Genomic DNA, 68572 nt, shown 5'->3' with positions numbered 1-68572 from the left:
TGTGGAAGTATTTACATGGTAAGATGTTAACTAATGATCTCTTGCAGCAAAGAGGTTTTGCTATAGCATCTATGTACTCTCTTTGTTGTGAAGGTATGGAAATTGCTTCACATATTTTCTTTGAGTGCTCTTTTGCACGTAAAATTTGGTCTTCTGTTTTGGAATTATTCAGAGTTCAATATTTATTTTAAGATATTTTTAGCTTTTTCCATTATCCTTTACAACAAGGTTTTGGTACCCAAGTGCAACTGCTTTGGTGGGGTATGATTGGAGTTGGTTTTTATTCTATTTGGCATGCTCGCAACACTATTCGTTTTCATGAGGAGGTTGTTTCCATCAATTATGTTGTAAGGTCTATTAAATGTCAACTCCTTGAAATTGATTCTCTCAATTCCGGTTGTATGAAGAATTCTGTGGAAGAGCTTTGCATCTTCATTCTATTGGTGTTCGTGGTCGTCAAGGCTCCAAAAATTATTGAGGTGTTGTGGCGCCCACCTTCTCAGTCTTGGATCAAAATGAATACTGATGGTGCTGCAAGAGGTTCCCCTGGTGTGGCTGCATTTGGTGGTATCTTTTGATATTTTACGGGTAATTCTCTTGGTTGTTTTGCGGGTTCAATAGGCTTGGCCTCTTCTTTGGATGCTGAACTACATGCTGTTATTCATGTTGTATCTTTAGCTTAGGATAAAGGTTGGCATTCCTTATGGATTGAATGTTACTCCTCACTGGTTGTTCATCTTCTGTCTTCATCCTCACCTTCCTTGACATCTATCCCATGGAGGCTTTAGGTCAGTTGGCATAACTGTCGAGTTTTACTATCCTCCATGAGGGTTCAGATTTCTCATATTTTTAGAGAAGATAATCAAGTTGCTGATTGTTTGACCAATTATGGTGTTGATCACCCCGGTGTCCATTGGTGGGATTCATGCCCTCCTTGTGCTGCAGCTACTTATTCTCATAACCTTTCTAAGCTTCCTTGTTATAGGTTTTGCTAAAATTAGTTTTCAATTGTTGTTATGAATTCTTTAATGGTCTGAGTTTGGCCTCATGTTCCCCGTGACATATTGTATTTTTCTTGTTTATCAATAAATTCTCCTCAAAGTCTTTTCCCATGATAGCAATGTTGGAGTGGGATGGACTTTGTGGTCAAATATAAAAAATAAAAAAATAAAAAATTGTGAAACCATGGTGGGGCTCATCTGGTTTTGCTGGGTTACTTATGTGTTGTGAAACCTTTCTATCTCCCCCATTTCTCAATTTGTTGGTTGAAAGAGGATAAGCATTATCCATCTAAGTCCTTAAATTAAGAATTGCTAATCTAATCCCCATAACAAATCCAATACTTCAACCTATGTTCCTAAACTACAAGATAAACAATGAGCATCATCAATCTAAAATCAAAATCCAACACTTCGCGATGGCTGCTCCTTGGCTGCTGTTGCAACGTGAAGGGGATAAAGGAGGGAAAACACAAGAATGAAGAAGATGAGAGAGAGAGAGAGAGAGAGAGAGAGAGATTTATTAATTTTTAGGCATTAAATTTTTTTTTTTAATTTCTTAATTATAAATATTTAAGAAAAGTTTATAAATATTTTTATTTTAAAAAATAAAGTATATTTAGTAATTCATTTTATTTGTTAAGAAAATTAAATTAATGGCATATCTAGTATTATACCTTTTTTTTTATCATTTCACACAGTCATAGCTATTTTACATAAAAATTTACCAAACATTATCATACTCATTTTTTTTTCAAAAGCACTTTTACAAAAGGGTTTACCAAACATTCTACTGCTTTATTTCACAACTGCTTATTCTCACTGCACAGCATAAACAATTTTTTTTCAAAGCACAACAATACCAAACCAGACCGGTAGTAGCTCTCAAAGAGAAATTGTTGTGCTATGTGATACCCCATTTTCATAAAATAAACTGTGAAGTTGAATTCTTGACTTTCTGGAATGTATCGCTCAAATATTTTGATAGGATTCTGTTAATATGAGGTAACGAGTGACATGCATCTTAGTTGCCATTGGAGCATTTTCCATCAATTATTATCCACATTCCAGTTTAATATTTCAGCGACTTCTATGCATTAATATTTTAAATTTATATAGACAGCATAACTACTTATCACTCATATCCCTCTTTCCATCGGCAGAAATTAGCCATGGATTCTCAACTCCTCCTACTCTTTGTTTTCCTCATACCCGTTATTTTCTTGCTCTTGATCAAACACAGAAAGAAAAGTACTGCTTCTCAAGCAAGGAGACTGCCTCCTGGTCCCAGGAGGCTGCCTCTCATTGGCAACCTTCACAAGCTCTCCGATGGCGGCTTACCACATCACGTCCTCGAGCGCCTAGCCGCCAAATATGGAGATCTCATGTTTTTACAACTAGGCTCAGTATCCACTCTAGTGGTCTCCTCATCTCATATGGCGAGAGAGATCTTCAAAACTCATGACCTCATTTTTTCAGGTAGGCCGGCCTTGTATATTCCAAAGAAGCTTAGTTATGATTGTGTTAATCTGACATTTGCTCCCTATGGGGATTATTGGAGGGAGGTTAGAAAGATTGTGATCTTCGAACTGCTTAGTGCAAAGAGGGTCCAAATGTTTCAGTCTGTGAGGGATGAAGAGGTCGGACTTATGCTCGAATCTATTGCGTATTCTAAGGGTCCGGTCAATATCAGTGAACTCACACTTGTCTTGGCAAATAATGTTGTGAGTCGTTCGGCGTTTGGTAGAAAGTATGATGATGGAGGAGAGATTGGAAAGAGCAGGATTCATGAGTTGCTTGAAGAGACAAGGACCCTGTTGGGAGGATATTGCGTGTCGGACTTCCTACCTTGGCTAAGTTGGCTAAACAAGTTCAATGGCCTTGATCAAAAGTTAGAGAAGTGTTTTAAAGGCTTGGACAATCTCTACGACAGAGTGATTGAGGAACACCTTGATCCAAAAAGGCCTAAACCGGAGCATGAAGATCTTGTTGATGTACTCCTTCGAGTTCAGAACGATCCAAGTCAAACAATCGCCCTCGCTAATGACCAAATTAAGGGTGTTCTAACCGTATGTTGCATTTTCTTTCTTCTTGTATTTGAACATATGTTACTGAATTGTTATTATGATTTTTTTTTCTTTCTTTTTTCAATTACTTCAACGATATCGTGTTGGCTTAATATACATTGTTAGCTCATTTCCAAACAAATTAAGCTTTTGGAGTCCAATAGTTGTTTAACAATTTGAATTTAAGACTTCTTCGTATGGTTTTATCAAATTAATTCAGCCGGCTTGGGAGACGGATGCTAATTGTGAAATCTTTTCTTGCAGGACATGTTTATTGCAGGGACTGATACCACATCAGCCACACTGGTATGGACAATGGCTGAATTGATTAGGAATCCCCGCATATTGAGGAAAGCACAAGACGAGGTGAGAGAAGTTTTGAAGGGAAAACGGAAGGTGGAAGAAACTGATCTGTCCGAACTCGTGTATCTAAAGTTGGTCTTGAAGGAAAGTTTTAGACTACATCCACCTGCGCCATTACTGCTTCCAAGAGAAACCTTAGAGAGTTGTACAATCGAAGGGTACGAAATTCCTGCCAACACAATGGTGTTTGTGCTTGCAAAAATGGTAGGAAGTGACCCTAAATGTTGGGAAAACCCGAAAGAATTCCTACCTGAGAGATTCATGGACAGCTCAGTTGACTACAAAGGAAACCATTTTGAACTTTTACCATTTGGCGCCGGAAGGAGGGGTTGTCCTGGTATGAACTTTGCTGCGAAGCTGATTGAGCTTGCGCTCGCCAATCTGCTTTATTGTTTCGACTGGGAACTGCCTCACAGGGTGAGAAGAGAAGACGTGGACATGGAAGAGGCTGCTGGCCTTACAGTTGCCAAGAAAGTTCCTCTATTTCTAGCTGCTCGACCTGCATATCCTTGACAAGTTATGTTGCCCAATAAACATGCCTCATCTGTTGTTAATTTTGATGTCCTCAAGTCAAATAACCTATGATGTCACGAACTTGAACTTCAAGTTTAGGAATTAGTATTGTTTGATTAAGGCGTGTAAGAAATTAGCCTCCTGTCATGAATAAGACATGTATTGTATAATACAAGAACTCATTTCTTCTCCAGAAAGTTCCTTCTCTATTTTATATTTGCTTGTCAATTGTCATTGTTTCGTCTTCATCATGCTCTATGCAACAAAAGAAAAATGTATATACACTAGGCTAATCAACTAAGTCAACCTGTATCATTGTCCTCGAACATAATTAGTCATCAAACACGGCAGTCCTAAAGCCAGCCTTGTCATATTCCCCGAAGTATCTAATATCTATTACCGTTGTCACACATAGCCAGACGGTGTTTCAGCTTACCTTACTTTTTCATGTCCTCCACCATTGTCTTCCACTGAAGCTCAGCCAATTCCCCGACATTGGGATGATCCGCAAAGGCAATGATCTGGTATATGTTACCAAAGTGGCACTGATGATGTGGGTAAAACTTCTTCGCGATGCTTTCGAGGAGCAGAGTGGCACTGATGATGTGGGCGTCCATGGAGTTTTCGGAAAAGCAATTCCATGCAGCGTCAGTTATCTCAAAACCCAAGCAGCATCGATCATCATATCAATATCGGATTGCATCAATTTTTGCTTCAATATTTTAATATCAGACTTCAAGTGTTCCACATAAACATCCGTAACCCTGTCGTGTAACAACTTATAATTCGGGTCGCGCTCATACCTCTCAATAGCCATAGTGGCTATCAGGGCCGGCCTTGAGAAATTGGGCCCCTAGGCGAGCCTTCGAGTGAGGGCTTAAAGTTCTTTGACACCTAACTCATTGTACATTTATACATATATAAAAAGATTTCGCTAAATACATGAAGAAGTTCATTTTTACATAAAAAATCATTAGAATTCATATCCAAAGAAGAAAGATATGCAAACATTACTTAAATATAGACACTTGACAAGTGAATACTCCAAATAACCAAAACTAGTTAGGAAGCAAAAGTAACCAACCTTGTTAAGGGCACCCATAATCCATTTATCTTCTTGAAGGGATTTAACCACTTTATTAAGTGCATCCACAAGTTCGAATTTTATAACTGCAATATAGACACTTTACAAGTGAATATTCTGATTTCTCATAAACAATACACATTAAAATGAACAAATCATAAACCTAGAATCAAAAATCCTAATTATATTTATAAACACACAGCACTCAAAAATTAAATTATAGAAAGAAAAAAAAAGGCAGAAGAGAAGAGAAGCATTGATCGGGTACCTAACCTTTGCAAGTGGAGTGGGAGAACCAATTCGCAAGCGCAGACTTGCTACCAGTATGCTATGCTTTGAATTCCAAAAAAAAAGTTGAATTGTTGCTGAAGTTTCACCCCACCCAAAACACTTTGTACGCCAAGCTTCAAGACAATTATATGATTTTATATTTAAATATTTTATTAAATTCAAACTCTAAAAAAAAAAATATATATATATATATATATATATATTATATACACACATATGTAAAAAGAAATATTTTTTGGGGCCCCCCTGCCCACCCAAAACGCTGCACGGCAGCATGTTCCAAAAAAATATTTATAATTTCATATTTAGATATTTTACTCAAACTACAAAATTATATATATATATATATATATATAAAATTATGATCGGCATTTCAAAATTCTCATTTTACATTCCAAATTTTCTATATTTGGAAAGAAAAATATACTTATGAATAGTATATGATAAGATTTTTAAAATGTCAATAACACTTCCCTATATATATAAAATTTAGGAACACCCGAAGTGGGGCCCTAGCCGGCGCCTACTCGCGTTACCCGGCCCTGGTGGCTATTTCTGCTAGGATTTTCTCTTGAGAATTACCACTACCAGCAGCAATCTCTTCTTTATCCCTCTCCTCCTCTCTCGCCCTTCTAGACAGAACTACAAAATCTCAGCAAGGTCAGTAAAAGACCCAAACGACACGGCAATAGAAAGGATGGTGCACAATAGAGTCTTGGGGTGTATTGAATTTTGAATGTCTATATTTTTATTATGTGAAACCAAGTACAAGGAAAGCTCATATAAATGAGCGGAAGAAAGGAAAAGAAACAGGAGGAGCCGAAAACAAGGAAAAGCAAAAACAGAAAGAAAGAAAAAACAAAGCAAAAAACATGGAAGCAGAAAACATGGAAGGAAACATGGAAAAGTAAAGCAACCCTAGAAAAGTAAAGCAGCAGCCCTAGAAAAGTAAAGCAGCCCTAGAACTTATTCCATGCTTTCTTCCAATACTCCCCCTCAAGCTGGATCAAAGGGATTAATTGATCCAAGCTTGAACAAAAGACGTTGAAAATCAGCAGAGGGTAATCCTTTTGTGAAAATATCCGCAAGTTGATCATGACTGCGCGTGTAGTGAGTGTCGATCACCTTGGACTAAACTTGATTTCTGACGTAGTGACAATCAACTTCAATATGTTTAGTTCGCTCATGGAATACAGGATTCGATGCAATGTGCATCGCGGCCTGATTATCACAGTGTAGGGACATGGGTTGTTGATGAGGAAAACCTAAAGTCAACAGAAGGCTTTTGAGCCAAATAAGTTCACAAGCAGTGGACGTCATAGCACGATACTCTGCCTCTACACTAGAGCGTGCAACAACACTTTGTTTCTTGCTTTTCCAGGTAACTAGGTTGCCTCCCACAAACGTACAAAACCCAGTGGTAGACTTGCGATCGAGAGAATTGCCTGCCCAGTCAGCATCGGTATAGCCTGAGATCTGAGTGTGACTATTGTTGCGCATAAGAATTCCTCTACCAATGGAACCCTTAAGATAACGTAGCACACGATGAACAATCTTCAAATGATCCATGCTTGGAGAGTGCATAAACTGGCTAACAATGCTGACAGCATATGATATATCAGGACGTGTGATAGTCAGATAAATGAGTTTGCCAACCATTCTTTGATAGTAACTTAAATTGGGAACTGGATCACCGTGAGTTTTTAGCTTCAAGTTGCTATCCAAGGGGGTACGAGCAGGCTTGCAATCTGTCATTTTTGCTTCGTGAAGAAGATCCATGACATACTTGCGTTGGTTGAGGAAGAAACCCTTGTGAGAGTGTGCCATCTCGATGCCCAGAAAGTATTTGAGAGTGCCAAGATCCTTGATAGCAAACTTGTTGTTGAGATACTGTTTAAGAGCATTAATCTCTGACATATTATCACTTGTCACAATTAGATCATCAACATAAATAAGCACAACTAGTTTACCCACTAAGCTGGAACGAACAAATAGGGAAGAATCCGCAATACTTCGACAAAAACCAACCCTTTCCAGAACATGACTGAGCTTGGCATACCATGCACGTGGACTTTGCTTGAGACCATAAATGGATTTATGGAGTTTGCACACCATTTCTGGATTGTTTGATTGAGGATGACCTGGGGGTAGCTTCATGTAAACCTCTTCTTCAAGTTCACCATGCAGGAAAGCATTTTTAACATCCATTTGAAAGAGAGGCCGTGCATTGTTAATTGCAACCGACAACAATACTCTAACAGTGTTCATTTTTGCCACCGGAGCAAATGTCTCTTTATAATCGACGTCATAGGTTTGTGTAAAACCTCGAGCAACCAAGCGAGCCTTATTCTTTTCGATTGTGCCATCTGAATGAAACTTAGTTTTGTACACCCAACGACTCCCCACTGCCTTCTTTCCTTTTGGAAGTTTCACTATAGTCCATGTGTTATTTTCATGAAGGGCTTGAAGCTCCTCTGCCATAGCATTTCTCCACTCACTGTGAAGATTGGCTTCTTGAAAACTTTGAGGTTCTCGAGCTTCATTAATGGCACTTAGGAATGTAGCAAAAGAAGATGAGACTTTGCTATAATCAATAATATCAGTCACGGGATACCTGGCAGTGTAGGTCACATAATCATGCAACTTGGATGGAAGTTTCCTCTCTCATGCAGGATTGCGACGAACTATAGGAGATTGAACTACAGGTATTTGAACAACATCATGGTTGGAAGGATCACTGGAGGGTGCAATGTGAATCTCTGATGAGGAAGGGTTTTCATCTTCAAGATGTTCCACCCAGTGAAGGTTAACATCATCCGGCACATGATCACTAGGAGTGCATGTTGCATCTTCTCCGTTTGGATATGGAAAAGGAAATAAGTCCATCAAATGCTCCCCCTGTCTAGAGTAATCCAGTGATTGTGAGAAGTAAGGAACATGTTCTTCAAATTTAACATCCCTTGAAACAACCATTTTTCTAGTTGTTGAATTATAGCACTTGTAACCTTTTTGGGTAGATGAATAACCTAGAAAGACACATTTGGCAGCCCTTGGGTCTAGCTTGTCACGATTTTGAGTTTGAATGTGAACAAAGCATGTACACCCAAAGACTCTCAAATGGGAAAAGTTGATCTTTCTATTTTTCAAGACCTCATAAGGTGATTTAAAATTCAACACTTTACTAGGCAATCTATTGATGAGATATGCCGCAGTAAGGACTCCTTGAGACCAAAACTTCTTAGGCACATTCATGTGAAACATAAGAGCTCTAGTCTTCTCAAGTAGATCTCTATTCTTCCTCTCGGCCACCCCATTTTGTTGAGGTGTTCCAACACAACTTGTTTGGTGTAATATACCATGCGTGCTCAAGTAGTGTGACATGTTATGAGACATATATTCTGTGTCGTTATCTGATCGTAAAATATGAATTTTTGAAGCAAATCGGGTGGCCACAAGTCTATGAAAATCTTGAAAAACTTCCATCACTTCACTTTTAAATTTCAAAAGATACAACCAAGTAATCCTTGTGAAATCATCCACAAAAGTTACAAAATATTTGTATCCATCAAAAGACTCTATAGTTGGTCCCCAAACATCGGAATGCACAATTTCAAAAGGGTTACTAGCCCTAGACAAAGAGGAAGTAAATGGTTATCTAGTAAACTTAGAAAAATGACAAACATCACAAGGACTTGTAACTTTGCACATATTTGGGAATAAGGTGGATAGAACTTTTTCAGAAGGATGTGCTAGACGTTGGTGCCAAAGTTGTTGTTCTTGAGCTAAGCTTGAAGTGACTTGAAAAACCTTGGGAACTTGAATATGCTTGGAAAGATAGTAGAGACCATTTAAGAAAAATCCTTCACCAATCGTCTTCTTGGTGACTACATCCTGAAAGATCACATTTTTGGGAGAGAAAATGGCAAGACAATTTAATGAGTTTGTGATCTTGCTAACAGATAAAAGTTGAAAAGGGAATGAGGGAACATAAAGAGCCTCAGACTCGACATCACTTGAGATCAAATGTATTTTTCCTTTTCCCACAACCATAGCATTTTTTCCATTGGCAACTGACACTTGGGATGGAATAGAAAATTTTTCAAATTTATGCAAGTTTGTAGACTTGTTAGTCAAATGATCAGTGGCTCCAGAATCTATAATCCAATAATCATGCACATTACCAATGTTGAGAGCAGTTGAGAAGGAGTGTAAGATACCTAGGATGTCCCTTTGTACCACGCCTTCATTTCCAGCCAGGAAGCCAGCAAATTGTCCTAGTAGTGCAGTTTGATTGTTGTCACACTGATTTAGTGGTCCTTCACTATTTCCAAGACCTTGTTTCTTGTGAAGAAACATAGCAAACTCGTTGATCAGTGCAGCTGTATTAGTGGTGAACTTCAGTGCTCCATCAGAAGAAGTTGTGGCAACATGATTTGCCTTGTAAGAAGGGTTGTACGAGCCTTTCGAGACACCTTTGTTATCCCTATGAAACTTTGGTTTTAACTCTGGATGAAGAATCCAGCATCGGTCTCTTGAGTGCCCACCAGCATCACAATGGCTACATTTTAAGCCAGTTTTCTTTCCTTTGTAGCCTCTCTCCTCACCAAGTTTTTGGTTAGAGAAGTAAGCCCTAGCTTCTGGTATATTTGCCTTCATGTCCAAGGTCATGACTTTCCTTCGAACCTCTTCTCTTTGAATTGTGGCACACACACTTGAAAAAGAAGGCAGGTCGGGATTCATGAGGATATGGCTTCGAAGATCTTCGAATTCAGGGCTCAGGCTTGCTAGGAGTTGGAATATTTTGTCTTCCTCGGCTCTTTTAGTTAGCACAGCAGCGTCGATGGTGTGTGGTCGATACACATTCAGCTCGTTCCACATAGTGGTCAGCTTTCCAAGATGTTGCACAAATGGCTTCCCTTCCTGTTGCAAACCAGCAATGTCCTTCTTTAACTGAAACACTCTAGCCGCATTGTTCTGATTTCCATACATTTCCTTGAGATTTTTCCAAAGAGTCATGGAGGATTCAGCATAGCTAAAAATTTCTGCAATCTTACGATCCATGGAATTGAGTAGCCACGACATGACCAACTGGTCTTTGCATAGCCAAGCATCATACTCCGGTGAGGTAGTCTTAGGCATTGGAATAGCACCATTAACATAACCAAGCTTTGATCGTCCTCCCAGAGCAAGAGAAACTGCTCTCTCCCATGGAAGATAGTTAAACTCATTTAGCAAGACAGAACTAAGACGTTGATTTGGGTTGATATCAATATCTGAGTGTGGTGATGGTGGAGTAGCATGAAAGCCGTCTCCTTCCAAATTTACTAAGCTTTCTTCAACCATGATTGAAGGACAAGAAGCTCACAAATCTCTCAAGAGAACACCACAGAGACAGGCCGGTTAGGGTCACTGCTCTGATACCATATTGAATTTTGAATGTCTATATTTGTATTATGTGAAACCAAGTACAAGGAAAGCTCATATAAATGAGCGGAAGAAAGGAAAAGAAACAGGAGGAGCCGAAAACAAGGAAAAGCAAAAACAGAAAGAAAGAAAAAACAAAGCAGAAAACATGGAAGCAGAAAACATGGAAAAGTAAAGCAGCCCTAGAAAAGTAAAGCAGCCCTAGAACTTCTTCCATGCTTTCTTCCAATAGGGTGGTTGTAGTAGAGCCAGTACGCCGCCATTCAAATGCTTCCTAATAGAATTTTCACCTCGTAGGTTACAAATGAGCGTGAGGGTGGTTAGGGGATTGTGGGACCAGGCGAGCGGCAGCAGGCTGCAGCTGCTTCAGATACATACGGGTAGCCTCCACTTCAGCCGGGCTGACTTTCTCCGGCTTAATGACGATGAAAAAGAGATCAGCACAGGGTTTACCGGTGCTAAACAAGCCAGTAATCAAGCCAATCGTTGGGATCGGATTTGGGGATGTTGTCTTGGGTCTCCCATTGTTGAAATTGAACTTGGTGGCCGCCAATCTATGTGTTTTTTATTCGGGCCGGGGAGGCGAAGGAGCAACAATAGTTGTATAATTAGAAGCCATAAGTCTGTGAGTTGTGAAATTTTGTTTCCATGGCTCCTGTGTGCTCTCCAAATTGACAGGAGTGTAGCCATTTTTCAATGTTTTCTTCTTGATAACAATGAACATGCTTATATAGCATGCATGCTGATCTTAATTAATTACTTGGACTCCAAGGTTCCTCTATTTGATGTGGTGGAATTTTCATCTTAGATGGTTTCTCTCGGTCAAGATAATATTTCTTTTCATTTAAAAAGAGATAAAAGTTTTGTATTAGTACTTCACAAAAATCCATAATACTAATTCCTGAAATTAGGGTTCAAGGAATTAAAGTTTCTCCTCTGTCCTTCCTCTTTCTGGTTCTATTTCAGATAGTCGAGTTCAAGTTTTGTTCTGATTGAAGAATTTGCAACGCTGTGAAGATTTAAACTTTCGCCCGCTGACCCGTTGTCGAACACTGTTGTAACTTTTAAGTTTGTAAAACTTCGTTGCTTTTTACATTTTTGGTAGATTTTTCGTTGCATTGTGTTTGCCAGGCGACTTACCCAGGAAATTAAATAGTTGTTATAAACTGAAATCACTCTTTCTGATAGGTTTTGAAATACTTTGCTCGGGGTTTCTTCAATTTCACGTTGAAGTTATGGTTGAGGACCGGACATGTGGTGATATACGGGCACGGTGGAGACAATGGGAGGTCTAAATTCCACCTAAAAGTTTTGGTATTTCACTAAGGCCAAGTTTATATTTATAGTTGTATGATGCAACTCTAAGCTATTGGACCTCTGTTAGGATCAATTGGACTGCATCTTGTTATTGCTATTCATTAGGTCTGTTACATATGTAATACTATTAGACCCATCTACACCTTGAACGTTGTTAACTACATTGCAATGTTTGGGAATTGAAGGGAAAATCAAGAAGAAATGATGAACAAAAAGATGAACACAGAGATATTTAGAGAGAGAGAGAAACAGAGAGTTTAGAGAGAAATATGATTTGTATTAACTAAAAGAATGAAGATTACACACTTTGTTTTTGTACTAGTAAGCCTAACAACTCTAACCAAATGCTAACAAACTTGCTAACTATATTTCTAACTGTATTGCTTACTTGTACCCTTAATATGTTAACTACATTGCAATGTTTGTGAATTGAAGGGAAAATCAAGAAGAAAGGATGAACACAAAGATGAACACAAAGATATTTAGAGAGAGAAAAACAGAGAGTTTAGATAGAAATAGGATTTGTATTAACTAAAAGAATGAAGATTACACACTTTGTTTTTGTACTAGTAAGCCTGACAACTCTAACCAAATATTAACAAACTTGCTAACTATATTTCTAACTGTATTGCTGACTTGTACCCTTAATAAAGGCTACTATCTTTGGATGTGTTTAAACCTTTTTTCTGATGTAAAGATGACTATGAATGAAATTATATGAATTTACTTTAGTTTATTCTACTTTTCTTGCATTTTCTTTTCCCGCACTTTCCTTTTCCAGTTATGTTGATCTCTGATCCTATAATTGTAGATTTCTGATTTTTTTGTTTTTAACAAAAGATATTATCTACACTACCGGGAGGGGTGTGGACTTAGCCTCACAATGGGCTAGCAGTAATGTGGTTCAAATATGCCTTTGGCGAGAATCGAACTTAAGACCTCTCACTTACAAGTGAAGAGGAATACCACTAGACCGTAGTACTAAGTGGCTTGTAGGTTTCTGATTTAAGTTAGTTGCTCTGATGCATAACATATTTAATTTCTATTTTATGAAAGGTAAATGAGGGTACAGCTTGTTCTATATAAGAAACAGCAGAATTTCAATGTTTATCACTATATAAGCATGCGATCTTAAGAGCATTTGCACAGCTTTTAGCATCTCTACAAATAATATTGCCACCATTAAATCATGTTAACCATAGATAATATGAATTAAAAACTAAATAAAATCAAGCCTCCTCACACCATTCTCAAAAAAAAAAAAAAAAAAAAAAAAACTAATTAAAATGGATGACGGATGATCATCATAACTATATATGTAGATCAGTCCACTACAGCCAGCTTTTGATACTTCTCTTCGGAGATGGCGGCTTCCATGACATGCTCTGGGCCAATTTCCCCATCATTCTCTAAGAACAACTTGAGCAAGTTTTCGGAGAAGCCACTCAATATTGTCATCCCCGGTTGTGTCCACGGCATCTCTATCTTCTCCCATTCTAAGTAAAGATCTGGCATAAACCAAATCACTATGTGTGGCACCGCATCGCCGTACCCTTTTGCCTCAAACTTCCTCTTTATTTCATTATAATCATATTCCCATAAGGAATAAGCCTCATGGCTAAAGTGTTGCTTGCTGAACACAAACACCTTCTTGACCATCTGCTCCGGCTGCAAATTCTCATTCACTGCCAGTTCCAAAATCGAGTCAAGCACTTCCTCAATATAAAGATCGTATTTATCTGAGCCCTCGAAGTCCATCTTCGTCATAAATTTGGACTTGGACTTAAGATCATGGCCTTGTATCGGTTGTAGAGTTGAGTGCCAACTGACAGCATTTCCGTTCCATGGCTCTTGGGTCAATTCAGACACCAAAAGTCCCAAAGCCAGTGAGACCTCCCTCGCCTTTCCCCGTACGCATATTCTGCCGTCGTCACATACAGCCAAGCAATTGTTCATCTTGCCTTTCTTTTTCATGCCTTCCACCATTGTTTTCCATTGAAGCTCAGCCACTTCCCCAACATTGGGATGATCCGCAAAGGCCATGATATGATGTGGAAGCAAAGCACCGGGGTCAATCTTGGACTTGTCCGCTTTCACCTCCTCCAAATACGTCTCAATCTCGCAGGGCTTTCCTTGCTTATTTGGTCCACAATAGCCGGCCTTCTCCAAGGGCACCAAAACCTCCTTCCTGAGTCGACCTTCAATTTTTTTAGCGTATTGGGTGTCATCAATGCCTTGATATTCCGGATATGATTCTCGGGGAAAAAACTTCCTCGCAATGCTTTCACATATCAAAGTGGCATTGATGGTTTTGGTGTCCATGGTGCAACAGCCAGCAGCGTCAGTTATCTCATAGGCCAAGGAGTACCGATCATCATCATCAATATCCGATCGCTTAAATTTTCGCTTCAATATTTCCATACCAAATTTCAACTGTTCCACATAAACATCTGTAACCCTATCGCGTAACAACTTGTAATTCGGGTCACGCTCATACCTCTCAATAAAAATCTTCGTCATTTCTGCCAGGGTTTTCTCTTGAGCACTACCACTACTGGCATCTGTCTCTTCTTCATTTTCCCTCCTCCTCTCCCGGCCTTCTAGAAGGAAGTACAAAATATCGACAGGATCAATAAAACACCCAAACGACACAGCAATAGAAGGGATGCTGCGCAATAGGGTCTTGGGGTGGTTGTGGTGGAGCCAATACGCGGCCGTGTCAAATGCTTCCAAATAGGATTTTTCACCTCGTAGATTACAGATGAGTTTGAGAGTGGTTACCGGATTGTGCGACCAGGCCAGCGGCAGCAGTTGTTTCAAATAAATACAGGTAGCCTCTACCTCAGCCGGACTAGCTTTCTCCGGCTTGATCACATTGAAAAAGAGATCAACACAGGGGTTACCGGTACTAAACAAGCCGGTAATCAAGCCAATCAACGGGATTGGATTTATGAATGTTGTATTGGGTTTCCCATTGTCGAAATTGAAATTGGCTCTGGAGAAAGTATGTGTGGGTAGTTTGAGCTCCGGAGGTGGAGGATCGACAAGAGTTGTATACTTAGGAGCTATTAGTCCTTTTACGAGTTTTGAAACTTTGTTGCCATACCTTTGGTGTGCTCTCACAGCCGAGAGTAGTTTAGCCATTTTCAAAGCTTTTGTGATAACAATATGAATATGGTGTTTTCTAATATAGCAGCAAATGTTAATTAATTACTTGATACCCACGGTACCACTATTTAATAATATAGGAGCTGCTTAACTTTTTTAACCTTAATTCTAGGGATTAGTATCACGGATATTTGTTTCCTAATACAAAAATTTCTCTGATCTCACGCTCTATTCTAAAATATATCGGTGTACTAAAAAAACAGAGCTAAAGTCACTCAGTACTATGGTCTGGTGGTATTCCTCTTCACTTATAAGTGAGAGGTCTTAGGTTCGAATCTCGTGGATGACGAATTCGGTACCAAATTAGGTTGTCTATTGTGTGGGTTAACCAAACTTCCCTCCTCTTAGTATAAAATATATCAATGTACTAAAAAAAAAAAAAACTAAGCTTCAAGGTATTAGAGTTTTTTTCTTCTTTCTCTCTCTTCCATTTTAGCCATTCTATTTGTTTCCTGTTGTCCATTGCCTTTCTTCCTCAAATATAATTATTAGGATATTGATGGCCTTCTTCAAACATAATTAATTAAGGATAATATTTGCATTCCTATTTTGGGGATGAGCTCAGTATCCCACTTACAAATAATGTATCTTCTCAGTAAAAATTTCATAATTGACACCTTTCAATCTCTTAATTTTCCATTTTATAAATAGGCTATCAAGAGAAATTGCCAACCGCAGATTTGAAACTAGATCTTAATCTAGTGAAAAGAACAGGAGTGGACTACTTTGGCTCCAAGAAAGATAACCGATTGGATTGAATGCTTATTAATTTCCTAAACAAATCCCCTTTAGCTGAGGCATATATATATATATATATATATATATATATATATGCGTACTCTCCATGTCTAAAGGAAAAAAAAAAATATATATATATATATATGCGTACTCTCCATGTCTAAAGGAAAAAAAAATATATATATATATATATATATGCGCGTACTCTCCATGTCTAAAGGAAAATGAACTTAGGGTCACCTTTCAAATAGCTAATTCTTTTTTTTTTTTAGTGCATTGATATTTTTACACTAAACAGAAGAAGAGTTCGGCTAAACTATACAATGAGCAACTTAATTTGGTATTGAATTCGTCATCTACGAGATCCTTAGACCTTTCATTTATAAGTAAAGAGGAATATCACCAGACTGTAGTACTGAGTAACAGTAACTAATTTATATTATCTCAGTAATAAACAAACAAATTTATTTCTTAGAGTTGAGAGATCTCTCACCGTGTGCATAACTGCACAAAAAGATCGTGGCCGTCCGTCCGTCGGAAAAAACTACATATTCGTACAGGAGTAAAACATTAACAACTTACTAAGAAATCAAACTGTCCCAAGTATTTTGGATATTCGTTAAAGGATAATGTTATCTACATACTAATTTTTACTTCTCACATATTCATGTCAACTTCCGGCTTTCGGATCAAATGAATTGATGAAGAACAATGGACAAAAATTAACAAAGGTGTATGGGAGGTAAAAATCCGATTGGTGTCGAGCAAAAAATTGTTAGAGCAATAATAGAAAATATGGAAATAACATAAAAATTCCAATAATAATAATCATAAGGAAATTCACAACATCAATTATATATGAGATTAATATAAACAACTAGAGAGAAAGTTAGAAATACTAACAAACTTAGAGATTGAGGCTTGCATGAATGCAATGTCCTAAAGACAGAATTTCACCCCTACTCTTGTGCTTGTAGTTTGGTAGACGTCCGTCTCCCAGGATTTAACAATCTATAATCCGAAGTCAAAGCACTTCAATCTTCGGACTTTGACGAACTTTATATATTCCGTACTCTCAAGACACGACTCAGAAAACAAACGAAGAATGAGAGAAATAGAGTGGGGAAGCCCTATTCCCCAAGAGTAATTAATTCTGTTATTTTCTACTTATCTCATGGCTTAGTGTTACTGAGTTTATATACAACCCAAGTGCCTTTTTCTAAATAGCATGACTAACTCTATACAGATACTTTGCGGTTCGCACCACTTCTATAACCATGACAACCAATTAGCTATGACATAACCGTAAGTAAATTAGGGAAAGGTTACAACTATTATGTTTTAAATACTACACGGCGAGTGTTGCATTCTCTACATGAAACACTTTACAAACTAATTTCTTCATTCAAACTAATATTAAATATTATAATACTATATTATAATATCAAATATCCAACAACAACTTGTTCCAAATAAGAAGATATTAACTAACTCTAAAATTTTAGCTGCGACAAGCAATCCCTGAAAATCCATCTAATGACAGCAAACAACTCAACAGTCATATAACGTCAAAGAAATTGTGTATGTGAAATTTAGAAATTTTTATTTTACATTAATGCAAAGAAAATATCACTTAGCACTATCCTACCTATTTGCTATTCATATATATCCCGTCAGCTTCCATACCAGGACAAAATTCCTACAAAGAAAACAAACCCTGTATCGTATGTTATCAAATGCATAACATGTGACTGACTATTAATGAGCCGATATTATTGTATATTTTTACTCTATTTTTAGTATTAGTTATTGGTTATTTTGTGAGAATTTTGATATTTGGATCCATAATTCTAATGTAGGACATGAGAATCTCTTTTGAGCAAAATGTAATCAAACGGATGAATATTGGAGTAATTCTAATTGGAGTAGCTTCGTAAGTCTTTGAACTTATTCATGTCAAAGTTTTAGATTTTTATGCCGAGCTGTTGAATTATGGCAAATAAATCAATATGCCAAAGTGGTGCTTTAGAATTAATTGGGTTTTTTGATAACCAAGGTGGCAATTTCTGGAGTTGGATCTTTCAACCTTATGATGGAGATATAAAATAGAGAGATAAAAAAAATATCATAACGGAACCATGAATACGAATGAGAAACACAAACTTGCCAAAAAGAAAAAAAAAACAGAAGGAAAAAAAAAAAAAAACCAATTTCACATGAACAAATCAATATGAGTTCTAACTTAGTTTTCCTGCAATAAAACGACCAAAGTTAAGAAAAACCAAAAACATAGAATGAGCGATAAGGGAGAGAAACAAATCCCGCTAATAATTTTTAAAATATACCCAAACCATTCGAAGTAGCAAGGACGAAGCTTCTTCCCTCCTCCTCTGGATTTGTGGAATACTCAATGTACATTTGCGAGTTGTTGCGAGTTATTTTATCTTCTCCATTGCGGCAATTTATTTGGAGTCCTCCACGATCATGATTCCCTTTTGCACGTTTAATTTCTTTTCTTATTTTCCTTCTATTTAATCTCTTTTAATTATTATTTTTTCTTACAAAACTACCCTTAGTAAAAAAATTCTATATTTCTTTTCGGTTAATACATTTTTTTTGTTTCAGGGGCATTGTTGTCCAATTATTTTTTATGAAGAGACACCAAAATTGACTTCTGCCTTTCTAATAGTAGAGATATGCCGGATTAATGGGAGTTTTGTCACTATATATTAGGTAGTCCATGCTCTCACAAAACACACGTTCCATTATGAACAAATTCTAATATTGTTGAAACACTTCCATTTGTTGAGAATAGAAGACAACATTGTGAGGTCATCTCCAACCGAAAAGGGGCCAAAGGGCCATTTTTAGTCCTATAGCCTTGCAAGAAATTATTTTTTAATGGACAGTGCCAGGCCATATTTATATCATCTCTAACCGAGGGGGCCAAATGGTCATAGGTCAAAACATAGCTCTTTGACAAAAAACCTATCTCCAACCTAAGGGGCCAAAAGGCCATAGGCCAAAACATAGCTCTTTGACAAAAAACATATCTCCAACCGAAGGAAGCTATTTTTTAGCCCCCTCAATAATTTATTATTTTAATTGAATTAATATGGTTAATTGAATTAAACTACCGTATTAAAATAAGGTTTTCAGACATATATTGAGTGCCACTTGTCGCTAAATAAATAAGCCTCCAGATTTCTTATCTTTATGCAATCTTAATAATTTTTCGGATAGGATTTCGAGTGTCACATGTCGTTAAAGTGAGTAACTCTTTAGTTTTCTTATCCTTATGTAATCTTAATAAATTTTCGGATAAAATTTCGAGTGTCACGTGTCAAGATGTAATTGGTTGGCCATTTGAAAATTTTTGAATAAATTAAAGGAAAGATTATTGGAAGAGGTAAGAGAATAGAATTTGAAGAATTGAAATAAAATGAGGTAAGATAGTATGGAATGGTGAAAAGAATGTGAGAAATTGTGTAGGAACGGCTTAGGTACCCTAAAATTTCAAATTTCAACGGTAACCTGACGTTAGGTAACCATTGCAAGTGGGTTGGGTTGCTGCATCAGGCTGGCTGGCTGGCTCATTTTGGCCAGCCCACTGGCTTGGTGTTTGATTTTGGCATGGTGGGGCCCACAAGCCCTTTAGCCTAACCCTTAGTTAGAGATGATTTTCGTGTCAAAATGAACTATATTTTAGCCTATGGCCCTTTGGCTAGGTCAATTGGAGATGGCCTGAACTCAAGCCATTCTATCTCCCATCAATTTAGGTTAGTATCATTCATCTTCTTATTGTAATTATCATGATGCATGTCAAGTTGTGATCCTAGAACCATGTTGTAATAATCCATCTTGCCATTAAATAATAATTAAAAGAGCTACAAACATAACTTTCATTCAATATTTAAAAGCCGTTCAATTGTAATCTATCTTACAATTAAATCTTTTATAAATATCATTAAATAATAATTAAAAAGAGCTACTAACATAACTTTCACTAAATAATCAAAAGCAGTTCAATCGTAAACAGTCAAACAAAAAAAAAGCTTCAAAAACTCTAATTTTAAAGTTTCACTCGAATATATAGCATTATTATATAATAAAACTAGAAGAAAAAAAAATTTGTTTTTTAGGATGTTGTTTTGGCACTCCAAATACTCATTGTGCACTCTAAATTTTTATATTTAAAAAAAAAAAAAACACACTTACCAAGAATGCACAATAAAATTTTAAAGTGCATAAAAAAAAAATTTTAAGTGCTAATAAAGATAATTTTTTTAATATATAACATTACTATAATAAGGCAAAATTTGGGGCCTCTGCCAGTTTGGGACACTATGAGATTGCATATTTCGCTCCCCCAAAGCCGCCTCCTATTATCCTATATATGCTCAAGTTCCCCACTAGCAAGTGGATGATGAAGGAAGAAATAACTGGAAAAGAGAGGTGCAATTTATCAATTATTTCAAATGTTATTTTCCTTTAAAACTAACTCAATCAAATCTTGGGAAGTGCAGGCATATCAACAGATGCTATCATGAAAACTCCCTTGTTGAATTTTTTTATCTTTTTAGAAATGACTTAGTAACATGATTAAGATTTACAGTACAACACAAACAAGACATGCGTTTTAAGTCACAACTTTGAGTTAGATCTCATTTTTTCATACTCTTATTTTAAATGTATCTTTAAAAAAAAATTCTCATTCATCATATTCTTGACGCAAGAAAAGGTGAAAAACCAAAATTACCCTTGTTTTCTTAAATCTCCTCCGATGTGCCTCAAATTCTTAATGGTACATAGATGGCTGGTAAATTGAATTTCTAATTTCACTTATTAATGTATTATGACTAAACATGAACGCCTCTTTGAATTTTCATCGTAAGCTTTAGTTTACATCAGAACGGCGCTCCACAACCAAGTACATAAAAACACATATGAGATTTACATGGTAAATAAGATGAATTTGAATCTTCACGATTAAATCTTCACCACCAACTTAACAACAAATACTAGTTCAAGATTAACAAATAGCTAAATTTCAGTGCCACATAACATTACGCAACATCTTGATCTTGACCTGTTCAACATCGTAAAAGCGAAAATTGAACATAAAACCCACTACATTAAAACTACTTGAACTACAAATCCGTATCTGGTCGAATTCAGGATAAGCATCGCTGTCAGCCAAAACAAAGAGAACACTATAAAGAACCTTTTATCTAATGGGAGCTACCTAGAAACAACCTTCACCAGTAAACTACGAACGCAAGTGTCGACCTCTCTCACTAGACTCAAAGACTTTTGCACTCTTGAGTCGCCAAGTTGCAAACTTGCAACAACCACAACAACAACAAGGCTTTGCCAAGTTACCACTTTAACCCGTGGACTACTCAGATATGTTCCAAAACATCATCGTCAAATCGAAAATATCTGTCTGAGAGGTACCAAATCTTCTTCTTTTTTTTCTTTTTTTTCTGCGCTATTTTTGTTAATTTTTTGTATGTATCAGGTTTTTGATGGATTGGATTTGGGGATTGGGGCTAAATATTTATTGATAAATTGTTTGTAAGATGTAAAAAAGTTTGTCTTTCTCTGAATTGGAATGTGGGTTTTGGAAAAGTTTGGGTCTTGTTAGATAATTACTATGAATTGGAACAAGAAATTGCGCATCTTTGGCCTGAAAATGTGCTCATATCTTCTGGGTTGTGTTCAATTTCACTAATTCTGATACGAATTCGGCTTAATTTTCCCGGCATTATCGAATTTTCGGCCCCGATTTGTCTGTGAATGAAGCTTGGAAATTGGAGTAGATGGCCCTTATTGTCTCTGAAATGTTTTGTTCAATTTTCTTGAGACTATTTGTTTTGGTAAACTGGATATAACTCCAATTTTGTGTTAAAAAAAATAAAAAATAAAAAGTCCAATGTGATTTGTTCACTAATTATCCGTAGCAGCTTTTTTTTATCATCTTTTTATTAAATTGTGACAAATGTCATCCCTTATTCTTATCTCAATTTTATGATTAATCTTAAATATTGTTTCTCTTTTTTCCAACTCCTAACTCGTATCTCAATTTTTTCTTCTACCTCGATCACTCATCAACTGTGTCAACTAATCTATGATGTATGTACATATATACGAGTATGAATTTATTAATGTATGGAAGACGAAACTTCTTTACTATTTTCATGGATTATATGTAGATTAATTTTTATTTATTTATTTTGATACCTCTATCACATGGTAAATGTTTTTTTTATCAACCTATGATTAGGTCATATAAATTTTCTTTTAACTATTTTCCATGGAAGTGGTTAGATTTTCATATTTAAAATTCAAATTAAAATTTTGAGTAAAGATTTATTAATAAAAAAATTTAATTAAAGTTGAAAAATAAGGAAACTGGACTAAATCCAACAACAGCTAAAAATTTTGGTCCTGGATCAAAGTAATATTTTTTTAGTAATTCTGTTTCTTGGGTTATATGATATATCCACATTTGGATTATGAAGCAAATGGAATAATTGACTAATAGTTACTTTTCCCCTGAAAGTGATTGTTAGATGAAAAGAACAAGCCTTTCGGAGTGTGAACTCAATCGGAGATTGATCTGTAACAATTTACTTAATTTAGTTTTGTTGAATGTGCAGTGTTCTTGAAAAATATAGAACTTATGGGTGGGAAGAGTTCAAAACGTTCAACTTCAAGACAGCCTTCTTTTGGGTCCGGATCACGTTCTTGGAGTCATCAGAGTTATCAAGAGGCACCATATGCACAACCACCATTGATACCATCATATGCACCGCCAAGCCAAGACTACCGGCACCAGCAGCATTATGCTCCTCCACCTCAAAGCCATGGCAGTGCTTGGTCAACAGGCTCGAATGTGGGGTCGGGTACCAAGTTTAGGAGAATAAATGATGATTACAATAGCCTGGACCAGGTAAAACACAAGATAACGTACTCAATGTTTGGCTCAATATCTCAATGTGCATATTCAATAGTTATATCACTGTCATCTGTCTTTGAAGCAAATACGATGTGAAATCACTGTTATTGCTAATGTTACTTGTGTAATCATCATGACATTCCTACTCGTATCTTTCGAAAGGTCACAGATGCATTGGCGCGTGCTGGTCTTGAGTCATCCAATCTTATTGTTGGCATTGATTTCACAAAAAGCAACGAGTGGACAGGTGCAAGGTCATTTCATCGGAAAAGCTTGCATCACATTGGAGGAGAGCAAAATCCTTACGAACAGGCAATAGCAATTATAGGGAAAACATTGTCTTCCTTTGATGAAGATAACTTGATTCCCTGTTTCGGATTTGGAGATGGTATCTTATCTAACAGTTGTCTTACTCTTGAAATTTAGCCTTTTGAGTTTTGACGATATAGATATTGTGATTTTCATATATTTGCAGCATCAACCCATGACCAAGAAGTTTTCAGTTTCTACCCGGACGAGGGATCTTATTGCAATGGATTTGAAGAAGTATTGAGACGATATAGAGAATTAGTCCCTCAGCTACGACTGGCCGGTTGGAATTCGTTTTACTCCCTTTTCCCCTTCTTTTTCTAGGTTGGTTGGTTGCTTATGGAGATTCATACCCTTTTTACCTTGTGACAGGGCCGACATCCTTTGCCCCTATTGTTGAAATGGGCATCACTATTGTTGAGCAAAGTGGCGGTCAGTACCATGTATTGGTGATCATAGCCGATGGGCAGGTATATTGCTTTCGGTCTCTATCTTATAGTTATAACTTATACCTGTTCGAGAGTTTTCTGCTCAAGCAGCAAATTATTTTAGTAGCAATATGATCTCGTATCTTCAATTACTTGGTGTTAAAGGAGACTGTCAATTGTCACAGGTGACCAGAAGTGTTGATACTGCACGTGGGCAGATAAGCCCACAGGAAAGGAAAACCGTTGAAGCAATTGTGAAAGCAAGGTACATTCTTGGAATGCTTGTTTTCCTTGGTCTTATTCCTTCCTTCCTTCCTTCTTCTTTTTCCATTTTATTTTACAATGTCCTTGTTATATTGCAGTGAGTACCCCTTATCAATTATACTAGTTGGTGTTGGAGACGGGCCGTGGGATATGATGAAGGAATTTGATGACAACATCCCCGCCCGGACCTTTGATAACTTTCAGGCAAATATTTCGAACTTTAATTGCAATGGATGGTCTATATCATCTTGTTGGAGTATATATGCTTTATTATGTTTTCTTTCTTCAAACTTTAATTAAAAGGTGCAGCTTTATTTTGCCTTCTGTAGTTTGTGAATTTTACGGAAATTATGGCAAAGAATATGGATCGTTCAAGAAAAGAAGCGGAGTTTGCTCTTGCAGCACTGATGGAAATACCCTCTCAGTATAAAGCAACGCTAGAGCTTAATATTTTAGGGTAATAATCTATAACTCCTCCTGGCTAATGGGCTTTGAGGGATTTACTATTGCAGCTTGGGGTTACATAAGTTCATTTGCAAATCATCATTTCGTTTCATTGCTTATATAGTGCTACAAGAGGGAAGGCTATAGATAGGATACCTCTGCCCCCACCTCATTACGGTTCATCTCCTTTTAGCTCCCCAAAAACTTCACGATCAAGTAGTTTTCGTCCAAGTGCACCTTCCAGGCAACGTGATGAGTTCGTTAGCGCAGCACGTCCTACCGGTTCAGCTTCTGACAATCAAGTAACTGCCCCCTTCCTACTATTTTTTATGAGGAGGCTTAATACGTATGGCATGGACATCAAATTCCTGTCAAAATGACAAGTTTAGACATATTTTTTTATTCTTGCAGGTGTGTCCCATTTGCCTAACCGATCCGAAGAATATGGCATTTGGTTGTGGACATCAGGTATTGCTTATACACATCTTTTACACCTTTCAGAATTGGATGAAGGTTTGAACAACAAATAAGTGCGTTGGATTTTAATATTGTTTGCAGACATGCTGTGACTGTGGACAAGATCTCGACTTATGTCCCTTTTGTAGAACCAGCATCCACACCAGAATAAAGCTCTATTAGGGTTAGTCTCTGTGAAATTTGGACCGCTGCAACTTCAACCGGGACCATTTTAATTCGTTTCAATCGTCTTTCATCAAAAGGAACTGAGTCCCTTGTAGATATCTTCCCTTTTCCTGGATGAAGGACGTCTACATTTGGCGGTCATGGTCGTACTTGGAAACTCGTGGTTAGAATTGCTGCTACTGCGAGTTCTGTGTTTGTTTGAATTTTTGTTCTTGTCGTTGTTTTCGCGTCTACTTATTTCTATTTGGTCCGGTTAAATTCAACATATAAGTGGTTGTACGCCTCATGTATGTACACAAGACATACTTTATATAATCAGTCAGTAAAGCTCACCTTCTGGCTCATCTACAAGGCACCTATCTCAGCTATAGCATGTCGTTTCAGCTCAATAGATGCATAAGCGTCATGTCGTTTCTATGTCCAACACAAACAGAAAGATGAATTGTCGTTCATCAACTGTACAATATGTTCAATTTTTCTGGCTGGAGTTAATGCAAATTCGAAAATATCTTCATAAGCAATAAGCATGGAGAATTCATAGGATAAATTGATTGAGTTTCTTGGAAGATAAATCCCACCTTCACAAGAAAATACCTGGGGTTATTAATTCAGGTATTATGATAAGGGTGAACGATATAGTTGATCATTTCTTAGCCTAAGTAACATTAATAATGAAAGTAGATGTGTTATAACACAGGTGATATTGTAGCATCACATGATACTGAACACTTGAGGATGATTGTCATATTAACACATAGTATTACTAATACACGTGTTATGATATGTATGGACGATACGATTACTTTCCCAACCTAATTTATATCAATAATAAACAAATAAATAAGTTATAACTTAAGTAAAATTGTAACATCATATGACAGTGTGACAGTCACAGTCAAAACATCACTCCATTCTCACCGCTTATTGCATGAAGACCGAATACGTTGCACATCACAAAACCAAACGCCCCGATAATGTAATAAGCGCCCACACTTTCACAGGAAGAGTCTTTCAAAAAATTCTACTACTTTTTGTATGTGAGCAGCCTAAATTTTAGCCAACTAGCCTAAGTATCAAAAAGCTTCCACTCTTTTCACATCACTCAAACACTCTTACTCTTTCATGGCGCACCACAATCGCTTCCCTTCTGGGATGAAATCTTTCCACACTGCTGGTTCTTCACATTGCATTGTATCGGATTTAGCAACGCGGTTGCAGGAGGCCGAAAAGGGGAATGGCCACTGCTACTAAACAACACCATGTGACTACGCATATGGCATTGACACACCACAACACCGTCATCATGTTTGACCAACAGAAGCAGGCCCTTGGGCTACAGGCTTCGAAGGCGCCACAATGGAAACAGATGCACGGATAGCCGCGATGATATAGCAGACTCGTCGTGCTATGCTCACTCCGTGGAGTATGACATTTCTAGCAACAAAGTCAGGCCACTGAGGCTGTACACTGATACCTGGTGCTCATCGGGGTCTTTCTTGAGCAACGGGACACTTCTACAGACGGGTGGATATGGGAGTGGCACTCGAAGAATTCGGTACTATAGGACTTTTGGTGATCGAAAATGTGATTGGTGGCAGTCGGAGCATGATAGGGTTACTGTGGTTGGTGGAACAAGGACATTTAGGATAATTCATGTTTTTAAAAGAAATTGCCATTTTAATGTAATTCTCATGATTATAATCAAAGGATTTTCTATCTTTGTTCTTTATTTATTTTCTTATGTGCTTGTTTGATAATGCTTTTAAAATAACTAAAAGCGCTTTTAAAACCATTATGAATGTGTTTGACAACAAAAAATTAAAGGTGCACTTCCAAGAAGCATTTGCATTTTAATTAATTTTTTTTTCAAAACCCTTATGAACAGAAGTGTTTTTCTAAAAAGTATTTTTAAGGCTTTTTAGCCAAAATGATTTCTGAGATTGGCGTAATTTTTCACTTTGGCCCATGACACTAAAAATTGATAAAAGTGATCCCTCAGTTTGTCCACCGTTAATCATTTTGTTCCTTATGTGAAAACTCTGTTAATATTCTCGTTAAGTGTGATAGTTGATTTGACAAAAATATTCGTAAAAAGGTGGTCACTACGTCGTTCACGTGACAATTTAATGAGAATATTGACATATTTTTCATGGAATGACCAAAATGATTTACCGGTGGACAAACTCAATGACCGCTTCTATTAATTTTCATTGTTAGAGATCAAAGTGAAGAGTTATGTTAATCTCAAGAACCATTTTGCCTAAAAAGCTCATTTTTAAACGAGGCCTACATTAAACTTGTGCACTTATGCTTGATAGAAGATGATATTGACGTTGGTAGATTTGCATGTGTGGTTTCTAGACCCTGAACGTCAATGGCATATACAAGTGGGGAAGGTTTAGGTTGAGTAGCCATACAAAATTACCTCTTGTTTCAAGCATGTATCTTGATTCGATCGGCTTCCCATGAGAACGTTTTTGCCATATAGTTTGGTATGTTATGTTCGACTGTCAATCTAAATATTAGTCCAATAATTTCTTACTCAAACTTGCGGTTGAAATATTATAGTTCGATAGATTGCAAGCCTTCACAAGATATTTTTTTTCTTGATTATCATATAAATGGGCATGAGGAATTAGAACTTGGAACATCTTCCAACATTTACGAGAAATATCACTAGATTAAGAATTATTTAGTAGTAATGTTAAGGTGACTACTTTTGTGGGATTCCCTTGTGATAGAGATCCTAGCCTGATAAAGCTTAGGAACCTTAAATTATCAGAGTTTAAATTACCATTACCAAGTATTTCAGCTGCATTCATTGCAAACTACTTTCTTCACTTTAAATTTGTCACTTTCATCATTTGATATCTAAATCCACAGAAAGAAAGAAAACAAAAGGCTGACTCCATCTAGCTCTAAACCTTTTCTACTTCGAAATGGCATCGATCTCACAACTTGCTTACCAAAGACTGAGAAACGAAGGTCTGTTCGATGAAAAAACAGATCAGCAAAACACAGCAATTAAATTCAAGAACATAGGGGGTTGGTCCAAGATCAGGAAGCTAACCGGGCGAAGGCGGCCAAGGGTTCGGATTCAGGGCTTGAGAAGGTTCCTGAGGGAAAGAGCTAGGATTTTCACTAGGATTAAAGTTTCATGGAGCAAAGCTTTGAAGAGACTGAAGCATGGGCAGGCTCACATGAATGACTTGCTTGGTGGGAACTATTTGTTCATGCAGGCAAACCCTCTCTATACTCTTCTTGCCTGATAAGACGATATTACAAATTTGTCTAAATTATGAAAAACCGAAGGATTTGAACTCGGCCATAACAGGACGGATGCAATGTTCCAAGCAACTGAAGTAAATACATAAATTGTAGTATTGTTTATGCTCATTTCATATGTTCATGAATGGTGTAAAGATGCTTGTTGTATTCTGGCAAATTATATTACAATTTCGTATTCTCTAGTTTTTTCTGTATTGTTGTCTGCCGACATTTAAGTCATGAAAGTTCTAATTTTATTTCAAGATCTACTTTTCTTTTGATATAATTTGTATGCATGTTTTAGATGTCCTTAATTTTCATTAATTTAAACACTTAAATTTATTTTCATTAATTTAAACCTTGACACAGTGACGATGTAAGACAAAATAGAGGTTTATGATTTAAATCGTAATGTTAGGTAGACTAAATTTGCAAACATCAAGTATCTGGTGACAAAATAGGGCCATGTGTAAAACAAACTAGGCAGTATATAGCGTATCCACTCAAAATAAACAGAGTTCAAATAAAAAATAAAGGGTAATGTTAAGTAGATTAAATTTGCAAACTATGTGTAACCAATCATAAATAAACATGTTAATCAATATTTAAGTAATAATTCAATTATTAACTTTCATGTCATTTAATTTACAAAATTTAGTTTATCTAAGCATCATTCAAAAATAAAAGAAATGAATTCATCCCCACGACAAAGACCGAAATGACCTTACCCTTACCGGGAAAGGATAGAGAAATAGCCGTTAAACCAACGAACTTAATTTTTTTTTGAAAGAGAGTGAGATGAAAGCAGCAAAGGTCGCCAAAAACCATCCCAACAACAAAGCAGACGGAGCTGCCTCTCTGCTCAAATCCTGCACTTCGCTCTGCCACCTCAAACAAATCCACGCCCACATCTTCCGATCAAACCTCCACCGGAACGCCTCCTTAGCCTCCACTCTCATCTCTTTCTACGCCGCTCTCTCCGCCTCGCCTCGCTACACCCACCTCGTCTTCACCTCTTTCCCCAACCCAAATCTATCTCTCTTCAACCACGCCGTCAGGGCTTTCTCTAAGATCTCAGTGCTCTGTTTCGAGGCGGTGAGTTTGTATTCGCAGATGGTTTCTGTTGGAATTAGACCTGATAACTATACGTACCCTTTTGTGCTGAATTCTTGCGCTGCGTTGAGTGATATTTGTGGTGGGACTGAAGTCCATGGACGCATTGTGAAAATGGGTTTTGGGTTTTGTCTTCCGGTTTCGAACGCTTTGATTGATATGTATGGGAAATGTGGGGAGGTGGGGAGGGCGCGGAAGCTGTTTGATGAAATGCGTGAGAGAGATGTTGTTTCTTACAATGCGGTTTTGGGGGCTCATGCAAGAGGCGGGGTTGATATGGGGAGTGCTTTGGTTTTGTTTGAGGGGATGCTGGGGAAAAATGTGATATCTTGGAACGCCATGGTCGTGGGTTATGTAAATAGTGGGGATCTGGTTTCGGCAAGGGCTGTGTTTGATAGGATGCCTGACAGGAATGCTATTTCTTGGAGTACAATGTTGGTGGGGTATACGAAAAGCGGTTTTATGGATCAGGCTAAGGCCCTCTTTGATGAAATGCCAGAGCGGGGATTGATTTGCTGGACGGCTATGATTTCAGGGTATTCCCAAAATGGGAGGCCAAGCAAAGCACTTTCACTTTTCCGGAGAATGGAAAAGGCACGAGTAAAGCCAGATGCTTTCACCATGACAGCTGTGATCTCTGCATTGGCACAGTTGGGTCGTGCGGATCTGGCAAACTGGATTGGAGCATATGTGGATAGAGAAGGCATAGAACAGAATGAACAAGTGCTTACTGCACTAGTTGACATGCATGCCAAATGTGGGAATATGGAAGAGGCATGCGCCATATTTGAAAAGATCCCCCTAAAGGATGTTTTCTCTTACAGTGCAATAATCACAGGTCTTGCTTCAAATGGTCATGGGGTCAAAGCGCTCAAGATCTTCCAGAGAATGCTGGCAGAAAATATTGAACCCGATCGCATCACATTTATTGGGGTATTCACTGCCTGTTGCCATGCAGGACTCGTTGAAAATGGAATGGAGTACTGGGAAAGCATGGTTAAAGATTACAACATTGAGCCTGATGCTGATCACTATACTTGCATAGTTGATATGCTGGGACGTGCTGGGAAACTCAATGAGGCCAGCGATTTGGTCAAGGGAATGCCTATGGGGCCACAGCCAGGAGCACTAGGAGCCCTTCTTGCAGCATGTAGAACATATGGAAATGTCGAGATTGCAGAAAGTGTTGCTGAGCAACTCTTCATTTTAGAACCTGGGAATACTGGAAATTATACGCTACTTTCAAGTATCTATGCGTCAAAAGAACTATGGGATGAAGCCAGAAAGGTGCGGGAAGCAATGAACGGGAGAAATGCACTTAAGCTTCCTGGGTGCAGTTGGGTTGAAATTAGCAAAGGTCATGCAGCTCAAATGAAAAACCAAACTGAGACAGCAATTCAATGGTAGAATTCTTACATGCCCTTCTCATTCAACTGCATTATAATGCACACTTACTGTTGCTAATGTAAGACCGGATGTATGCGGCTTGAGATGATCGTCAATCCCCAGGTCCAAGTTGAATGCAAGAATTTGAAAGCAACCAACCAATAAATGAACCGCGTGCTGCCAGATTTTGTTCTCCTCGGCCCTGCTTAAGCTTCCATTTCTCAATCCATTAAATCCTCAGTTGATTTGAAGCAAATACTCTAACTGGTGAGCGCCCTATGTGGTCCCTTGTCACCTTATCTCACGGCCGACCCTGCTTAAATATAGTAACCAAGGGCAGATACCAAGGTAAATTACTTCTACCACTTTCAGAATCATAAGAGCCTGCTACCAAGCCTCAAAAGTGATGCCTTCTGGTATGGATATGTGAATTCTAAGCATCTTTATGTTACATTGGAAAATTGTGAATGTAATATCATCACCGCAGGAAATAGAAAAGTAGTCGACAGGAATGTAATTACTTGCACAACAAATTTTGGAAAAAGGAACATGCTGCAATAAAATCATCCTATGTTTGTCTACTATATCGTTTGAAGGGCATATACCATCTGCACTAATTTACTTGCCTTCATGTATTTGCAAAAAAAATTATATTGATGAACATTGTTGACTATCAAGCGAAGTGCAGTAGTTGGTGTTACAACTGCAAGGACAGAAAAATACAATGTTGAACCGAAAGTTGAGCAAGTTATGTTATATTATCTTTTACTTTGTCCTGATTATGATGCAGCCTTGATGAAAGCCATGCTTGGGAACAAGAAAGTTAGAGGAACGAATGAAAGCGATCCAAACAAGTTCATAAAGTCCCCCATGAAAGGAATAGCTGCTGTCACGAATGTATTCCCTATGAAGAAGAGCGCTAGCGGGCAGAACCTTCGCTTCAAATGTATAGATCTCAAAAGCAAGGTAAGCACAAGCTTCTCAACTACAATACGCAGATAAAGACACTTGGATTATAAGGGATGTCTACGTATTACTGCAGTATGTATACCGGAGACCCTGTCCAGATCCAGATCCACACGTGCAAAGACAATGCAAGCATGGAAGACAGAAATGTCACGTAGTCGACTAGATATGGGTTATATGGTTGTGATGGCTCGGGTCATAACTTTTACAGATCTCGAGTTTGTATTTGATATACCACGTTGGCATTGAAAAGTTTGTGATATATTCGATGTACCATGTCGTGGCATTGTATAAATATTACAGCAACCTGAACTCTGTTTTTTTGAAATAAGAATATTGCAGCAATATATTTATATGTACTTCATGTATTTGCAAAGAAACTATATTCCTTAACATTGTTGACTATCAATCGAACGGCAGAAATTGTGGTGACGACGGCAAGGAGCGAAAAAATAACGATGTTGAACCAATGCCATAAAATCTTCTCCAGTGAAGCTGCCTTTCCCTTCACCTGTGAGAAAAGAAAGCCAAATATATAGCAAGTTAAGTTTTACGATCTTTAACTTGGTCCGAAATATGGTGAGGTAGAGCAAAATTACCTTGATGAAAATCATGCTCGGGAACACGAAAGTTAGAGGAACGAGTGTAAAGGATCCAAACAAGTTTACAAAGTCCCCCATGAAAGGAAAAGCTGCTGTTACAAATGTATTTACTGCAAAGAGGAGGGCTCGAACATACAATCTGCGCTTCAAATTTCCTTTTGAGTTCATGCTCTTATCGAGTTTGAGGAACTTGGTATCGAGGAACTCGTGGATTGGTGCCACGAACATCTGTTTTTGACGGAGAAATTGGAAGTTCAGTAGATCATAAAGTGAAGACTTAAAGAACGAGAAACAAGTGCACAATTGCTATGACTTACATGTTGGGAGACTATGGATTGTAGAAAAACAGCGGCATTTATGAGAACCTTAACCGATTTAGGACCGCTTAGCTCTTGAGGAAGGTATTCGGATACAGTTGAGCCATAAGCCCAGTATCCTACTATGCTCACTCCATAGTAAAACACCAGTCCCACAGTAAACTGCAGATATAAAGCTTTCCTCATATTTGTTACTGCAGGAGCTCTTAGTGTTGACTGCATATACGAAAAAAACCAAATATCCGAACCAGAATCATTGAGTCTTTCCATGTTGTTGGTGATTCAGAAAGTCTATTTGTTGAGATACAAGCAACAAACCTGTATTTCGAGTAGCAATCCGGAGGAGTTGCACACGATAATAGCTGCAATTGCACCAAAGGCATTGAGTACTCTGTCTGCTTCGTTTCCATGGATCGCATAATCTCTCTTGGTGTTAGCTTTCCCTTCACGAGAATGATCACATTGCGAGTAAGCGTTCATTGCAAAGCGAAATTGTAGACATTCGAACAAAAGGAGCTGAAAGAAGAGGATTTTCTACCATCTTTAACCACTACCACCAAGAGTATGACAATGTAAGCGAAGGTGATAACGGTAGATGGTCCGAGCCAACTTCTCATTGCAGACAATGTTGGAATGAAGAATGCAAATACAAAGTAGGTCACTCCGGTGATGGCGATAAAATACTGAAGCCGAAATGGTGAGTCGCTGAATTCGGAGTTAATTTCCTGTTTGCAAAGCCTATAATTATGAGTCTCATTTCCATAAACAAAACACGTACTTGAATAGATAGTGTTTTAGAGTTTAGGAATACTAAGTACCTTGAGCGCTCTTCCCCCAAGTAGAATGAAACCCATGTTTCCAAGTAGAAGGGTCAAAAATTGGAAAACCCAAGTGGTGTAAAACATCTCCCTGCCTGTTTAAAAACAAGAAAAAAAACACAAACTGATCAGTAACCTTGTTTGCTTTGACTGCAAGTTTATATATACTCGGGGCTCGTTTGGACGCTGAGACCAGACAAGACTGCAACTCAGTCCGAGCATGTCCTATAGCGAGTCACAACTCGCTAGATAGGACTCGTAAGACATATATGTCAGACTTTTGTCCTTTTTCAGTCCAGGCCGAGCCACAAAAAAATTGTCCACTTTAAAAGTCAAACTTTGGTTAGTATACTTGTTGCAAATTGTACCCACCAAATAAAAAACCCATGAGATCTCTGTATCTGATGAACCTTTGGCCATCGATGAAGTGAAAAGCAGCCAAAAGCCGGATCGCATAGGCACTGTAGAGCCCAAAAACCAGAAGGCATATGATCCCCCACGTCCATCCCAAAGGCACCAACATAAGATTTGAAAAGCTCAATATATATCCACAGTTAAAGGCTGTCACAAGCATCACCCCAACTTGTTGCCATGAATCTGTTTAGTTTTCAAGAATCCAGTTTAATGAATGCCTTGGAAATATATAGAAAAGAAAAAACACCAAATTAAAATTATAAATTCCTTTAGAAAAACTCGAAAGAGGAACAAATTCTCCCGTGTAACCGGTGATTTATCATCGTATGTTTATCTAACATAGTGGCAAACAACCGGTTTCACCCAAGATTTTACCGAGAGGGTTCACGTCCATATACACGAAGAACAACAAAAAGCATAGGATTTTCAGAAGACCTGATACAAATTTTAGCAGGTAGAACATATATTTTCTGCATGGAAACTTACGAAGTAAACATAAAGGCGACCTTATTATGCTAAAATTCTCTCGTATTGTCGAAGTTTTTTTTTATTAAGTTTAAATTTTATAAGTAAAATCGTACCGTGGCCAATTGTATGAGCAGATGGGAGGGCATATCGACGATCTTGGTCACCCTTTATATGGCCTCCTTCAGTGCTCAAAGCTTCTTTGTTGTTTCTTGTGTTACCTTCTTCTCCTTCCATTGCAGCTACAAATTAAGAAGCTTAGATCTCAAAAGCAAAAGCAAGCACAACAGCTCCTCTAATTATACAAATATCCCACGTTCCTATTTCCCACTAAATTATCTGAGACAGTGCAGGACGACTTCAACAGACAGATGTCACGTTACCATGCATATCGTCTTACCATCGTCCTAAGTTCCTAACACCATTATTGCATAGACTGGCCCCTATTGTTGACTAACTTACGTTTTTCATTTGTTTATCCCTCGACATGGTTGTCTCATGTGCGTTTATTTGTTTGTTAACACTTGAAATGTATAATGTTGAGTTTCTACTCATGCGTTCCAAGTTCGAAATTTTTCCCTCATTTAATTTATTGAATAGTTTCGAATTCTCTTACATCTCCTTAATAATAATAACAAATTTGAAAACAAAAAAATGCCAAAATGTTCAACTTGACATAGTGTGAACTATGATTCAAAATTCTCTCATATCCCTTGTTAATTTCTGTCATTTTATATTCTTTAATTTAGTTTATCCGACCATAAATTAAGAATGTGTATAAAGTAAAAAAAAGGTGTGAGATACCCTCATTTTCAATGAAGGACCCAAAAGAAATCGGTGTCTCTATACTACTTTTAAAAAGAAAATAATAAACATGTATTTTTTATTCTCACACACACTTATTTAATTTTATTTGATGATTTTATTTAGATTTATTCGACTGACCAGATTTAAAAACCCATCATTTTAGAGTAAAAAAAGCATGGCGGCTATAATAATCAAAGTATTGGAGATGACCTAACGGTCCTAAGCGTTCGAGATTCCATAAAGAATCTCTTAATGTCGTAATCATAATGAATTAATGAGTGAAGCCCACTAGTATGATTCATATCATATTAAAATCTTAGTCAGTATGATTCATATCATATTAAAATCTTAATGTCGTTATTATATCTAATCCTAAAATTTATAAGAAAAATGCTAAGGAATCTTTGTGCGATTTTTCATGAATTTTCTATCATATCACAATTTAATATTAATTTTCATATCAATATTATAAAATACCTATGAAAACTGATGTAATGGTCACTGTCACTTGTACAAGAAATTTGAAGGTACTTGATTGCACATGGTCTTGAATGTGGAAAATTTGTTAGTAGATAGACATAAAAAAAAAAAATATTCAAAGACATCTTGAAAACTTTGCAATAAAATTAGCATTTTGTTTTAGCTCAAATAAGAATTTTTGGTGTAAGAGATTTGTAATTCAGTTGAATAATTGCAATTCGTACATCTCAAGTCCAATCTCTCGTCTTTTAAAAATAAATAAATGAAAATATAGCATTTTGATGATTTTATGAAGATGACTATGAAGGCAGAAATCATTTCGTTTTTTTTTTAACAAACGATATTATCTATTCTAAATGGAAGGGAGTTGGGCTTAGCCTCATACTGAGCTAGTAATAATGTGATTCAAATTCGCCTTTGGCGAGAATCGAACCTTAAACTTCTCACTTACGAGTGAAGAATAATACTACTAGATCATAGTACTAAGTGACAAAAATTATTTCATCTTAGAAGTGGTTTAAATGAGGATTAATATCATGTAAGTACTTTTACACATGTAATTGTAAGATGTTTCTTTCTAGGGTGTTGAAAACAAGGAAATACTTGAGGCCTTTTTAGGAAACTTCTAAGATACCAAAATCACTAACAAGGAATATATTACTTCTACAGAAACACACTCAAATGATTGGGCGGCCTCTATTCATGTTGTTTCTATTTTTTTATTTATTTATTATTTTTTTTTTTTAGAGAGATTCTATGTACGCTCAAGTTTTGTCTATGAACACTGTTATTTTTTCTAAAAACTCAATTTACTTTCACACATATTTTTTGACACCCAGAACTACTAGATTTTCGAGAATACCATTTTTATTTAGTATTTATGAATTTATTTTTTTTTCTGGACATTCATTTTTTGTTTTTTGGGGACACCCATTTTCCTTATAGGCTTTCTCTTCAATTTGACAATTTCCTCTGATAACTTAGTTCATTAAAAAATTGAGCCAAAATTTTCCAAGTTATACAGAAACATATGATTGGCTAAATGACAAGATATTGCAACACAAAAAAAAAAAATATATATATATATATATATAAATAAAACGAATTATTAATATTCTAAAATTCTTATTATCCATTTCAAATTTTCTATATTTAAAAAAATAATAATAAACCAAGCTCGCTCCTTCGTTCTTGGAAACCTTCGAGAACTTTTTTTTTTTTATATCGAAACCTTCTAGAAATTTAACATAGATTAATGTTGTTTCTAGGCCCATTGGGTTTTTAATTCAACCTACAAGTGCATCACAAGTTGGATATTGGGTTTTACAACATATGCTTCAGCATCTCAAAGCCCATAAAACAAAATCTCCTTCTCTCTCTCCCCTCTTTTTTCCCAATAACCCCTCTTTCCTTTCCTACTCCTCTAGCACCTCTCCCTCCACCCTTATCCTCTCACAGCTCTCCTCCTAAAACCCTTTCACTCTCTCTCCCTATCTCCTCTCCTCTCCTCTCCTCTCCCACAAAAAAAATGGCTATGGCTTCTTCTGCAACTTCCAATCTATTCAAGACCTTATCAAGGGCGGATTCATGCCTAGTTTCCCTCCCTTACCTCTCCGCCGCCAAAACCACCAACCCATTTCTCTCAATTCCCTCCAAACCCATCAAGCTCCACCTCTCCTACACTTCTTCCTCGTTCTTCTCGCCGCCGCTGTCCCTCGGGAACAAACCCCACTTCTCCTCCGTCGTCGCCTTAGTGGCCCAGACCTCGGACTGGGGACAAGAGGACAACACGCTCACCATTGACGGCGCGGAGGGCAGCGAGAGCGAGGAAGGAGGGGTCTTTGAGGAGAGAGAGGAGGAGTCGAATGTCGAGCCACCGGAGGAGGCCAAGGTGTTTGTTGGGAATTTACCTTTTGACGTTGATAGTCAGAAATTGGCTGAGCTTTTTGAGAGGGCTGGAATTGTCGAGGTTGCTGAGGTGAGGCTTTGAATTTCTTTTGATTTGTTTCGTCAAAAGTTTGTGTCTTTCGGTTCTGATGGTGTTCGGATGTTTGAGGTTTCTATGTTTCTGTTTTGTTGTTCGTAGGTTATTTACAACAGGGACACTGATCAGAGTCGCGGGTTTGGATTTGTGACTATGAGCACTGTTGAGGAAGCTGATAAGGCTGTGGAACTCTACAGTCGTTATGTAAGTCGCTTATAAATTTCGCTTCTTGAAACTTAAAGTTGGTTCTTTAGTGATTTTGATTTGTATATTTTTATGCCTGAATGTGAATGTGAAATGAAATAAGACTCGATACGAGAAGGATAGAACCTTTCGATATGATATGATAAAGTAAACTAGAATGAAATGATGGCTGAAAGTGGCCAACGTTTGCGGCGAGTAGTTGATGATGTATTGTTTTGAGGTTCTGGTGGTTTAACCCAAATATTCAGGTGCCTAAAATCCTTTGTTCCTCTCACTTATACTTTGGTTTCTATTCTCCATTCGATCGAATGATGTAATGGAGGAACATCTATCAACTTAGGGCAACCAAGAAAGCTTCGCATCAGAACCTTTACCCTTAGCTTGTTGCTAGGTAGTCATGAGCAATTGGTTATATATTTGTTTAGCTTGTATGGATTGTGGTAACCTTGAAGGTAATTCTCAGAGGTACTAGATAACTTCTGGTAATAGGAGAATGTATTGTAATTTTCCATTCATGGAAAGTGGAAAATTGGAAAATCCATTGTAAATATTAACTGTCATTATTACATCTGACCTGCAAGGTCATTCGTCCTAAGACGGAGAGAAGCAAATTTGTAGAAAGTAGTCTTGACATAGAAAAGAGCTCACCGAGGTAAAGTATCTACAGCTACCTCGTTGCCCAAATAAGTTGAGATAAAAGCATAAATCAAGCCCTATGATGTTGCCAATGTCTGGCATTGCATGTAGCCAAATCAATTCCGTCATTCCCTTGGCAAAGGTTAGGTATGAAATGCATCGTGGAACATTTGTGGTGAAACTCTTGAAATTCTTCCCATATGTGCTTTCTTGCATGTGTCATGAGTAGTGCTCAGTAGGTTCCCCAATGGGTAGTGAAGTAAAGCATGGTGCTCATAGGTTCCAATCAACCTCTGGCTCTTGTTCGACTTCTGGGTGCATATGAATAACAATATTTTTCAAGTGTATTGCCCTCAATGTTTCCATACTATTATATCACATATTAATAAAAGGATTTTATAGCATGTTTTAACTTTAAGGTTTCTTTGCTTCTAATTTTTTGTGGTCTTATACTTTGAACAGGATTTAAATGGAAGGCTCTTGACTGTCAATAGGGCTGCCCCAAGAGGAACACGCCAAGAACGCCCACCCCGTTCATTTGGATCTGCTTTTAGAATCTATGTTGGTAACCTCCCATGGAATGTGGATACTCCTCAACTGGAGCAAATTTTCAGTGAACATGGTAGCGTTGTGGAGGCTCGTGTAGTCTTTGACAGAGAAACTGGACGATCCCGTGGTTTTGGCTTTGTAACAATGGCCAGTGAAAGCGAAATGAATGATGCCATTGGTGCACTCGATGGACAGGTATTAAGCGTTTACATTTTCCACCTTCATGTACGGTTTTTTTTACGCAAATGAGATGCGTCGTTCATGTTTTAATATGAGTTAAATACCGTCTTACTTGAGTTGGCTTGTGCCTGCAGAGTATCGACGGGAGGGCGATCAGAGTAAATGTTGCAGAAGAAAGACAAAGGCGCAGTCCTTATTGACGTAGCCGGGATGAAACCTAAGCTCCGTTTTGGTTCCTTTTTCATTAGATAAGGTTCATGCTAGCCGGCTTTCAGCAAGGTTTTTGTGATTTCTACTTGTAGAATTATTGTTCAAGTCCAAAACGATATATAGAGTCCAAGTTTGATTCCATAAATTTTGGGGAACTACTGTTTGTGTTTACTATCAGTGTTTAAAATATCGATATAGTTGGAAAGATCAATGAATGTATCGATATCAATATCTGGTTGCCTTCGACGAAATTTATGAAAATTTGCAATGAGATTAGATAACTCATTCAAATTTAGTCAAAATTAATAAATAAATAAAATTCAAAAGTTTGACATGTGCAATAAATGTCAGCAAAATTTATGTAGTAAATTTATAAATATCGTTGATGTTCTTTGATTTTCTATTTAACTGATATAAGGTGAAGCTTTCATTTCACCTCCTTTCTATATCGATCTTCAACGAAAATATTGGCACGTAAAAAAATATCGACAATTATGTGAATACTTTATACACTCACACTAGCTACTATTCTGTTAAGAAGCGCTAATGGAGCATTTGAATGTCACTATATTTCCATTTGCATTGTATTTCTGTGTGGAATCATTTCATTTCAAGAACTAAAGGTCTAAACAAAACCGCCGCGACGGAAAACATAGTAGAAACTACTTATTTAAGTCATGTATCTCCCAACAGGCAAAAGTTTGAATGCCCTTGAGACTAGATGAATTTACAGAGAAAAATCCAGAGCGTTATCTATCTATCTGTGCACAAATATTGAGCTGGTAGCACCCGAGAATGGAATAGAGCATCGCTATGACGGTTGGTGAAATACATAGCGCCTCACGAGCCTCGCAGCTGATCATCTCGGTTTGTGAGAGGAACATAACGAACCGAAGTTTCATCCCGGACACTGATAGAACCATCCAAGTCCTTGTCCACAACCTTAAGATCCTGGAATATGTTTCCCACTGGAATCACCATTCTGCCTCCAGGCCTCAGCTGGTCAATAAGTGGTTGTGGGATTTCTGGTGCAGCTGCACCGACGTGAATAGCATCATAAGGAGCAAACTCTGGCCAACCTAGCCTTCCGTCTGCCACAACAAATGTCGAATCAATAAAACGAGTAATTGCACTCTGCACTAGTAAAATCGTGTGTTGAGCTGATGCGTATGCAGGTGGATATACTTGACCATATGCATCGAGTGAATGGCAGCCAAAGTTTGGCAACAAGTGTTATAGTCTCAAGTGGCAATTTATCCATTGAAATGAAACAAATTGGAAGAAAGCCGGTGTTTTGTTTCCGGTGCATAAACTAATGCTAAGCAAGTTTTCATTACAAATTAACAAGACAGTGAATTTTGTTTTCTTTTGTGTCGGTTTCCGGTTTCCATTTCAAGGTTTCAGAAGACATACCACCGATATGCACTGAGAGGGAGCCTTCTCTCAATAATGTTCCTGCTGCACTTTTTTCAATATTCGGAATTGAGGAAGAAACCAACTCAGGAATGTGCTCGACGCCAACTGCGCGACCTTGTGGCCCAACCATCAACGCAAAACACGCCGTCAAGTATCCCGTCCCTGCAAAACAAAATACAGTAAAGGAAGTTCCAGGACTTCTACGACCGCCATCAACACGAAGCATAACAATTGCAAACTATTCTGGTTTACATAGTATTCGAAAGTCAAAATGTGAATTTTCACTTCCGAGAATGTGTTAACTGCAAACACGAAATAATATAGAAATGTGATAGACAATCTTACCCGAGCCAACATCCAAAGCGCGCATTCCAGGCTGCAAATGCTCTTCCAACAATTGAAGGCACATTGCATGCATATGAGGTGCAGAAATGGTGGCATTATAACCTATTGCCATGGGGGAATCAACATAAGGTGGGGTCCCGTCCGGCACAAATAAAGCCCTATCAATAGTCTCCATCACTTCAGCAACCCTTTTGGATCTAATCACTCCACAACTCTTCAAATGATCCACCATCCCCTTGTTCTTATTAATGCTACTCCCGGACCAGTATTGCTGCAAATTAAACAAAACAATTACAAAAAGAAAAGCTCGGTTGCGATGTTGTTCCCACAATCAAAACTGACAGAGAATTAACGCCGAAATAGAACTAATCAACAAAGTGATTCAAATAAACACAAACAAGCAGAACCCACATTGGAATTCAAATAAACATAAACAAGCACAATCCACATTGGAATCCAAATCCTATTAACATTAATCAGATTACAAACACAAACAAAGCAACAAAGCGCTTCGAATTGGGGACTAAAATGATCACAAATCCATATTATTTGGGAACACAGCTACAAGAATCAGATCATACCACAATTAATCATTATTCAAACTCTATTATTTACCGATAACAAATGACATCCAAATCCAATGGGTTGACAATAAAGTTATAAGAAACTAATTAACAAACACAAAGATTGAATTTTTACACGAACATAAGCAGAAAGAACGAAAACCCAGAAACCCAACGCTCTGTTTAGTCACAAGGAGAGAGAGATACCTCCATTCCGCGGAAGACAGAGTTACGGTTACCCGTGAGGAAATTAGGGTTTTGGAGGAGAGGGAACGAGGAAAAGAGAACAGTGGTTGGGAGGAGTGCGAGTGCGAGTGCGTGACGACGACTATGGCGCTGAGCGAGAGTGGTGAAGGTTAAGACTTGTTGCACACCGGGCGCTGGATAGCGGAAACCATTCGCTAAGCGGCCTAAAGCACTTGTTGCTCTCGCTGCTACAGGGGATATAAAAACACAGCGCATTTCATTTGCCACGCGCTCTCTCTCTCTCTCTCTCTCTAGCTCTCTCTCTCTCTCTCTCTAGCTCTTGCTTCTCTCTTCCTACGGCACCGTCAACTTTACACTTGTCATGGCCCTGCCACTTCTCCGCACCGACTTACGCCCCACACATTTTGGGCTCATTTTGTTTGTTTGAATTGGCCTTCGACTTGCTAAGGCCCAAGATTTAGAAATGGTTTGTTGGGCCCACTGTTTGATATACTAGTCCAAGGAGAGCTTGATCCGAACCCAAGTTTGGGTTGGGACCCAGTGAAGCCCTAACTAGTTTGGTTCAGCTAGCTAGTTAGGTTCAGCCAGTCCAGTCGAACCGTCGAACCCATTTTCTCTATAAGCCTAGCTAGTTTGGTTCTTGGGCCAACCCATGATAACCCAAGCCCATGTCTTTATGGTAGTCGAAGGTGGGAGGTGTCCAATTTTTATGCCTAGCGATCAAACAAGCAAATATGCACACATGTGATTTGTCTGGTAAAGTTCACCTCTCTTACTTACTATCTCCCCACATGTCGGTTTACACTGTTATAGAAATAATATATAGCTGCTCATTAATATAGTATTAACACGAAACGTCATAGTAACAATGCATACGTATCATAAAAGTTATCTGCCTAATAGAGTCATAGTATTCACGGAATGAGGATTCTCTTTGGATCTTCTTTGTGAGGATCCCAGATACCCCCTAATCACATTCGTTTATAGTGTATTATGCAGCCAGTTTTTGTCAATTACTATTTATATTTAATTTTTTAAATAAAAAAATTACAATAATTTCTGATCGCATGATGAACGGACGTGATTGGAAGATCTTCAGGATCCTCACAAAGATTATCTGAAGAAGATCGTCGTTCGTATTCACGACCCCTCAACTGTGTCTGTGTCCCTTGCTTTTTTCCCTTTCATTCAGAAATGTCTCATCAAATAATTCCTTTCTTCAGGACAATACATACTCATTGGTTTCGGATTGAAGCTTGCAGTTAACTGCCCATGATTTCATGTAAAAATTCCACATGATCCACACCAGGTAAGAAAAAAAAAAGTTAAGCACAAAAGGTACCAAAGGGAGCAGATTATCCTGGATTTTATCTTAATTAAGTATAAAGAAAAGAAAGTGAACAATAATAAAGCGGGTAGATCTATTTACATATTATTTTTTACTTTTCATATATTTTGTTAATTTTTTTTCATTCATCTTCTTTAATTCATTCGATCTGATGGACGGAGATTGAGAGGAAAAGTGTGAAAGGTAAAATTGAATGTATGAATAGCACCACCCGAATAAAGAATGCTATTGTTTACTTGGATGCTTGGCAAAAGTTTGATTATCCAAATTTTAAATCTTGTTTATGGTTCTCGCTTAGGAATCAATGGCCCAAAAGATCTGGAGATTAAGTTAACTCAAATGACGAGGTATGCACACGTTGACATGGCCTCTATTTACAAGAAATGTTTTGAGTTTGGAGTCTTCGGGACGTTCTTACTATGTTACTCATACTTATTAATAAAGACCGACAATTGTCCATATTTATGTGTATTTGGTGTAAATTTATATTTTTTCTTCTTAGAGTGCTTGACATGATTCACCTCGTATCTCTATTTTAAAATATCGTCTTCATGTACATATTTAGCGTATTAGAGTCTACACGACGCTTCTAACACATGAGACTCTCGTACATATCAACGAGTGACAATCGTCCATGCATATTAGCTCTACTTCTAAATTTACTTTTCGACAGAAAACCTCAAATCAAAGATAATGCAGCGGAATAACCACCAACAAAAAACTTATGTCCTTATCAAGTACATGCCTGGCTTTTACTTTAATTAGACTCTCATTGCAAGCAAGGTACATGTTCCTAAGGCTTTACCTTTTATTGCATCTTCTTGTTGTTATATAAAGGCTTAGTTTCTGAAACTGTAAAACCACTCAAACCCAAAGTTTTCCGCTCTCCCTTAAGCATTTTAATTCGAAGCTCCGAAAAATGGCAAGCCAACAATATCAGCTGGCAGCTCCGAAGCAGATTCCGAGGGATAAAAGAACAATGTCCGCACCACAATCTGATGATAGTGCATTGGTGAGGCAAATCCGGGACACTCATACTCCGGGAAGATCCGACAGTCACAGCGTCGATGTCAACCAAATTCTCCAAGTCATCGAGGAAATATTTCATCGCACTCCTCGTGGCCATGCTGGCGGTTTACTTGTATTCCCTTCCCCCATTCTCTTTATTTTGTGCTAATTTTTCCCTAGTTGCTTGAAAACACTCATATACTGCAATAGTTCTGTTTGTTTCGGTGACGAAATTGCTTTGCTTGTGGTGCAGGGTACTCCAGAACACTTGGATACTGTGGAGGACAGGACCCCGTTGTCAAGTGCGGATGCCGTGTTCCATGGATTGTCTTATCTCATACAAAAGATCTACTGCGAGGTTATCTTTAAGCATAGAATCTTTTTTGCTCAAGCTAAGAACTTTTTACGCAACGAAAATCATATTATTTCGAGTACAGTTAGATTTGATGTCGATATATTAAATTATTTGTTTCTATTCCATTCTTCTATGCAATACACAAATCTGTAAGCGCTGTGTATCCATGTAATGGCAGATAACTTGCCAATGCTCAGGCGGCGCTGATGCGCATGCGAGTGCAATCGAGTTACTCAGGACCCTTTCGAGTTACCCATGGGATGCAAAAGTGGTGATAACCCTGGCTGCATATTCTGTGTACTATGGAGAGTTCTGGCTAGTGGTTCAGCTTTGCACTACCGATCCATTAGCCAAGTCCCTGGCCACCCTGAGGCAACTCTCAGACATTGTAGAGCATGCTGACTCGGTAAAACCTCAACTTGAGGCAATCAACAACCTCAACAAGGCGATTCTCAATGTCACCAAGCGCATTGTTGAGTACGGTGATATGGTCTATATGCAGTCTCAGTACGTTTCAGAAGACAAACCTCCGCTGTCAATTGCCTTGGCGCATATTCCTGCTGCTGCGTATTGGGTCATTCGAGGCATTCTGGCTAGTGCCTCCCATATTGCCATCCTTACTGGCAGTAGGCACGAGTAAGCCATTCGGTAACATATTTCATCGCATCCATCTCAAGCTATGCCTAAGCTAATTGCAGCTCCTTTTCCACTCATTTGTAGGTACGTTGCATCAACCACAGAGGTATGGGAACTGTCAAGCTTGGCTCATAAGCTGAACAACATACACGATCACCTCACGAACGAACTTGAAAATTGTCGCCAACACATTGGTAGGTTCTTGGATTTTCACCTCTATAACTATTGACATGTATCTCTTGCAACTTAATGTAACAAAATACTGAACAAAATTTACTGTTGGATCCAGTGGCGAAGAGATATGAAGAAGAATATGAGACTCTGAAACGGCTCTTCCAAAGCCTCCACCTTGATAACCTGAAGAATTTACGTGTACTGATTTCACAGAGGGATGATATTCAACCTCTCCAAATCGGCACAACCAAGTCGAGGGTAAATGTCTACTTATAACTTGTATTCCCACTCTTACATTTCAACCAACTAACCAAACAGTCAAATTTATTCATAAATCATTCCATTGGCAAAAACAGCATGGTCTTGAAGTGTTGAGGAGAAGGCATGTGTTGCTCCTAATTACGGATCTTAGTCTGAGCAACGAAGAGATTTTAATCCTCGATCACATCTACAAAGATAAGCAGAAAAGGCCGGAAGTTGAGTACGAGTTTGTTTGGATCCCCATGGTGGACAGGAATGTTTGGGATGAAGCGAAGCGCTCGAGATTCGAGGACTTGAAGTCAAAGATGCAGTGGTACACAGTTTACGACCCTCTAATCATCGAACCTCCGGTTGTAAAGTTTATCAGAAATGATTGGCAATTTGACAAGAAGATGATCGTAGTGGCATTGGATCCACAAGGGAGGGTGTCCTCTCTGAATGCCATCCACATGCTGTGGATTTGGGGCAATGTGGCCTTCCCTTTCACTGATGAGAAAGAGCAACAACTGTGGAATGCAGAGAGCTGGAGGCTCGAGCTCGTTGCCGACGGCATTGATCCAAACATACTAGAAGGGGTAAGTACTTCCCTATCACAAGATTTTCTTTGTTAATACTACAGCAAGAATTCATATATTCCATTATTCATATTGATCATCTGACAACATAACATGTTAGATTATCTGACAAGTTAACGTCTTTATGTTAGACAGTTTGATAATATAATATCCTCACATACTCAAAACTATCTACTCATTAAGCCAACATTTTGAAGGGATTTAAAACTAACATGAACTTGCTTTGCTTTGTCAGATAGAAAAAGGGAGATTCGTATGCTTGTATGGAAGCGACGACTTGGATTGGATTCGAAAGTTCACAGACAGGGCGAAAAATGTGGCAAAACTCGCTGGCATCTCCTTGGACTTGGTTTACGTAGGAAGAAGCACCGCAACCAAGGAGAGGATAAGGAAAGTGAACAAGACCATCGAAACAGAGAACCTCAGTCGATACTGGCCTGAATACACGTCAACCTGGTTCTTCTGGAACCGAATGGACAGCATGCGGTGCTCAAAGGCGAAACACCACAAGACTCTAGACAATGATAACATACTGAGGGAGGTTATGACATTGCTTAGCTACGACGGAAGTGACCAAGGTTGGGTAATGGTGTGGAGAGGCTCGAATGAGAGGGCTAGGGCCAATGGACACCTCACTCTACTCACTTTGGATGACTTTGATGCATGGAAAGCCCCAGCTGCGGACAAAGGCTTCGTCCCAACACTTCAAGATGAACTCGAACGCCGTCACACGCCACAGCACTGCACTCGTTTGGTCATCCCAGGGTTCGGTCCTGACATACCGGACAGAATAGCGTGCGCTGAGTGCGGCCGCGAGATGGAGAAGTTCTTCATGTTCCGCTGCTGTCTCGACTGAGGCATGTTTAGTTAAACGTATGCATGATAATGCTGTTGTTAATCATGTTTTATTACATTAATTATGGCTCTTTCATGAGAGAGCTGGATGTTTTAGTGTGCATTAAAAATAAATTTGCTAGTGTGAAGTTGTGAAAATTGCTAGGACTCCATAAGCACCAAGTCCGGGGCTGCTGGGTCTTTTGCTAATTGGGTTTTGCTATAAACCCTAATTAAATGTTGAAAATGTTGCTTGAATGATTTTTCAGTGCTTAAATTACTGTGTCTCTGATATATGATTCTCTATAATTTTTTTAAGTTGCCAACCTTTAGGTTCAGCTCGGAGCATCTTTAATGGGAGACCCTAAAATAGAGTCTTTACCACCATTGTTGAAGACATTTTAGGAACTCAACAAGAATGTACGGGTCCCTAAAAAATATTTGCTTCAACGAAGGAGTCCCTATAGTAGAATCCTAAACAAATGGAAAAAAAAATTGGGAGTTTGAAAAGTAGCTGTTGGATCTCCAACAATAAGGAAAAGAAGATCTTATGAAACAATCCAAGCTGTTGATTTGACATAGCAAGAAAAAAACCGTAGATAGCAAGTGCATTGTGGCGGCAGATTCTCTATCCTCTCACTTCTCGTACTCTTTCGTTTGTGTGGTTACGATTAAGCCACATCAATATTTTATATTATTATTTCTTTTTATCTTATTATCTTTATAAAAAAATAATATAAAATGTTAACATAACTTAACAGTAACTACAAAAAACAAAAGAACACAAATAGGCACAGAAAGTGAGAGGCAGAGAATCTGCCTCTGTGCATAGTAGGGCTACACTGATGTTGTGCTTTGGCGCTTTTGCATTCACGTGGGTTGAAGGCCATCCAATTTTTCCAAATTTTCAAACTGGGTACCACCATTTAGAGTCCCTATCCACATCCTTACGTTTGAGGATTTTTATAGGAATTCCAACTCGTCTTTATACTATCACATACCTCAGTGACTTCTTTTCGGACTCATTGGAAGCCTTTTGCCCTTAAATGTGAGGTTTATACGGTGATGAGTATTCTTTTAAGGTCTCCATTGAAGGTACTCTCAGTCAATGATGAGCCATGTTTGTTCGGACGGAATCTGGATCAGGAATCTATTTCCCATTTCATCAAAATCCGAACGCCTGGTCGAATTTTTATATAATTAAAAAAGAAACAGAATTATAGAACTGACTGAAATTAAATTATGTTAGACGGTCTGAATAAGAATACAAATGAGTATATGTAAATTTTCTTTCTTTAGAAAAAGACAATCAGCCGACAAGGCACAAAAGTTTGACCGCACTAATTAGTCGAGGGTCAACTTCTGTAAGGTTTATTTGTTTAGCCATTTTTGCTTTCAAGGGTATGTTGTTTATCTATATTACTTGGCTGCTGCAAATTCAGCAGCAGCTCGATGAATTCGTGTCTAATTTATATTTACAATTTTAATTATTTTGTGTTCAAGTTGATGCAAGAGTTGTTGTTGAATTTGTAGCAGCTAACGAGTGTTCTTTGTTCATTCATTATGCTCTACTTGTAAAGGCATATTAAATTATGTTTTAAAACCAAAATTATCTTTGATATTGGCATAACTTTTCATTTTGGTCTTTGAGATTGAAAATTGATACAAGTGCTCCCTGACGTTATCCACCGTAAATCATTTTAATCATTCCGTAAAAAATTTGTCAACACCATCATTAAAAAAATCACGTGACCAGTTTTTAAAGGGTATTTTCGTCAAAATCGATCCATCCACTTGCCTTTTTGCCTTTTTTTTCTCTCATCTCTCTCGTGTTTTTAGCCTTAGACATCTCTCTCATCAATTTGTCCTAAGGTGTAGGGTTTTTGTTAATTCCTTATATAGGTTGCCTTAGTTTGCATTTTGACTTGGTAAATGGTATTGTAGTGGTTGGTTTGTATTTATAGGGTGACTAATTGTAAGTTATTATCATTTGTTTTCAATAGTTACAAGGCTGCATTGGTGGTACTCTTTTTTCTTTACTCTATGTGCTAACAAGAACAAATTGATGAGATATGAATAGGATCTTATTTGGATTCTATTTGTGGGGATCCAAATGACCAATCAATCGTGTCCGTTTATTGTACATCGTATGGTTAAAAATTATTTTAAAATTTTTATTTGAAATTAAATATAATAGGAGCTTATTTGGATTCTATTTGATTGCACAATGTATGATGAACGGACACAATTGGTTGATCCTCCGGATTCCTACAAAAAGGATCCGGAGAGGATCCTTTTCCGATGAGAGAGATGAGGACTAAGGTCAAAAGACAAGAGAGATGAGAGATGATAGGAGCATAATCATGCGACTTAATTAGCTTGTTCTTGTGCATTTATGTTGTGTTTCCTTAGTTATTTGAGTGTTTAAAGTCACTTTTGTGTATTTTCAGATTATAAAGCCAAAGTGTGCAAGAAGATGCAAATTGGAGTCTTTTGGATCAAAAGAGGGGTGAATGAGTTGAAGACTTGAAGAACGAAGGATTCCTACTTCAACGAGGATTCCTACTTGAATTAGGAAAGTTAACCCTAGGTTTCCCATTTTGGTAACCTTTCCTAATCTTAAACGTCTGTATTTTCTAGCCACTTTGTAGGCCTTGTATGCACTTTAGGACACGAAACAAAGGCCCTAGCCCACTTTCCAACCTTTGCCGTGGCCTTTCCCCTTCTCCCCTTCCCTTGCCGTGCAAGGGGGGGCATTTTTGTCCCATTTTATGCACCTAAACCCTAACCCTTCTCTTGGCCGCACCTTTCCCTTTAATTTCTGAACTTAAACCTATTTCCCTTTCAAATAAAACCCTAGCCGCACCTATTAACCAATTTCCTTTTAATTTTCTGATTTAATTTCCTAATTCTAGAAGCCTTTGATTTGATTTTAACAAGCTAGGGTTTTATTTTCTGAAACCTTATATAAACTAAAGCTTAGCCGCACCCTAGGTTGGAACTTTTCATTCATTCATCATCCCATATCAGCCGCAACTCCCATCCATTCTTCAATAACCCTAATTCCACATCTCAGCCGTACCCTTTATTTTCACCCTAGAGCCTCTTCATTCATTCATTCTCTTCATCATTCACCCTAAGCCTCTAAGCCGCAGCCACCATCACCCTATTTCCTTCTCTGCCGTAGCTTCCCACTAGTCCAGCCACCATTCCCAACCTTCCTCCACCACTCACACCCCTTGCCGCACCACCATATCCCCACAAACCCATCTACAACCCAGAAAATCATCCCAAATCATCCAAAAACATCTCTGCCGCAGCAAGGAGAAGAAGAAAGAGGAGCTTAAACGTGCAGAAATTCAAGTGGATTCCTTGGGCGTTTTTGGTGTAATCAATCTTTTGTTCTCTATGTTTAATTTCAATTTTGTTTCTCTTTCTGTGAACATAAGAGGCTAAACCCCTAGTTAGCTAGGGGGTGATTCAAAACCATGTTTATACTTGCAATATAAATTGATTACCTTTGGTTGGAATTTCATGAGTTGTGGATTCAATTTGTTTAACTGCTTGATTGATAACTTATTTGTGTATGTTTATTGAGAGTGCACGCTTAGTTTTCATGCATGAATATGACGCTAGAATATAAGTGAATTTCACCTAATAGTTACAAACTTATATTCACAAGTAGTGGAAGTCGCTTATAAACGATCGCGTTAAATGAATTCTTGGCACTAGTTTCATGCTCATTATAGTAACGAATGCCCCGTCAACACTTATAGTTTTCATGTTGCTTAATGATCTTTGATTGTATCTTTATTGTGCTTTTCACGTAAAGGACTTTTGGAGAATGTTTTGAATTGTGTATGCGCTGTCCCATCCAATTCATTAACTTAAGGAGAACTTGAAGGTTAATTTAAGCGAACCTAATTAACCCGGGGTGTTGAGTTTCATGATTCATCGAAAGACCAACTAAAAATTATCTTGTATGCAAGTGTGACATGTGTGGAGAAGAACCTTCTAGCTAGCATTCCATCCATATTTTCATCAAATTCGTATTTACATTCTGTCTTTATTGCAATCTGTGCATTTTGTTTAATTTCGTCAAAAACTAAATCCCCCTTTACTTTAGTGTTCAATTTAGTTAGAAAGTGTCTTAGTTTGTGTTTCTAAGTGTTTTGATTCAATTTATCACCCAAATTCGTCCAAATTAGTGTAAGTGCTCAAAACTGCCCAGATTGTGTTTTTAAGGCAGTTTTGAGTGTTTTGATGCTGTTTTGAGTCTTTTGATTTGTTTTAGCGTTTCAAGTGTGTAGTTTTGCATTCTTTGAGTCTAGTTTAGTGTTTTAACCTTTGTTTTACGTTTTTGAGTCAGTTTCCAAGTGATTTAGCAATCCCTCCTAATTCCCGGTTTAGAACGATCCCTACTTATACATATACTACAATTGTCAAAAGAGGGTTAATTTGTGTGTTAAGTTAATTTCCACATCAAGAGAAAAATGTGAAGAAAAAAAACCAAGTGAAGGGGCTGGTTTTGATGAAAATGTTCTTAAAAAAATGGTCATGTGGTCATTTATTTGACAATGTAAAGATGATATTGATAGATTTTTCACGAAAATATCAAAAATGATTTACAGTGGACAAACTTAGAAACCACTGGTATCAATTTTCAATCTCAATGGCCAAAGTGAGAAGTTATGTCAATCTCAAAGCCTTTTTTTTAGCGGAAAAGCCTATTAAATTATCAAGGACATAAATATTAGTTACTATAACGTTCAGCAATAGTACGGCTATATAAATATGAGAAATTTTATTCAAACTCATATTTTGCATCTCTACAGCCAACTTACTTTTAGACTTGCATTGTATATTATTTATCTATCATTATCTCTTTACATTCGATATTATTTCTGAAACTGCCCTTATTTATCAAAACCAACTCAATCAAACTTCTTTTTACACCGAACTAAATCACTTAAATAAAAATAAAAAATAAAAAATAAAACCCTAATCATTTTGTTGTCTCCATCGGGCAAAGCCCCTTATCTCTTTTTTTATTTTTTTAACAAACAATATTATCGACGCTAAGGGGAGGGGGGCTTAGTCTCACAATGGGCTAGCAATAATGTGGTTCAATTTCGTCTTTGGTAAGAATCAAATCTAAGACCTCTCACTTAAAAGTGAAAAGGAATACCACTAGACCGTAGTATTAAATGGCCTCTCTTTAAACCTCTTTGTATCTCCCATGTTGTCGTTGTTGCACCCCTATCCACATCTCTAAAACTCTAGCTAGAGCACTAATTAGCTTTATAATTGGTATGTGTTCAATCGATTGGTTCAACTTTTACATAGTATCTAAAGAAAATTGATTGCACGATGTATGATGAACGGACACAATTGGTTGATCCTCCGGATTCCTACAAAGAGGATCCGGAGAGGATCCTCTTCCGATGAGAAAGATGAGGACTAAGGTCAAAAGACAAGAAAGATGAGAGAAAAATGTGAAGAAAAAAAAAACAAGTGAAGGGGCTGGTTTTGATGAAAATGTTCTTAAAAAAATGGTTATGTGGTCGTTTATTTGACAATGTGAAGATGATATTGATAGATTTTTCATGAAAATATCAAAAATGATTTACGGTGGACAAACTTAGAAACCACTTGTATCAATTTTCAATCTCAATGGCCAAAGTGAGAAGTTATGTCAATCTAAAAACCTTTTTTTAGCGGAAAAGCCTATTAAATTATCAAGGACATAAATATTAGTTACTATAACGTTCAGCAATAGTACGGCTATATAAATATGAAAAATTTAATTCAAACTCATATTTTGCATCTCTACGGCCAACTTGCTTTTGGACTTGCATTGTATTTTATTTATCTAACATTATCTCTTTACATTCGACATTATTTCTGAAACTGCCCTTATTTATCAAAACCAACTCAATCAAACTTCTTTTTACACCGAACTAAATCACTTAAATAAAAATAAAAAATAAAACCTTAATCATTCTGTTGTCTCCATCGGGCAAAGCCCCTTATCTCTTTTTTTTTTTAACAAACAATATTATCGACACTAAGGGGAGGGGGGGCTTAGTCTCACAATGGGCTAGCAATAATGTGGTTCAAATTTGTCTTTGGTGAGAATCAAATCTAAGACCTCTAACTTAAAAGTGAAAAGGAATATCACTAGACCGTAATATTAAATGGCCTCTCTTTAAACCTCTTTGTATCTCCCATGTTGTCGTTGTTGCACCCCCATCCACATCTCTAAAACTCTAGCTAGAGCACTAATTAGCTTTATAATTGGTATGTGTTCAATCGATTGGTTCAACTTTTACATATTGATTCGTTTTTCTACTCAAATAAATGAACTTCTAATTACATTGTCTAGTGAGTTTAGCATGTTAGAATTGCTTGTATTCTCCAAATAAATTGAGAAATGTGAAATACCGGACTTGGAAGGAAAAAAATGCAAAATATATGAAAACCATCTTCAGTAAATAAAAAAAATAAAAAAATAAAAAAAAAAGACCGAAAATAAACCGAAATATATGAAAAACCAAAGTTAACGTAAATTACCATACAAAAATACTTAAGTTTCTTGTTTTGATTTTGGTAAGGATCATCACTGATTTCAAACCGGTTGAGTAGTAACCCTAGTGTGGATAAATATAATAAAAGTGTATTTTTTAATGTTTAGCCGCAATGAGTTATTTGCTTTTACATACAAAACACAGTCTAGTGCTCATTCACGCGTTATTCATTTAAGAAAACCAAACTTTATTTCTTCCCTCGTTTCTTCTTCATTTTATTTCGGCTCCAACTTGCAGATAATATATGAGGACAAAACAATAAGCAAATAATTTACTGGAAATTAAGAAGAGAAGAGTGTTGACTGGGACTGGAGGAGTGGCCCCAGTGGGAGACTTTGGAGGGGATGGTGGCCCATTGTCCATAGCAAGGAGGGAATATTTTTAGTCTGAAACATTAAGAGTTTATTTGGATATAATTTAAAAATAATTGAAAACACTTTTAGAAAAAATGTTTTTAGGTTCTAAAAGCACTTTAAGTGCTTTTCCAAGATTTATAAGCATTTTTACTAAGAATTGTTTTCAAAAAATATTTTTACCAAAAGCGTTTTCAGTTATTTTAAAAACGTATCCAAACGAGTTATAAGTATTACAATATAACTGGTTGTAAATTTTTTTTTCTTCATATTTTTAACCAATTATATTATTACATTTAAAATATCAAAATGTGTTTTTGATACACCGAAAAATCTCTCAGCGAAAAAATCTTTTAATTCTTATTATCTCTAAAGTCAATATCAAAATAACTATTTGAAAGAAACCTTTTAAAAATAATCTTGGATCTAACGGCCAGAAACGTCCCAAAGACTTGGCTTGGCCTTTGTGTTGACTTGACCGATGGAGATTTGAGTGGGGGTGGACTTGGAAACTTCCAAGTCAAGAAAATTATTTAACCCTAGGAACGGGGCATGAAATTACGAAATATTGAGTGCTTGACTATATGCAGTCCATTTGGCAGTCTATTGCCGTGTATAATGGGGTTCCAATACAACGGTGAAATTTGTTACCCATTTCAAATATATGTGAGATTTTAAAACGTGCCAGGCGCTAGTCGACGGTGGACAGAATTTTAATGTCTGTCTAGACAGGACTTAAGGTGGGGCCTAGGTGATTTTTGTGTTTTAATTACTTTTATTATATAATATATATATAACTAAATGTCTACTTATACTTAAATAAATATATAATTGTCTTCGAATGTATAAATGCAAACTACAATGACATATAAATTATAAAGTACTAGAATATATTGAAAACATTGGAACAAACATATAATGAGTGTTTGTCCAAGTATCTAATAAGTTTCTAACAATTTATTGAATAAAATAAAACGCAAAATGGAAGTTATCTATTTTCTGTCTAAGCGAGAGTCTGACCTAGGCACCTAGGCAAATCTAGGTGCCTAGGTAGGTCTAAGCGTCATTTCTTGTTTCTTAAACGCTTAAGGATTAATCATAACAGTGGTCAGCAGCCTAATGCTTAGTAAATACATAAAGAAAGCACATATGTTCTAAGTAATATAACTACACCCACATCCGAACATACATTTAACTCTTTTATTATTATGAGTAGATTGAAAGATGAGTCATTGACGAATTAATCTTACAATTAACAAGTTGTTTTATTAACTCCTTACGTTTTGTTAACTACACTCCACTTATTTAATATTCTCCGTATTTACTTTTTAAATTATAATTATCTTAATACATTCCACATGCATTCCACTATTTCCCTCACCCGCCACACTTTCTACATACACTCTACAATCGCCACTTAAACCCCACATTAAACTCATCTTCTTCACCACGATCAACTATTTAAATGTATATTATATATTGTATGAGCAGGCGGTGAATCCAACTTACAGACATATCGATGATAGATTTGAGCTTAATAATGTTGCCTTTAGGCTAATCACCTCTTATTTAATATTCCCAGATAATTCAAAAAAAAAAAAAAATTTAATACAACGATATAGTTTACATTAAAAGGAGGGAGAGTTTGATTAAGCCACCAATGAGTAACATAATTTAGTATCGAATTTGCCATAAGAAAATTCGATTTTGCATGCAAGTCTTTGCATTAGTGATTGCAAGGATTCATATTGGAAAAGTTGTGAGTGCCTTGGATTCAATTTTCTGTTCGATATCAACCAAACTGGATGTCAATTTTGCAAGGCATCACCACTGCTGCTCTACAACGAATGCTCTTCTGAATCGTCTGCTATCTACTAGGAAGAAGAAAATATATATTTAAGTGGAGTGCATAAGTTATTTAATAATAAATTTTATATGACGTGTATTCAACAATATACGGAGTGCTAATATAAAAAAAACTCAAAGAGTAGTGTTATCCAGCACTTCTTTTTACCTCACACACACACACTGATGATTTCCATCATTTGCTATTCTTCAATTCATTGGTTCCGACAATCAAAAATTAAAATGAATGTGTAAGAGATAAAATGAGATATGCGAATAACATTGTTTATGGTTAAAAAAAAACAAAAAAACAAAAAAAGAACTTTACAAACTTGGATTATGGGAAAAAGGGGGTGGATTCGCTGGAAAAGTGAGAACCAATTAAAAACGGCATTAACGAGATAATTTAATTGATATTATTTAGTCAGAGTAAACTTGTCTGATTGGAGATTTGAATCTACTGCGAATGGGGGCTCCACATTCCGTCCATTATTCCACACCCTCCTTCTATAAAATACAAAACCAACAACCGAGCCAACCAACAAGTATGAACTGGTCCTAGTTCAAAGTCCAAAAACACACAAATTTCCGGCCACAAATGGCAGCCATATCCGGCACCACCGCCCAGCTCAGCCTCCTCACCTTCCTCTCCCTCCTGCTCCTCATCCACGCGAGACTCAATCTCGACCCTTCCGACCTCCAAGCCCTCACCACCATCCAAAAAACCCTGGGCTTCCAATTCCATATCAATCAACCAGCTCCATGCAACACTCCCGGTGTCTTCTGCGAGCGCAGGCTCTCGGACAACAACACCTACGTCCTCCGAATCACCCGGCTCGTCTTCAAAACACACCGCCTCGATGGCTTTCTGAGCCCGGCAATAGGGCGACTCTCCGAGCTCAAAGAGATCTCTCTTGCTCACAACAAACTCGTTGACCAAATCCCATCTCAAATCGTTGACTGCCGAAAGCTTGAGATTCTCAACCTCGGAGACAACCAGTTTTCCGGGGAAGTTCCTGCCGCGCTGTCTAACCTCATTCGCCTTCGAACCCTCGACCTTTCGTCCAACAAGTTGTCCGGGAATTTGAGCTTCCTCAAGCATTTTCCCAACCTGGAAAGCCTTTCCATTGCTGACAATTTCTTCTCCGGGAAAATCCCAGCTACCATTCGTTCCTTTCGCAATCTTCGGTCTTTCAACTTCGCTGGAAACGAATTCCTCGAAGGCTCGGTGCCAACGATGAAAGGGGTCGAGATTTCAGCAACCGATGTGCCAAAACGTTACATTTTGGCTGAGAATTCAACCACAAAACACCACAACTCCACACCTTCTCCTAATGCTCAAGCTCCACATAACGCTCTTGCTCCGGGTCCATCTCCACCAAAAAAGCACAAGAAGAGTAACAAGAAGAAGGTGGGAGGGTGGCTGCTCGGGTTTTTAGCCGGAGCACTGGCCGGATGTGTATCCGGATTCATCTTTTCTCTGCTGTTCAAGCTGCTCTTGGCCGTAGTAAAAGGTGGCGGCAAAGATGGCGGTCCTGCGATTTTCAGTTCTCTGATCAAGAGGAAAGAGGACTTGGCTTTCCTGGAAAAAGATGATGGCCTGGTTAATTTGGAACTCATAGGAAGGGGTGGATGTGGAGAGGTTTATAAAGCCGAGTTGCCGGGAAGCAACGGCAAAATGATTGCAATAAAGAAGATAGTTCAACCCCCAAAAGATGCCGATGAACTGACCGCTGACGAGGAAAGTAAGCTTATGAACAAGAAGATGCGTCAAATCCGATCGGAGATCAACACCGTGAGCAAAATTAGGCACCGGAATCTTATTCCTCTGCTAGCCCACGTGTCTCGACCGGATTGTCATTACCTGGTCTATGAGTTCATGAAGAACGGGAGCTTGCAAGACATGTTGAATCAAGTTGCGGCGGGAACAAGGGAGTTGGATTGGCTTACACGGCATAAGATTGCTCTTGGAGTGGCTTCAGGGCTTGAATACCTTCACATGGACAACACCCCCCACATCATTCACAGAGACCTCAAGCCCGCAAACGTCCTGCTGGATGACGATATGGAAGCTCGGATTGCAGATTTCGGGCTTGCAAAAGCAATGCCGGACGCTCAGACTCACATTTCAACTTCGAATGTGGCAGGAACTGTTGGCTATATAGCACCAGAATACCATCAGACATTCAAGTTCACTGACAGGTGTGATATATACAGTTTCGGGGTGGTGTTGGGGGTTCTGGTGATGGGAAAGCTTCCATCCGATGAGTTTTTCCAAAACACAAATGAGATGAGTCTGGTTAAGTGGATGAGGAACGTCATGACTTCGGAGAACCCTAGGCAGGCAATCGACCCGAAACTGTTGGGAAATGGATATGAGGAGCAAATGCTCCTGGTTCTCAAGATTGCTTGCTTTTGCACTCTGGATAACCCGAAAGAGAGGCCTAACAGTAAGGACGTTAGGTGTATGCTGTCTCAAATCAAGCACTAGGTGGATATATGTTTCATGTTTGTTATCAATGGGAATCCTACTAGATTAATTGTATCTCATATGTATTCTCAATGAAAGTGATGATGTAAAATAGCACGACGAATAAGAAAATATTGTGTTCCCCTTCAAACGATATTCCAACATTGTTTAAAGTTCTACCCCTGCCTATCTTCCACAGAGCTCATCTGTACCTATCCCGTCTCCGGTCACCTAGCAGAGCTAGTTAAGTGAGTAAAAGAAGAGAGGAATGAGGGGCAATTTGTCGTTTAGACTTATACTAATTCAACGAAGATTTACAGTACACCAAAGATCATGCATATCCTAAACTCCCACTCCCAAGATTTCCAGCAGAAATTCAAGGATTCTAGCTTAAAAATTACAAAGTGAGTTCATAGCAGCAAACAAACATCTAATACGAGGTTTGGTTCCAAAGAAACAACCTTATTGTCAATGCCTCCGAGAATATTACCGTCCATACTCTTGTTTTAGTTCACCAAATTTTGGAACCTGAAGCAAAACGCAGGCAGTCAAATTATCAATAGACATGCTTCCTCAGATTCATGCTTCAAAACAAAACAGAACTTCCACTAAGAAAATCAAAGTCCATCTAAGTGCACTCCATAGAAATGAAGGTCCCATGTAAAGGCATTCCATCACCATCCCTATAGAAAAGAAAAGTGTTTTATAGGAAGCAACTAATCAACTTCCCCACATTAGGGTTTTTTCATTGCCTTGTTCATTTTCAGCCTTTTCTTTTGGATCCTTATCTCATTTCTCCGTCACAAGAAAAGTATTCTAATCAGCATGGATATCACTATCTACAGGTTTACCTTAATATGAACGAAAACCAAATACAAAATTCTTGAGTTCACCATATGGTGATTGGTGCCAGAGACAATTGAATACAAAACATAAAACTCCAATTTCGAAGGCAAAGTATATAACTCCGGTCACTTGAGCAAGGAAAACATGTTTTTATGTACCATGGACAAAGGAACAATTAATTTAAGCAGAATGAATTTCAATAGGTATAAACCCTGTTAATATCTCTAAATTTTTTACATGGACAGTAAGAAAATCAAATGGAAATTTCTTGGGTTCGACATGTGAATCATACGGTAGCAGAGAAACATAAACCTAAATATCAAGACTTCAGTTTCTGTGGGAACTACTTTAAAGCTGATGTGAGGGCCGCCTTTGGGTCAAGCGTATGAATGCTGTCTTATCTCAAGTTACACCACCTATCAAAGTGCATTACTTTCCAATAATGCATCCATATTGTAAAGGATTCAAATGGAATTATAAAGCATAAGAAAACCAAAAGAAAAGTAGCAAAACAAATAAAAAAAATAAGATTAGGGTCCTCATGGATACCTCAAAAATCCAAAAGCAACTGTGGGAGAACCCGCTCCAAGTGAGTTGGTTCAATTTTACTCACGCCCTCCGCTTCAGCAATTGTAGCAGCACGCTGCACAGCCTCTGCCACAACACAAAATGCTTCTCAAAATGTCACAATAAACGCACAAAACTTCTGACCACATTCAATCTCAACTAAGCAACCAAAAGTCTGTGCGAACCTGTGGTAAAATTCCGGAGAAGTTCACAGCTCAATTTTAAGGCATTTCCATTGGCTGCATAACAATCGCGGAACAAAGTAAGCATCAACAATAAAAAACTACATTACATACAAACAAATAAAAAATCCCATAAAAATAGTGAAACCTATAATGTGATTAAAACCTGATGTGGGGCGATTCTTCTTTGATGTTCCAGCTCCGGTCTGCACCAGACAAAGTTTGATGTCGGTGAATACCAAAATTAGGGTTTCTACAGCAGAAATCTAATCTTCCTTGCCCCAAATTACTTCCACATTTAACAGCAATCAATTTACGAAAATGTGGAAGAACAATTAGTACCTCGCCATCCAACGCATCGGTGCCTTCGATCATTTGACGCTCTGGAAACGGAAACAGAAATGGACAAGTCATATGAGAAAGAAGAAGTCAGAAATTGACGGAGCAGAAGGAACAAAAATTGGCGGGGAATTCAAACCGATAGCTCTTCTGGACCAGAGGATCTTGAAAATCGCGTGAATTAGATCCTGAAAAATGCAAATCAAAATGTTATGAAGCGAAATCGAACGTTTCTGAGTGCGAATTGGGATGAGAAATTAGGGTTTTACAGGCTCAAATGTGGGTTCCTCCATGGGAGAGAATCAGGCGCTCTTTCTTCTCTTGTGTGTTTTTTTTTTTGTTCCGAGTTGCTGGCGCTCTTTTTAACCTGACGGGGACGGCGCCGTTTATAGTCATAAGAAATTCTTTGAGCAATAACCCTCAACTAAGCACCTTCCTTGGATTTGAGTCGGATCCTTGAATTTATTACAATTTTTTTGTTAAATTTTTATCGCTCAAATAAATAAATAAAACTTGTAATTTAATACTAGAGATGAAAAATCTAACGTGAGCTGAAACATTGGTACGTTTCAAAAGACTATGATCCAACAAATAAATTAAAACAAATTTGTTGAAAAAAAAAATCCTAAGGGACAAATCCAATACTAAGACAGCTCGTCAGGTAAGAAAATCGAACTAAAATTTGGTACACCGAGCTGACTGGTTTGGTCTATTTCAATCGCTTTTTGGTTTTGATTCAAAAAATTCCACCTGTGGCCAAAGCATCTTACTCAAATTGAGTAGTGTAAATGTACTTTCTATGCAACAAGTTCGAATCTTCCTTGCCATGTATATTAGTTTCAAACAAAATATCAAGTGCCAAAAAAGAGAGAATAAAAAAACCAGGGGTCAAATTGGAATATGGCACTAAGTTTAGGGATATTGTAAAACATTTCTCATCATTCTGTTCACCAAACGACGTCGTCGCGTCTTTCTTGTTCTAGCGACTCGCAGCCGTGTAGTCGCCATTCTCCAGTTCGAAATGAAACCCTTTTCGGCATAACCAAAAATGCCATAGCAAATCCAGCTTTTCAAATCCTCCCAACGGTGAGTCACTCCGCGACGGAGCAGTTTCTGATCCGTCAATTTCACCGCCTCTCTCCGCCCCGAGATGGCGAGCTTTGTTCACAAACTCGCCAAAAACGCACCGTCTCTGAGAACAGCGGTGTCCCTCAGAACCCATCTCTTCCCCAAACCCACACCCTCTCTTATTTCCCACCGCAGCCATCTAGGCTCGCCCAAATCCGATTGCGCAGAAGACCCAGTTCCTCAATTTGGTCGCACAAGCTTCCACAATGCTGAATCTCCCAACTCCTTTCCCATCTTCCCCAATTTCCCATTTGGGTTTAGCTTAAATCCGATTTCCCCAGCTGGGTTGGAGCGGTTGGCTGTTTTCGAGGCGGTCGAGGTGGAGTCCGAAGATGGAAGGACGATTTGGGCTGACAGTGTGAAGAAGAAGAGGAAGAAGAAGATGAACAAGCATAAGTTAAAGAAGCTCAGGAAGAGTCTTCGCCGCAAGTCCAGAGCTTGATGTGATAGTGAGCAGGTTTAGGATTAGATTTTTGTGAAATCTCAGTTAGGGCTCTACATTTAGAAGTTATTATGCATTGTCTGAGAAATTTGAATGGAATGATCAGCTTGTTTTGCATAAATTATAAAATGTGAGCATTGTTGAGTTTAGAATAAGATTCATTACACTTTTGGATTAACGATCTCATTTTACTAATCAAATTTGCTTCCTTTATTTTGGTTTGCATAAATGTTTATAACGTGTAGTTAATCATGTTTATGTATAATGCTCATGTTAGTATGGTTGAAGAATAGCATTGTCGTGCATTAACGATAAGAATGCATGCGTCTTCACAGATGATTATGTATATGGCTTATATGTGCTAATTTTCAGGTTTCAGTTTCGGTGTTACCTACTTTGTCAATAAGTTCTAATTTCATACTCTCTTACTTGCAGTGTAGTCATCATAAGGTTACATGAAAGATAACCTTGCTGATAGAACACGTGCATTTGACTTCTCTCTCTGTTATTATCCAAATCTCCCACCAGGTTTCTTGATTTTTTTTCTTTGTTGTTCATCTTTCTGAACTTTGATATACAGCATTTAATGATTGTTTGAGATGCAAGTTATACTTTGAAACCAGTTTTGTGGATGTATACTATGAGAGCATTAGAAAGTCCCATAACTGTTAATGCGTGCATTTCTCTCAGGTTTTGTTCATTCCTAGGTTGGTACATTACGATAGGTACCTAGACATAGATACCTAGACTACACTTACATCGTATGACATGAATGTGCATCATTTTGGATTATATGCTTGAGGTTAAGATTACTTCCCTTGATAGCATATTAGACTTTCTTACATTTATAAGCTATATTTAGTGGCCCAAAGCTAGCATTCATGTTGGTTTCCCTACTGTATCCTTCTTTAGTGGTCCTTTTGGTGTTTTCTGGTTTTGCTGAATTGGTTTTTTGACACTCATATATTAGTCGAACATTGATGCACTTATCAATGTGCTTGGGGTTGGGAGCCTTATGTCTACTAACAGTTCAACAGAACATTGCATTTAATAGAAGTTCCACTGAGTCCCCTGTGGTATGAGAGAAAGGAAATGGGTTTGTATATTTTCCCTCTTGAGACGATATAAACTCTAAGAGTATGAGGGGAAGTAAGATGCTTTGTGCTTTGTGCTGCCCTGATACAGGCTGGGCTAAATGCTTGACTTCATGGCACGGTTGTGCTTTGGAATTGTTCCATAGTTCAATACAGCACATAATATTAGAGACACGTTTGATTTGTTTGGAGGTCTTCTTGTATGATAGTGTATCTTTCTTGGCTTTAAAGTTGTATTCTCGCCCATCTACATCCCATCTGCCATCATAACAGATAACATCATAACATCCTGTTATTCTATTTGGTTTGGCAGTTAGCTTGGTTGGATGGTGCTCCCAGATGATAAACTGTCAACTAGATGGGCAAATATCCTTGCCATTTTCCTAAAATGGTGGGATTTATTGTTTAGTATAGGAGCTAGTGATAGGTGCTGTGCAATGAGACAACTACAAAAATGGGGATTTCAAAATTCGAAGTTGTTATCCCTTGATCAAGTAGTTGAGCGGGAAAGCTGAATGTGTATTACCTTGTATAACCGGTGAATCAAATATATTTTGCTTGTTATTATTGAGTTGTCCTCCCTAGCTTGGTTGCAGATATAGTGAGCACCCCACCCCCAAAAAAACACCAAAAAAAAAAAACCTCACCAAAAAACAAGTGTACTACCTGTGTGTGTGTGATTTCGTTGTTCTTAGGAGATGTCTACTTAGTTCATGTTTGAGATCTTCCCTAATTTTGCGGAGCTTCTTTCTGGTGTGTTTCTGATCATCTTCCTTTTTGACAACTCATGCTTCGCTCATGGCTATATCTTTTTGTTGTTGGTTTTAGTAGTAGCTAGCCTTATGTCCTCATTTTGGGTCCTAGGTAATTCATGGTTGAGTATTTATTTACTTACTCAAGTTATCTTTCTTATCTTTTCGACTCAGTTTAGTTGCATTTGAAATTGAAGTGAGTTTGGTTGATATTTATGTTCATAATTTTTTTTTATAAAGTATATGTTTAGGAGAACAGAGATGTATTGCAATTAGAACTATAAGAATGTGTAGTTTCTTAGTTAGTTTTGGCCTCGTTTGGTTTAGAGGATTGGAATATAGAAGTTACTATTTTCAAGGTATGTTGAAGGAAGTCAAAAAGAGAACTTATCAATTTCAATCCTCTCCGAAATGGTAGGATTAGACCGAAGAAGTTTCCTTCGTTCTTAATCCCCTTGTAATCCTAGCAAATGAGAATTCATTCTCACCTACCTTCAAGGAAGTCAAAAAGAGAACTTATCAATTCCAATCCTCTCCAAAATGGTAGGATTAGACAGAAGAAGTTTCCTTCGTTCTTAATCCCCTTGTAATCCTATCAAATGAGAATTCATTCTCACCTACGTTCAATATGCCGTGAATTTAGATGGTTATTTGTTTCATTCCAATCCTAGACACCAAACGAAATCTTAGGATACTATTTACTTTTACTAAATTCAAGAATTGGTTCTTTAGATTTTGGTTCTGAATTGGGTATTTTGAATCTTTGATACATGGAGAAATATAGATAATGTTCGAACATATAGGCCTTCATGAAGCCCATTCCAATCTGGTCTACCGGCATAATTTTTGCTTTTGTTGGTGTTCAAACTTCAAAACACCTAGACCTATCCAATTTGGGAAGGGGAAAAGAAAGAAAAAAGGGGGAAAAAAAGTAGATGTATAAGATGGTGCTATCCACACGTCCATTTTTATTTCTCACACACTCATCCTAATTTTTGACCGTCAGATTGAATGAGTTGAAGAAGATCAATCGACAAAAATTAACAATGGTGTAAGGAAGGTAAAAATGGATGTGTAAATAGCACTACCTGCAGAAGAAACACCCAAAAAGTGAACAAAACTAGAGAGGATTGGCATTGCTGGTAATGATTTGAACATGTGGAGGTTTTGACATTTGATTGATTCATGCCCTATTGATTAAAGTGAGTGGTAATTATGCCTCAGTTAAGTAGCTAACAAGACATTGGTTTGATATGACTAGGTCTAGCAACTGGACACTTAAACATTATAGTTTTGAGACTTTGTCACGTGACTTTATATGATTATGTGATATATTTCACAAAACTTTCTCTCCCTCCCTCCCTCCCTCACTAGAATTCTGATAATCGAAACTTATGTTGAGAACTCAAGAGAAGGTCATAGCGAGACGAGCCGTTCATCATTATGATAGGTGCTAAGTGAAAGTGCAATGATGTATGCCTATCATTGATATGTGATTCATAACATCTGACTATCGATTCACTCATCGGGGAAATGAAGAGTAGGAAACTTGATGTCCTTTGTAGCCGTTTATCATTATGATAGGTGTCAAAGTGGAAGTGCAATGATGCATGCCTATCATTGATATGTGATTTATAACATGACTACCGATTCACTCATGGCGGAAAAAAGAGTAGGAAACTCGCTATCCTTTCTGTAGCCGTTTATCGTTGCGATAAGTGTCAAGTGGAAGTGCAATGATGTATGCCTATCATTGATATATGATTCATAACATCTGACTACTGATTCACTCATGGTGAAAAAGATGAGTAGGAAACTCACCATCCTTTTTGACGCCGTTTATCATTACGATAGTTGACAGATGAAAGTGCATTGACATATGCCTATCATTGGTATATGATTCATAACATCTGACTACTGAATCACGCATGGCAGAAAAGAGTAGGAAACTTGCTCAGCCGTTTATCATTACGATGGGTGTCAAGTAGAAGTGCTAGATGTATGCCTATCATTGATATGTTATTCATAACATCTGACTGCCAATTCATTCACGCAGATGAAAGGAGTAGAAAACTCGTTATCCTTTCTATACCGGGAGGCATCCGCGGGAACTTTTTGTACATGAACCTTACATCCACCACTTGTTTTGAATTTATTAGTTGATAGGATTGCGTTTGATGAGTCAGGTACTGAACTGCTGGCTGAAGAAGCATTCATGTTATCTAGTTTGTAGGGTGGGAAGGTCCATCAAAGGCTCATATCAAGGCTTACATCAAAGGCTTCCACCAAATAGCCCCCACATGAACATGGTAGGGTTCTGCCGTTTCCCTCTTCTGTCAAACCAATGGTTTAAAGTACTCGTAATTAGATCAACATCTCTAATAATTGGTATGGTTTCTCTAATTAACCTAGATTAATGAATTTGCTTGGTGATTAGTGGCCATGTTGGTCCCTCTTTATCCCATCCTCATCATTTTGTAAGATTTTTTGTAGGGAAAAGATTCTGCCACACTTCTTTTTATTTCTCGTCCGACGCCCTCCCGCTTATTTATTCAATACAAGGTCGGAAACAAATATATGGAAATGGATTTAACTTTAGTGGTTAGTTTAATTAATAATATTTTAGCTTCTGATTATCATCATTGATTAGTGTAGACAACTTATGACACACATAGCCGAATGTGAGTTAGTGCATGTCTACCAAGAGAAAAACATGGTAGCAGATGTCATTGCCAATCGGAGCTATAATATGGATCTTAGGTACCATTATTTTGAGAATCCTTCTAATTGGATTAGAACTCGTTTATGATGGGAGTCTCTAAGACTCAAACCATCTGTAATAAGTCGAGCTAGTTTTTGGGGTAATCCCCTTGTGTTTAAAAAAAAAAAAAAAAAAAAAAAAATCTAATCAAACTTACAAGTCTTCATGCAAATAAAATGTCGGTGGTGCATCCTAACAAAAAAGCCTATGTGCAAAATTTGACTTTTTAACTCGTAAAATTGGCATATTAAGAACAATTACGTAAACGATTATCAATTGTTGACAACATTTAATCTCAACGGACCACGTACAAAGCTTTCATACTTGATGACTGGGGGAAACCCACAAATTAGGCAGCCAATTAGGGAGAATCGAACTCCAACAAAATTGAGATTGCTTGATGTGAAGTTGGAAGCTCCCAGCATGTGCAGATCAAAGAAAACATTGGTTGAGAAAAATATGCCAAATGGCAGCTCGCACCTGATCGTCAAGTTTCAAATGCATGTGTCGGTTGCCATATAATTTTCACTCACATGCCTTCGCTCATGCTGAATTGTAATCTTCTTCGGATTTTTGTATCCGGAGCCGACGGATTCGGAGATTCGGACCTCATGCGGTTCTCACTGGTCCACCTCACGTAAATTAAGTGTCTGAATCTCTTTTTCTTTTTTTTCAACGTTCCAAATCTCCTTGTCTTTGGACTCCAAACATAGAGGTCCGGAGTGAATCTCCACTCGCTCATGCTTGCTATGCCTTTTATTTCTGTCACTTTCTCTTCTCATTTCTATTTTTATCGAGAGCAATTTATATGAAACAGATTTCTTATCATCTAGCAATTTAGTCTAATAATGTATTATAGTATAAAGAAAATTTTACACATAATAATATATTATTAAACTGAAACGTTCCACAGCACCTCTTTCCTTAAAAAAAGTTCGATCCGTCCCACCCTTCACAATCAACGGCTAACACTTGCTCTCCCATCCACAATCAACGGCTACGATTCATGGAGACGACAGTCGTATCATCGGTAGGGAATAAAATCGTTGCATGGCAACCCGAGGGAGCAAATTGGACCGACACTATTGGTCTTTCAAACACGTGGCTTCTGAGACGGTTACCGATGTGCCATGTCAGCAGGTGGGCCACGTTTTTGAACAATTCCGGCGAAGTTTGCGGCTAAGAAATTTTAATGGAGAAAAATTGGGGGAAGGATGATATGTTGGGCCTACTTGGGGTTTAGGGGGTTTGATTTTGTGGGCACATGCATGTGCTTCTGTCACGAGCATTTTTAGGTCTAATTAATTGCTTGCTTGCTTGAATTAAATTCAGAAATAACAGATTTCATATGGTTGTCAAGAATTTTTGGCGTTGCTTGCTCTTGAATGCATCACAATTGTGTCACATTTTTAAGTGCCTTGTCCGATTATCAAATTGGAAAGTAAATAATCAAAAATATGATATGGTAAAACTGTATGCGTTACAATTTTTTGATCATTTTCGCCGGATCATTTGTCGAGTCTCTGAAGAAATGTAGCCGTTTTCCGAAATTGTTCCAGCTCATTTTAGGATCGCATAAGAATTGGTTCTAAGAATCGTATTTTGTTGATATAAATCAAGTCAGTTGGCTAGAGTAGTTCAAATCTTCATCTGTATATATATGAGTAGTTTAGAATATCTTCGTGTAAAGAAAATAATTGCATCACTAAATTACAAAGAAAATGATCGCATTACTTAATTATTCATATCATTTACGGAGGTAATACTTACACAAGATGTACTAATGCAAAAGCTTCACAATTATAGAATTTGTTATGAATTTCTTTTAAAATGACTGAAAATGTTTTTAATAAAAATATTTTTGAAACCAATCTTTAATAAGAAAATGCAAGTAAACTTTAGAAAAGCACCTAAAGTACTTCATAGAAGAAGCACATAACTGGTGTTTTCAGTTATTTCAAGAGCACTTCCAAACGAGCTAATAGTATATTCTCGAGAGGTAAAGATTGTATAGGGATTATATTATTTGCATGAGATGTAGAAAATACTCAAAAGGGATGAAAAAAAACCCATCAA

General features: G+C 37.7%; 11 protein-coding genes across 13 annotated transcripts; 6 read left to right on the top strand and 5 right to left on the bottom strand.

Moving 5' to 3' along the window:
- The first annotated feature begins 2170 nt into the window (after positions 1-2170).
- On the top strand, positions 2171-4240 carry LOC137709780 (cytochrome P450 71A9-like). Its single transcript, XM_068448764.1, has 2 exons — positions 2171-3067; positions 3329-4240. The coding sequence occupies exons 1-2, from the start codon at positions 2171-2173 to the stop codon at positions 3938-3940; spliced, it is 1509 nt and encodes a 502-aa protein (XP_068304865.1). The 3' UTR covers positions 3941-4240.
- A 5205-nt stretch (positions 4241-9445) lies between these two features.
- LOC137710165 (uncharacterized) lies at positions 9446-10658 on the bottom strand. The gene is made up of 2 exons (XM_068449114.1): positions 9552-10658; positions 9446-9469 (listed from the first exon to the last, which is right to left on the bottom strand). The coding sequence occupies exons 1-2, from the start codon at positions 10656-10658 to the stop codon at positions 9446-9448; spliced, it is 1131 nt and encodes a 376-aa protein (XP_068305215.1).
- Positions 10659-13379: 2721 nt separating this feature from the next.
- On the bottom strand, positions 13380-15200 carry LOC137710164 (uncharacterized). Its single transcript, XM_068449113.1, has one exon. It carries the CDS (start codon positions 15198-15200, stop codon positions 13380-13382), a length of 1821 nt encoding a protein of 606 aa, XP_068305214.1.
- A 7184-nt stretch (positions 15201-22384) lies between these two features.
- LOC137710738 (E3 ubiquitin-protein ligase RGLG2-like) lies at positions 22385-25354 on the top strand. 2 transcript variants are annotated; one of them, XM_068449848.1, is made up of 10 exons: positions 22385-22917; positions 23086-23311; positions 23399-23515; positions 23605-23702; positions 23846-23925; positions 24023-24128; positions 24254-24381; positions 24493-24670; positions 24758-24836; positions 24927-25354. In XM_068449848.1, the coding sequence occupies exons 1-10, from the start codon at positions 22648-22650 to the stop codon at positions 24935-24937; spliced, it is 1293 nt and encodes a 430-aa protein (XP_068305949.1). In that variant the 5' UTR covers positions 22385-22647; the 3' UTR covers positions 24938-25354. The 2 variants fall into 2 exon arrangements, with proteins under 2 accessions (XP_068305949.1, XP_068305948.1); XM_068449847.1 differs by having other exon boundaries at positions 22391-22917; positions 24780-24836.
- A 3721-nt stretch (positions 25355-29075) lies between these two features.
- On the top strand, positions 29076-31908 carry LOC137710163 (putative pentatricopeptide repeat-containing protein At5g37570). The gene is made up of 3 exons (XM_068449110.1): positions 29076-30747; positions 31567-31742; positions 31819-31908. The coding sequence occupies exons 1-3, from the start codon at positions 29076-29078 to the stop codon at positions 31906-31908; spliced, it is 1938 nt and encodes a 645-aa protein (XP_068305211.1).
- On the bottom strand, positions 31858-34700 carry LOC137711473 (proline transporter 2-like). Its single transcript, XM_068450720.1, has 8 exons — positions 34475-34700; positions 33852-34076; positions 33480-33574; positions 33200-33386; positions 32980-33104; positions 32662-32877; positions 32342-32572; positions 31858-32253 (listed from the first exon to the last, which is right to left on the bottom strand). Exons 1-8 carry the CDS (start codon positions 34593-34595, stop codon positions 32104-32106), a joined length of 1350 nt encoding a protein of 449 aa, XP_068306821.1. The 5' UTR covers positions 34596-34700; the 3' UTR covers positions 31858-32103.
- Positions 34701-37058: 2358 nt separating this feature from the next.
- LOC137710634 (28 kDa ribonucleoprotein, chloroplastic-like) lies at positions 37059-39579 on the top strand. Its single transcript, XM_068449709.1, has 4 exons — positions 37059-37623; positions 37732-37833; positions 38932-39213; positions 39333-39579. Exons 1-4 carry the CDS (start codon positions 37174-37176, stop codon positions 39396-39398), a joined length of 900 nt encoding a protein of 299 aa, XP_068305810.1. The 5' UTR covers positions 37059-37173; the 3' UTR covers positions 39399-39579.
- Positions 39580-40061: 482 nt separating this feature from the next.
- On the bottom strand, positions 40062-42209 carry LOC137711204 (protein-L-isoaspartate O-methyltransferase 1-like). Its single transcript, XM_068450415.1, has 4 exons — positions 41940-42209; positions 41170-41440; positions 40822-40986; positions 40062-40499 (listed from the first exon to the last, which is right to left on the bottom strand). Exons 1-4 carry the CDS (start codon positions 42192-42194, stop codon positions 40249-40251), a joined length of 942 nt encoding a protein of 313 aa, XP_068306516.1. The 5' UTR covers positions 42195-42209; the 3' UTR covers positions 40062-40248.
- Positions 42210-44164: 1955 nt separating this feature from the next.
- LOC137711453 (protein SIEVE ELEMENT OCCLUSION B-like) lies at positions 44165-47388 on the top strand. Its single transcript, XM_068450696.1, has 7 exons — positions 44165-44428; positions 44549-44653; positions 44829-45286; positions 45371-45480; positions 45576-45718; positions 45817-46296; positions 46532-47388. The coding sequence occupies exons 1-7, from the start codon at positions 44207-44209 to the stop codon at positions 47150-47152; spliced, it is 2139 nt and encodes a 712-aa protein (XP_068306797.1). The 5' UTR covers positions 44165-44206; the 3' UTR covers positions 47153-47388.
- An 8923-nt stretch (positions 47389-56311) lies between these two features.
- On the top strand, positions 56312-58541 carry LOC137709683 (leucine-rich repeat receptor-like serine/threonine/tyrosine-protein kinase SOBIR1). Its single transcript, XM_068448668.1, has one exon. The coding sequence runs from the start codon at positions 56514-56516 to the stop codon at positions 58404-58406; it is 1893 nt and encodes a 630-aa protein (XP_068304769.1). The 5' UTR covers positions 56312-56513; the 3' UTR covers positions 58407-58541.
- Positions 58542-58779: 238 nt separating this feature from the next.
- Positions 58780-60661, bottom strand: LOC137709685 (protein MHF2 homolog). 2 transcript variants are annotated; one of them, XM_068448670.1, is made up of 7 exons: positions 60589-60661; positions 60459-60507; positions 60323-60363; positions 60147-60186; positions 59984-60037; positions 59781-59885; positions 58780-58913 (listed from the first exon to the last, which is right to left on the bottom strand). In XM_068448670.1, exons 1-6 carry the CDS (start codon positions 60610-60612, stop codon positions 59782-59784), a joined length of 312 nt encoding a protein of 103 aa, XP_068304771.1. In that variant the 5' UTR covers positions 60613-60661; the 3' UTR covers positions 58780-58913; position 59781. The 2 variants fall into 2 exon arrangements, with proteins under 2 accessions (XP_068304771.1, XP_068304772.1); XM_068448671.1 differs by lacking the exon at positions 58780-58913 and adding an exon at positions 58925-59068.
- Positions 60662-68572: the final 7911 nt, after the last annotated feature.

Source organism: Pyrus communis, chromosome 12 (assembly GCF_963583255.1).
Source record: "Pyrus communis chromosome 12, drPyrComm1.1, whole genome shotgun sequence".
Taxonomy (NCBI): domain Eukaryota; kingdom Viridiplantae; phylum Streptophyta; class Magnoliopsida; order Rosales; family Rosaceae; genus Pyrus; species Pyrus communis.
The sequence above is the reverse complement of the archived record's forward strand: the minus strand, read 5'-3'. Positions and strand labels throughout refer to the sequence as shown.

Excerpts from the sequence above, each read along its gene's own strand:
- LOC137709780 (XM_068448764.1), top strand. The coding sequence starts at position 2,171 with ATGGATTCTCAACTCCTCCTACTCTTTGTTTTCCTCATACCCGTTATT. Across the intron at positions 3,068-3,328 it reads AAATTAAGGGTGTTCTAACC|GACATGTTTATTGCAGGGAC; the intron begins GTATGTTGCATT and ends CTTTTCTTGCAG.
- LOC137710165 (XM_068449114.1), bottom strand. The coding sequence starts at position 10,658 with ATGGTTGAAGAAAGCTTAGTAAATTTGGAAGGAGACGGCTTTCATGCT. Across the intron at positions 9,470-9,551 it reads TGGCTGGAAATGAAGGCGTG|ATTCTGGAGCCACTGATCAT; the intron begins GTACAAAGGGAC and ends ATTGGATTATAG.
- LOC137710164 (XM_068449113.1), bottom strand. The coding sequence starts at position 15,200 with ATGGCTAAACTACTCTCGGCTGTGAGAGCACACCAAAGGTATGGCAAC.
- LOC137710738 (XM_068449847.1), top strand. The coding sequence starts at position 22,648 with ATGGGTGGGAAGAGTTCAAAACGTTCAACTTCAAGACAGCCTTCTTTT. Across the intron at positions 24,129-24,253 it reads GGACCTTTGATAACTTTCAG|TTTGTGAATTTTACGGAAAT; the intron begins GCAAATATTTCG and ends TGCCTTCTGTAG. Across the intron at positions 24,837-24,926 it reads CATTTGGTTGTGGACATCAG|ACATGCTGTGACTGTGGACA; the intron begins GTATTGCTTATA and ends TATTGTTTGCAG.
- LOC137710163 (XM_068449110.1), top strand. The coding sequence starts at position 29,076 with ATGAAAGCAGCAAAGGTCGCCAAAAACCATCCCAACAACAAAGCAGAC. Across the intron at positions 30,748-31,566 it reads TTGGGTTGAAATTAGCAAAG|CCTTGATGAAAGCCATGCTT; the intron begins GTCATGCAGCTC and ends ATTATGATGCAG. Across the intron at positions 31,743-31,818 it reads GTATAGATCTCAAAAGCAAG|TATGTATACCGGAGACCCTG; the intron begins GTAAGCACAAGC and ends GTATTACTGCAG.
- LOC137711473 (XM_068450720.1), bottom strand. The coding sequence starts at position 34,595 with ATGGAAGGAGAAGAAGGTAACACAAGAAACAACAAAGAAGCTTTGAGC. Across the intron at positions 34,077-34,474 it reads TGCTCATACAATTGGCCACG|ATTCATGGCAACAAGTTGGG; the intron begins GTACGATTTTAC and ends AAAACTAAACAG. Across the intron at positions 32,573-32,661 it reads AATCCATAGTCTCCCAACAT|ATGTTCGTGGCACCAATCCA; the intron begins GTAAGTCATAGC and ends CGTCAAAAACAG.
- LOC137710634 (XM_068449709.1), top strand. The coding sequence starts at position 37,174 with ATGGCTATGGCTTCTTCTGCAACTTCCAATCTATTCAAGACCTTATCA. Across the intron at positions 37,624-37,731 it reads GAATTGTCGAGGTTGCTGAG|GTTATTTACAACAGGGACAC; the intron begins GTGAGGCTTTGA and ends TGTTGTTCGTAG. Across the intron at positions 37,834-38,931 it reads TGGAACTCTACAGTCGTTAT|GATTTAAATGGAAGGCTCTT; the intron begins GTAAGTCGCTTA and ends TACTTTGAACAG.
- LOC137711204 (XM_068450415.1), bottom strand. The coding sequence starts at position 42,194 with ATGCGCTGTGTTTTTATATCCCCTGTAGCAGCGAGAGCAACAAGTGCT. Across the intron at positions 41,441-41,939 it reads CTGTCTTCCGCGGAATGGAG|CAATACTGGTCCGGGAGTAG; the intron begins GTATCTCTCTCT and ends TTTAATTTGCAG. Across the intron at positions 40,987-41,169 it reads CGCTTTGGATGTTGGCTCGG|GGACGGGATACTTGACGGCG; the intron begins GTAAGATTGTCT and ends TTTGTTTTGCAG.
- LOC137711453 (XM_068450696.1), top strand. The coding sequence starts at position 44,207 with ATGGCAAGCCAACAATATCAGCTGGCAGCTCCGAAGCAGATTCCGAGG. Across the intron at positions 45,481-45,575 it reads AAATTGTCGCCAACACATTG|TGGCGAAGAGATATGAAGAA; the intron begins GTAGGTTCTTGG and ends TGTTGGATCCAG. Across the intron at positions 45,719-45,816 it reads TCGGCACAACCAAGTCGAGG|CATGGTCTTGAAGTGTTGAG; the intron begins GTAAATGTCTAC and ends TGGCAAAAACAG.
- LOC137709683 (XM_068448668.1), top strand. The coding sequence starts at position 56,514 with ATGGCAGCCATATCCGGCACCACCGCCCAGCTCAGCCTCCTCACCTTC.
- LOC137709685 (XM_068448670.1), bottom strand. The coding sequence starts at position 60,612 with ATGGAGGAACCCACATTTGAGCCT. Across the intron at positions 60,364-60,458 it reads CTGGTCCAGAAGAGCTATCG|AGCGTCAAATGATCGAAGGC; the intron begins GTTTGAATTCCC and ends TTCCGTTTCCAG. Across the intron at positions 60,038-60,146 it reads GAAGAATCGCCCCACATCAG|CCAATGGAAATGCCTTAAAA; the intron begins GTTTTAATCACA and ends ATTGTTATGCAG.